Below are 72,089 nucleotides of genomic sequence, written 5' to 3' on the forward strand. Positions count from 1 at the left end.
GGCTATTGCTTTTTTGTTATGGAAAGATGGGGATTTTTCAATCTATACGACATAATGACAAAGCAATACATATCCTGTTGGGCCCACATTCCATGAGTTACAGTCAAAACCTAGCCATGAAGTGCCATGAAGCAAAGCATGTCAATGTTAGATTATCCAGGCAATGAAATAGTGTCACCTATTTGCTATGATGTGCATAATTGGAAAGTGGACCCCCATTGCAAAGTAAACAAAGAGTTAAGATTTTCTAATCTTGACCGTCAGATCTTGAAAGATTTACCCTTGTTGCTATGTCGCTTTCCAAAGTTGCATGATTGATAATTATAATCACATGGCAACAAGTTGACGTATGTCTATGAGACCCAACTAAGGGTAAGGTTTTGAGAAATTCTTCTCATAGTAGATCAAGCATGAAATCAATGGTTGTCATTATATTTTTATGGAAAGTTGCTTGACTATTAATTATAGAAATATAATGATGATTCAATGAGTGTACAAGGATGGACCCATGAAGAAAGTAAGAAAGGGAAATTGTTAGGTTTTAATCATGATTGTTGGTTTAAGATCAACAGCCAAAATTCAAAATTGTTGTGACCATTGAGATACAAATTATATGGATTTGGTGCCAATAGTAGAATACGAAGAAAATGAAGATTTTCATAGGGTTCCAGAAGTAACATGAAGATAAACAGTCATCATGTGTTTACAGAAGTGTCATGGAGTCAAAATCATCAATGGGGAAGATGTCATGTGTCCATACAATGATACAGATTAGATATTTTCATGTTTTATTCTTATTCTCTTTCTATCGTGTGATTATTGCACTACCAAAATTGAGGAATGAAAAAAAATTGTAAATTTAATTTCTCCTAATAATACAAAGGTCGACAAACTTGATGGTGAATTGGATCTGTAATTCCATTTATCTAATTTTTTCTGCATGTTTTGTTTCCCATTCAATTCATAGATTAGTTCTGCATTAAGAGTTAAAGGACAATTACATGTGATGATGTGCTCACCTTGTGGATTCCATTTCATCATGGTATTTACATTATAAGTAATTGCATTTACTTTTTCACATATGGTTCTACTTCTCCTCTCATTTATCTCATGGCATGTTAGAAGTAATTTTATTTGGAATTGAAGGTTAAATGTGGATGAATCTATTAGTAACTTGTTGGATTCCATTTCATTCAAGATTGATAGTTAAAGCAATTCCATTTTCCCTCATGTGCACTTATCCTTCCTTTCCTCTTTTGCATTTAGAATAGAAGAGTCAAAAATTCTCAAGCTAACCTATTAGAGTCATTCCATTGGGTGTGATAGGTTGTCCAAATCAATTTTTCCTGAATTGTTTGTGTCTACAAGCAATTTGGTTAGCCTTTACTGCTCTCAGGTCAAGAGCTTATTATGTCAAAGCTTATGATCTAAGAAAGACAAATTCATTGCACATCATTGCAAATATTAAGGGAGTTGTACCTTTAACTCAGAGGGCAATGATAGAACACATACACTAACCCATTTGTTGGTGACATCCTTTTGTTTCTCCAAAACCTTCGGCATTAAAATAGTCGGGTTATATAATCAAATAGGAGAACAAACTATTAAACAACAATTTTTGGCGACTCTACTGGGGAGACCTGAACAAATTGTTATAAAATGATTTTTCTAAGGAGCAATCCTAATAGGATCTTTGGTATCTCAAAGATCAGTATTCTTCTATGTTTTAAATTATCATATATGTTCAGGATTGGGACTCTGTATAATGACCATGCCTAATATTAAGAAGATGGTTAGCTCTAGACCTAACCCTACTCTTGAAGACCTCTATAGATGGAGTGACCCTTTTTTTTATCATCTTTATAACAAATATCAAAAGTGCACCCTTTACATTGATAGTCACAAACTTTGGCGCTAGGTTTGTGCAAGATACCATGAGATAGAAGACTGGACTGAGTACAAAATATGGGAGTTGACACGAGAGATGGAAGAAATAAAGAAAGAGTTGGAAGCTAGAGCTAATTCCCCTCCAATGGTGTGTACCTGTGCTCCTATGGAAGATGAAGATCCAACTCCTCACTATGAAGAGAATGTTAGATGTTCATGTGTGCACCCAAGAGGAGAAGTCTTGGTAAGGATCGGGACAAATAAATAAATTTTCTCTCTATGCATGCAAGCCTATCATCAAGATATGGAAGAGCCCTATCAGTATGAAGAAGAGACAACTCCTACTCCTCCTTCAAAAGAAGAAGAAGATGTAACTTTGTTGGTGCTTGACCTTTTAAAGATCAAGATGAATGATGATGAAGGGATCCAAGATTTCATGGACTAGTTTGATCAAATACTGGCCAAGATCCCTAAAGATAGAATTCCCAAAAACTACAACCAAGTTGTAGTCTTCATCCTAGCCATGCCATTGGAGAAAAGACATCAACTGAAAGAGATTGAGATTTGTGATCTTGAAACTACCAAACAAGAACTTATTAGAATTGAAAAGAGCTTAAATTTATCAGGATTGATAAAAGGAATAGAAGATGCTAAGGTTCCTGATAGTGGGGATGTTCTAATTATTGAGTCTCAGTCTAAAATGTGTCCAAGTCTATCCCATCCTACTGATATTATAGATTCATTTGTTGAGTACTTCAAGAGGATATCATGAATGCTAATCCTCAAGTTGTTGAACCTTCTCTCTATACATGTAAAGATAACATAAGAAGCCTAATGATTGAAGAAGAAAACCTTGGTTACCTTATTTCTTAATCAACCCCTATCCTTTATAAAATACCAGTTAGCAATGATGAGGAAGAGCCTTTTTAGAGACAACTTTCCATCCTAGTATAACTTTTGGCCTTGGAAATTTCATTTCTGATTACCATAACCTTACCTCTGATGATGATGAAGAATGAGTCCTCGATGTCAAAGGGAACGTAGAATGCATAGAAAGAGAAGTTCCTCCCTTTTGGTCATCTCCTATTGAGAAATGCTTACCTGATGAAGAAGGACTTATTGAAGAGGGCTTAAGGGTGGATGTACTATTTGTGAGCTTGTTGAATGTTCATAACTCCTCCAAAGAAATAATGAAGTTGATAGCAAAAGTCTCTCACAACAAATTGGGTATGACAGATCTAGCTATTGAAGATGAGTTTTTTGATGTTCTTCCTTCTCATCCCTATGAACTAGGCATTGTCAATCCAAAGTGTGAACCTATTATTGATAAAACTATTGACACACTAGAGGATGTAAGGAAAGAAGAATCTTGCATGACCCAAGAAATTTTTGTTCCCTATGGCAACAAGGTTGATGATTATCCTAAAGAGTACCCTATGGTGAAAGAAATGTTATTTCCTTCTCTGAATTATGAAGCTGAGGTCTACAAGGAGGGATATGATGACCTAGACAACACTAACTATGAGAGTCTAGCCACTTCCATCAAGAAAAGATTTACATATTTTCCTCTCAGTATTGAAGATCATTAATGAGAGCCAATTACAACCTATTTAATGCCCTATTTTAATCCATTTTATGCACTTACCTGTTCACTTCCTTATTCCATTTCCATTATATTCCATCTCATTTTTACATTGCATATGGATTAATATTTATAAGAAATATTTAATATTGTTTTGGGATTATATTTTGGAAAATTAATCATTGATTTCTTTTTACTAATGTTTATTATTACAGTGTGTTGATTTTTGGAACAAAACTTCTTGTTGCATTTGGAAAACCAAATCTTCAATTAAGTACCATGACTCTTTTCAAACTAGGAGTGTATCTATGTGCCACATGTATGAGAAGTTGGTATGGGCATCATCAATCTATTCCCTTGATATGCATTGCACAATCACAACCTAAATCTCTTCATTGGGAGATGGATATTATGGCACGGTTGTTGACTATACACTATTGGTTACCCTCCTTTGGCTCTTTTTGCAGATATTTTACCCGCATTGGTTTATCTTCATGATACCTCTTATGGACAATGGAAACTCATGCAAGTTTCATTCTCTAACTACATAAAGACCTTCAGTTTTCATTTGTTGGTATTTACGTGATCCAATATCAGACTATTTTTCTACCACTAGAGATGTATCACATGGACTAGAATTTGTTATACCATGAATCAACAATGAATGAGGACAATATTGTTTTGTTAGAATGATAGAACTAATTGCCTATTCTTGGCATGAGATAGATTTCTAGATTCTATGCCACATATTCTACTTGTACCTGCAGCAAATCACATGGAAGCATGAATAATAGTGATGCTGAAAAAATTGTGGTAGTAAATCCCTTATGTACGCTGTTATAATAGCATTGTTTTAAGATGATACATAATGTTATCGACCAAAACCAAGCTGTTCTATTTTCAAGCAACATTAAATAGTATTTGTTATGATCTTGAAGCTATATATATTAGCTTGAATAGAGAATATGTAATCAAAAAAACATTCTGATCAATAATATAGACCTTGCATGATTGAAATTTCTTAAGGAAGAACTATTTGAATCGCATCAGTTAGCAAACTGAGGAAAGGCCCACTCTGAAGAATGCTGGTGATTTCAGTAGCTTACATTTGGTTTTTTTGAATTCTTTAATAGAATAAGGTTTCCTTCATTTCAATAGTCGGTTTTCATAAATAGTTTTGTAGACAGATTAATATCATAGTTGGGTAAGATAGATTATCATGTTCTCATTATTATACAGATTATTAACAATAACCAGCATATTCTCAATTTGCTATCATATTAAGAGATAAATCAATATAGCAATATCATATTTATATTAGTAAACTATTATATTAGATTAGTTATATGCCTGGTGTTGGTATTGTTTCTTCTGGATTAGTTGAATTTGTGATTTGTTGCATTTGTTACCTACATAATTGTTAATGATTATTTACATTTATGATGTTCCTGTCACCAAGAAGTTACAGTTCCTATCGCTAGTATTTACTTAGTTTTTCACAGATTCAATTTCACGTGTTGTAGATGCATTCATAAACCCTCATCTCACAACTATCATCCCTTGACGACATACTGCTCAGACACCTTTCGCAAGCTTACACTCTTGAATTGACACATATAGACCAACCAAATTCTATCATAAATTGTTAATTCTTTATTATTATTTGCCCCAGTGTTGGCCTATAATTTTGGCATCATTACCAAGGAAAGGTATCAAAGACATGTTAGTTTGATGATTTGAGTTAGGAACAATGCTTTAGGATGAAAGCTTTTGCAACTATTAGCCTTGCTTAAGTAATTAATCTTAATTTGCATTGGTTAAATCATATAGATGCATTACTTTAGAGTTTTCTTTTAGAGTTTGCAACTAGGCCTTAGAAATTAGATTCATTAGTTGCTTTAGAAGTTAATTAAATTTTACATTATCATAAGTTGTTGTGAGTTATTGGTAAAGACAAGCATATTTTGAAGAAAAATGTTAAAAATAATGCATTTTCAAGGTTGTTCAAGAATATCAATTTTGGTTGAAAATTGCTTTAAAAATGAAAAATTTGAAGGGAACATAAGAGGCAAAATGCGCTTGCTACCCGTAGACCCCCGCCTTCAAATTTAAAAACAAAAGATAAAATTGGTGGGGAAATCACATTGATCAAAGGTGATGTTTTAATACCTTCTCTACCTAATAGCTGCATCTTAACAGATATTGATCTTCCATCATCACAAGTATGTACAAATGGTATCTTTATGTCTAACCAAGAAAATATCATTGATGAATTCTTAGAATAATGTGATTGTGATGATGAAAATCTAACCACTTGTTGTTCTAATTGTTACAAGAAAGATGACCAATGTATATGCCTGAACAATCACAAGAACATGGTGAATGAGGTGCATGTTATTTCTTATCCTTACCATGATAAGGGTGGAAGTGACCAAGTATTCCTTATAATGGATGAACAATCTCAAGCACCAACTCAAGAAGATCATGGTATGCATTATGTTGGTAACATGTATTCTCACTCTATTTCATTACAAAGACAACATGTTTCTTTAGAACACATTTCTTTACATACTATGCATGGTGAATGGAATCAAGAATGCTCACAACAACCCATATATTGTTGGAAATCTAATTGAAAAGCTCATTGTTGAAGATCAAAGAGGGAGATTGTTGGAAAGAAGGAAGATTGTTGTTAAAAGAATGTTTTCAATCATTATTTTGTCATTGATGTCAAACCTACTACTTGTAGGAATCACATTTTCTTATAAGATCCAAATACTGTCACTTAGTTGATTGATGAAGAGGATTTGATCAACAAGGTGTAACAAGAAAACCTAAGGGAAAGGTTGAGTTATGATGTTGTAATGAAGTGCAAGGATTAGTTAAGACAATGTTTACATGATGTATTGATAACATACTCAAAGATACAGAGGTTGGTCACACTTAGAAACATTGGAGGAAGAAGTTGTAACAAGGTTAAATGCAAAGCTTAAACTAAGATCATTAGTGGGTGCCGAGCAATTTAGTTGAAGCTAAGAAAACTCTTAGTTGGAGCCGAGTAACAGGATATTCTAGTGTGTGCCAATTGATGTTCATATGCCAAGTGAAGATCAGGTGTCGAGCATCAAAAATTTCTTAGTTGGTGTCGAGTGATCATTAGGTGTTGAGCATCAAGAAAAACATAGTTGATGCTGAGTAACACAGTATGTGTCAAGAACCAGTATTTCAATAGTGTCGATCAGCTGCATTATTTCAAATGACAAAGATTCTCCAAATTTGAGCTGACAAAGTGGTTACATTGAATTTTGTGAACAAGTTGGAAGATAAGGATGATGAGCTGGTGGCGTAGAATCCTATGTAAACTATTTTTGGGCAAATTATAAAGGATTATTCAAGAAGTTTCTAGAGGAAACAAAATATGGGTTAGATGCAATGAATCCTACCTAATCCATAAGAATTGAAATTAAAGGATGGAAGAATCGAGTGAGAAAAGGAATTGCAAGACTTCTATTTAAGGAGTCATAGACCAAGAAGCAAAGAGTTGCTAATATTGTTGCTACTGAAGAGCCAAATCTGCGAAGTGGTTGGAAAGGTGTCAAGGAGAAGACATTTAGGAGAAGGAAGAGCACAAAGGCTCTGCTTCTATAAGTGGTCATAAAGAGATGATTGCATTGGTATATTGAGTATGGTGACTCAAGGAGACTAAGCTTGAAAGGAGGGCAAGTTGCCAGAGTTGCAGAGATTGAAGGTCAGGCAAGGGTATGTGTTGAGTAGTGATCTGAGATCTACAAAATAAGTTGTATATTGTAGTTAGGTCAAGATTTTCTAATACTCTCTAGCAATTGTATTAGATCTAAAAATCCTATGGATTTAGGTTGGTTTAATAGCCATTTGTAAATCCTTTAGCAGGGTGGAATTCCAAGTGAATGTTCTAAAGTCCTCTAACTAGGCTCACTTCTAACAGGGTGGTTAAATCCTCTAACAAGGTCACATTTAACAGTGTGTTGTAAGCCTTTAATAGGGCAGGCCTTTCACAAGGCATCACATCAAAAGAGTGAGAATTGAGTAGCATGTTACTGGTGATTTTTCCCAAATTGGGTTTCCACGTAAATCACTATGTTATGTGTTGATTTCTTATGTGTTATGCTTGCATGTTGATTTACAATAACTTGTCGATTAGAAAAGTTAAAGCTTGGATGAATGAATAGTTGAATGGGCTCACTATATTTAGTAAAAAGTTTAAATAGGACATTTGGACCTTGAATAACCAATTCACACCCCCCCCCCCCCCCCCCCCTCCTTAGTTATTCTAAAGAAATTCCAAAAATTGGTATCAGAGCCATCTTTTGATTTAGTTTCAAGGTACTAGAAGCCAGAAGATCAAGATGTCCAAGAGAGAAGTTCCCAAGCTCAACAAAGATAACTTTGTTGTATGGAAGAGTCTGATGAAATTGCACCTTGGATCAATAGGTGGCTATGCACTAACCTCAATTGGAATAGAACATGTAAATCTAGCAGGACCTCTTACTACAGATGATTTGAACAAAAAGAAGGAGCACAATCAAGCAATGTTGAAGATTGCCTCTACACTTAACTGTGCAAAATATGATGACATCAAAGATTGTGACACTGCATTCAAAATGTGGAAAGCCTTATCAAATATCTATGGAGGAGACCAAAATGTCCAGAAAGCAAAGAGAGAAAGCCTAAGAGGGAAGTTTGATGACATGAAAATGGAGGAAGGTGAAAATGCTACCCAGTATGCTGCAAGAATGAAAGAAGTGGTAAGTGCAATAAGAAGTCAAGGTGGTCAATTGGAAGAAGAAACTACAATTAGAAAATACTTAAGAACTCTACTCCCTATCTATGCTATTAGAGTTCCAGCCATCCAAGAGCTAAGGTGTGTACAAGGAAATGCACTAACCTTTGAAGGAATAGTGGGAAGACTTACTACATTTGAATTGTCCAATTTTGATAACTACAAACTTGAAAACCTTGAATCTGCTTTCAAGGCCAAGGTGACAATAAAAGACACTAAGGAGGAAGCATCAAAAAAGAAGAGAAGAAAAGGAAAACATGCATCCAATGATAGCAGCACAGATAAGGAAGATGTGGAACAGTTAGAAGCACTACTGGCTAGGAGATTCCATAGAGGTAAAGGTAAATTCAAAGGCAAGCTCCCTATCATATGTTTCAATTACAATGAAGTAGGTCATATTGCTGCAAGATGTACATAGAAGAAGAACTAAAAAGAAAGAAACAAGTACAGGAACAAGAGAGAAGATGATAGCAAAGATTACAAGGAGAAAGGCAAGAGATGCTACATTTTTGAAGAAGATTATGATGAGAATGATGATGAAGTAGTCTATGTAGCCATGAAGGATGAATTAAATAATGATGAAGATGAAGCAATAGCATTGGTTACTTGTGTGAACAAGAATGACAAGTGAATCATAGATAGTGGATGATCACATCACATGATAGGAGATAAAAGTAAGTTCATTACCTTTACTCAATATGATGGAAATAGTGTTAGATTTGATAATGATACTCCATGTCAAATCAAAGGAAAAGGTTCTGTTAAGCTCATAGAGAAAATTTCATGTGATAATGCATACTATGTTGAAGGATTGAACTACAACTTGTTGAGTATATCACAGTTAGGCAATTTAGGTTGTAAAGTTGAATTTGAAAGCAAAAGTACTAAGATCTATGACACTGATTGAAATCTGATAGGAAAAGGTGAACCAACTAGGATTAATCTATTTTACCTAGATATGGAAGATGCAACATGTCTTGTTGTTAGACTTGATGATGTGTGGTTATGGCATAAAAGGTTGTGTTATGTTAATTTTGATAATCTGATTAGCATCAGCAAGAAGAAGAAGGTCAAAGGGTTTCCCAAGTTGAAGAAACCTGAAAATACAATGTGCAAACAGTGTCAACTAGGAAAGATGACTAAGTCTAGTTTCAAAATCAAAACATATACTTCCAATGGTGTACTAGAATTAGTCCATACAGACTTATGTGGTCCAATAGAAGTGCAAAGCTACCTAGGAGACAGATACATAATGCTATTTGTAAATGACTATTCCAGGATGATGACTACTATGTTTTTAAAGCAAAAATTGGATGCATTTCAAATGTTTAAGTAGTATGTCAGTTGAAGACTTCTATGAAACCACTAACCATGTTTCTTACAGGTTTTCCTTACATGGTTTAATGCTCTTGGAAAATAAACTTGAATGTTTAAACACTTGTCTTTGAATGCATGTTGCTAAAATCAAATCTTGAATGCCATGGATTAAAATATAACATTTTCATTGGAATGCATGATCAACACAATCTTGGATGCTAAAGGTTAAAAAGAATGAATGCGATGAACATTTGATTTTAGGTATTAAAGAATATTGCAAATCAACACACTTCAACTTTGGTGCTTAAAATGAACATTCAATCTTGTATGCTCTAAAGTGAAAATGTTCTTATTCCCTCCTTTTTAAAAGCTTTCACGTGCGTGATTTACTTTTTTTGACTCAATTTTACTTTTGTTGGCAACATTGTCAAGTTGGAATGACCATCTGAATGCTAATCATGTGTGTCTTCAAGTTGTATGATAGAGAATCTAAAAGCTTCACAAATAGAATGAATCAAGTGTCTTCCGTGTATTGAGATTGTGCCTTTTAGTGCATCTTAGACTTCTCTCTTTTCATGCAAAGTAAGACCATTAAAATACATGACGCATGTACCGAAAGTTGTTAGCAAGATCATTTGCAACAACCTAGGAGTGCTTCTAGCGAGTTCATCCACCTCTGGGAAGCGCATCCCCTTTGGTGAAAAGCTCAAGCTGGTAAATAGTTTGGCTGGTATATAAATGAGGGGAAGGGTAAACCTTCTCGCTCCATCTCTTCAGTTTGAGCAGCATGTTTCTGTGGGTAACCTACGGTGGGAAAACTTTCCCATAATTTCAGCATGTTCGAAATAGACCCATAAGGGGATCACAGCCAGTAACAACCATTGCAGAGACTCCACAGACCCATTTACAACCCTCTTAGTCTAAAGTATCTCACTTTTCTTTCATGGTATGTTATTCACGGTGTAAGGGAAACAGTATCCCTCAAGATTACTCACCATTGTGCTCCCCTGGTAGAGGCATAAGGCCACTTGGGTTTCATCTCCAAGGGTTGTTGTTCCCATAGAAGGGGAACTTCTATTTGTCATGCCTTGAAGGTTCTCTGATGTGTATCCTTTGTCGATTGACTCTTGTATCAACTCACCTCTTCGATTAGAGGGAAATATTGCACTAGAACTAGGAGACATCAAGCTGTGGGCCATTGAATAGCATATGACAATCAAATTCTAACTATAGGGATAAAGTGTGTGTTTGAACTATCTTAAATTGTGCTCAAGACCTGTGAAAAACATTTGTTGAACTTACACAATTCAATGGTTACTATCAAAAAAATCCTTTTGCTAAAGAGATCAACTGTTTGTATTTCTCAAAGTTGCTTTGTCCTTTGAGAAATTGTTTTCTCATTTATCCCCATATCAAAAGAGAGAAAGTTTCACCTTTGTCATCTCAAAACAACGGTTGTTAGCAAGTCCATTCGCAACAACTACTTGTCTCGTTGGTCCAATTTTTCCATTTGTCTCAAAATGATCTACTTATTCCCTCAAAAACACAAGAACCACTAAGCAGAACCTAAAGTTATAAATCCTTTTTTGGCACAAAGTCTTACTCTTTTTCAAAATACTTTTCCATTTACCCTACTTGACCAAAAATATCACAAATCTTATCTTTGAGAGACCTCACCTTCAATATATAAGAAACGGTTGTTAGCAAGCCCACTCACAACACTGTACTTTTAGTTTACCTTTTGCCTACACTTATTACCTAGAAAATAGCCTTTTGCTACCAATCTACTTGACCAAAAATGACACATTTTTTTTCCTTGCCTAAAAGATATTTAGCCAAATTAATCCTGAAAGAATCCAAAACTTGTTGTTTCTCAATTAATTTATGTTCCAACCCAAGGTCTAGAAGGTATACTTAGCATAGTCACTACCTCCAAAACCCCACAATTGTGATCAAAATCCCTTGGAAATATCTCATGTCAGGCCAACCTAAGGCTAAGTTCAAAAAGGCTAAAATCCCACAAATACTAGTTTACACAGAGATAGAAGTAGAACATCAAAAACATACCCCCAACCCAAGGATTGCCAAGCTAGACCAAATTAAGAAAGATGGAGCAGATGTTGCATTACAAACTGAGTGGGATTACAAGATTCAAAACCTAACTCTCTGATGAGGTGTCAACCATAGCCTTATCAATAACTCTCATGTTAACTGCTTTGATTAGGTCCATCTTTTTCCACACACACTTATGCACTTGTCTCCTTGTAGGTTTAGTCTCTCTATTAATTCTTCATCCCATCTAAATATTTGGTATAGTCATCTCCTCCACTTTTTGTCATCAAACCTTAGGTTTTTATAAATCCTCCAAATCAAACATCATTAAACCCTAGAATCCTCCATTAGTTGCTCCACACTTAGAAAAAAAATTTGCATCACCTCATTAAGCTTTGTTTGCCTAAAGAAACCTCCATCCATCTCACCATCATAGTTGTCCTTAAACTAAGCATTGTTTAGGATAAACTGTCGCTTGTGTCGCACATCACCTTAAGAAAAAGGTTGGGCTACACACTTGATCCCATTTGTCTTCCCAACGATCACAAGGCTACCTTAGGGTTTGATATCGCTACCACATATTCAAGTTCACACTTAAGGGAAACACAATCTCCTCCATGTAGCACCATATCATCTAGATTCCTAAAAGTATCATATACACTTAGCATCATCCCTCTTTGCATTTTCATCATTAGGAAAGTCATCCTTTCATGCCACCCACCACTTGTTTTGGTAAGAATACAAGGAAAAAGGACATGGATCCTAGTCATAGTAATAACACATCTCGAGCTTAGCCATACCCCATAGTTTCCATGATGCCACCAAATCCACCACCACAAATCCTCGAAGAAATACGTTCCTCCATAGACATTGATGTTTTCATGAACCAACCTGGTCATGACACCATTGTTAATGCCATCATAGACTGAAACAAGGAAACCATCATGGAAAATTTCTTAAGGGATAGTGTTGGTTCCTTTGAATTTGGGTGTCTACCACCTATGGACATTTCAAATCCTACACACCCTCTGTTTGGGTGGCAACCACAAGTTGTAGAGTCATCTATCCTTACCAATCCTTTCTCTTCACTCAAAAAAGGATATCAACCATGTCAAATAGAACCTACAGACCTGAATATACCCTCAACCCAGGTGCCCACTCCTATTCCACAAAACACCCATCCCATCCTCACTCAACCCTTAGTCCATGCTACATCCCAACCAACCTCATGTGTATCATCTGCCTCTACTTCAACCACTCATTTCCCTACTCCACAAAATCCTCCATTTACATCCATCAACACTACCTTTTCACTTCCACCTCACAACACACCTAATCTATTTACTACTCAAATGCCACCACTAGGGTCAAATACCTCATCTTCCATCCCACCCAACATCACTATCAACCCTTTTGTAGCTAGCCAAAGCTCTTTAGCCTCATTTTCTTTGGGACCTTGGAATGTTGCTATAGCACAAGGATCTATCACTAGTCTTCCCCCTAGCACTGCAACCATGTCCGCCCCTCAGACACTTTCATCCACCACTTCACATTGTTATTCACTACCACCCCTTACCAACTATTTCTCCATGCCACCTTTGGGAAATAGCCAAACCACCCCGCCATTGCAGTTCCCTATGATGAATACTCTACCACAGATTAATTACCTTGTGCCTATTCATAATCAATAATACTCTCAAGCAGGAGTGCAACCCACATATATTGGACATGGTGTGTATTCCCAAAGCATGGCATAGGAATTACCCACCTTACCACCCTTTCAACTGCAGTCTTCACACCAGTAGTATGCTCAAGCACCCACACAAAGATATCTCATAGGGCAACGGCCTCATACTTATCTTCCCCACCAACAAACTTTTTAGCAGATGCAGCAGCATACCCAAAACACATTCCAATAACCCATAACATCCATCCCACCAGTTGTGCAACCTATTTTTCCACAGATGCCATATGGCAACTAGGGTTTTCCATATCAACCTTTAGATCTTGGCATGTATCCTACACTGGGGGCACTTGCTCCCCCACCTATAAACTCTAAATGGGAAGAGATGAAAAATGCTCTCAAAGCCCTCAAAGATGGGACAAACTCCAAAACTTTCAAGTTTGAGAATGACTGCCCATACTCGTTTGACAAAACCATCACGATGACACCATTTCCTAAACATTTTAAGATCCCCAAGTTTGACAAATTTAGGGGAAAAAGTGATCCAGTCACACATGTTAAGGAATTCTATATGCATTTTCAGGAGGTATCATATAATGATGTGTTCCTCATGTAGCTCTTTCCCAAAATTTTAGGAGGCCTAGCCTTAGAATGGTTCTTTCGTATCCCTCAAGGCACTATTAAAACTTTTACTAATCTTTCTGAAGCCTTTGTGGCTCAATACACCGATCTTGTTGAAATTGAATTATCTGTCGTGGACCTTGTTCATACTTAGCAAAAGGGGGGAGAAAGCCTTGCAGAATACTTGCAATGTTGGAAAATACTCACAACCAGGATTTCTTGTACCATCCCTGAGTGTCATCTTGTCAAAATGTTCATAAACAATGCACACCCTAGTCTCGCCCATCATATGGTGATGAACTATTTACAAACATACAAAGACATTAAAGAAAAGGGGATGGGACTTGAACAAGGCCTCATTAAGGATGGTGTTATTAGACTTTACAAGGAAAACACCCAAGACCAAGGACCAAACAATGACAAACCCCGATATTGGAACAAAAACAAAAACACGATGACAGATGGTGCTACCGACACCTGACAAGTTCATATCATTGGGGCAACTACCAATGTTCCTGCCACATTTTGTTAGCAACAACCTTATTAGCAGTAACCCCCTATGTTCAAATACCTGCTCATCATAATCAAACCAATGCTATCACACTTTTGGCAAGTACTAAACCCCATGTTTAGAGACAACCTTGTGTATACACCCCATTGGGGGAACCTCTTGATGCAATCTTTGAAAAACTAGCTAAGGATAATCTTATTTGACATCCACCAACACAACCCTTGGAACAAAACCAATCTAGGGCATCCTAGTATAAAGATAATGAGTTTTGCGAATTTCATCGTGTCAAAGGACATAGCACCCTCAAATGCATGCAACTCAAGGACTATGTCCAAGACCTTATTGATCAGAAGGAAATCACAGTGGGGGCACAAACTTCACCTAATGCAGGATTAATGATGTATCAAAATGCTTTCCCTCCTCATAATAAAAACCTAGGAAAAGCACCTGTAAACTCTCCTATCAACAAACCAAACAATATTCAAGAAAAACAAGGAGATAACCAAGACAAGTCTCAAAACTATACCTTGGCATATTTAGACTATGGAAGCCTTATCGGTTGCATATCATAGGTTGATCCATCCATCAACGTCATTAACATTAAGGGCCTAGATACCCAATGTGCAGTTGCTACTCATCAGACTCGACTCAATATAGCTAGTCCACCTATTTCTGCACCATCAAGACCACCTCCATCTAGAGCATCTCCATCAGAATCATCCTCATTAGGGCCACAATATAACATTTTGGAACACCTTGGAAACACGCCGGCCCATATCTCCATTCTGGATCTCTTACGAACAATCCCACTTTATCAAGAGATCCTCAACAGTACTCTACATGAGTCACGCATCCCCTCTGACATAAATGCCATCGAGTTTCCAAACTTGGTTGGCCATCTTTCAGCATCATGTGCCTTATCCTTCAAAACCATTGATATCCCAACAGTTGAACCAAATCATATCCTTCCACTTCACATAGCCATCATGGTTTCCAACTTTGTTGTTAAATGGGTCATGATAGATAATGGATCGGCTTTAAATCTATGTACTCTAAAGTTCATCAAATAGGCAGGATACACAGAGGCAGATATCATTAATGAAGTAATCACAATCAAGGCATATGACAATTTGGAGCGCACCACTGAAGGAACCATCTTGCTCCCTATCAAAGTTGGCCTAGCCACTCAAGAAACACTTTGCCATGTAGTTGATCTTAATCTTCCATACAACATCCTCCTCGGTCACCCATGGATTCATGCCATGAAGGCTATTCCATCCACATATCATCAGTGTATCAAATTTTTGCATAATGGCACTGAGATAACCATCCATGCAGATCCTGGACCCTTTGCTTATTGCAATGTGGTTGAAGCTTCATACACCAATCATTGTCTTGGGATTGAAGTTGGCCACACCACGTCCAATTCCTCTAGCACCTGCCACGATCCAGACACCATTTTAGCCTCCACTCGTTCCACGGTTAAGATCAACTACCAAGGTTGTGGTGAGTATAGCCTTACAAATGCTTTTGTTGTTGGCGCTCTACCACTTGATCCCCATACTCAAGGATGCCTGACACATCAAGGGCCTAGACCAAAAACCACCTCTTGACTCCAACAAATGGGCCCTACCACATTTATTACCAAGGGTATTCTTGATGGAGAGGAGAATGCACTAGACATTAACACATGGCTATACAAGGAGCCACCTCCCAAAAGTGAAGCACTTCTTGATCACTTTAAAGCAATGGGATTATCAAGGAGGTGGTTTGGGCTATTTGGAATTAGGTATGAGAAAGCCTATAGAGGCACACTAGGGATAGAAAACCAAAGGCTTAGGCCATGGACTCCTCGCAACTGGGGGCACTATGAAGGAAGGCCATGCCTTCACAAACATCCAAAATAGCTTTGTTGAGGTCGAAGACATTCTTGAGGAAGTAGAAAAGAAAGCCTATGATGATATATTCCTTGATGAAATAATCCTAGGAGCCTCTATGCTCTGCCAACTATCCCTAAATCTCATAGACCTACCCCTCGCTCACCCTGAACTCATAGATTGGGACCAACCAAGTGTCGTTCATGTTGACGAATTCTCTACCAAGCATGTGCTCCTTAAATTCATGGGGGCATAAATGCCACATAAATGGCCACCACCACCATCGGCATATGTCTACAAGCCGGATCCTGCAAGTTACTTCGGGCAGGAGGAAATCTCCAGTCGCAAAACAAAAATAAAAAAGGAAACAAAAAAAGCAAAAAATCAAAGGAAAAATGTCTTCTGGTGAAAACTCCTCTGGAGTGTCATTAGATAACTCAAAAAATGAAATAAAAATAAAGGATGTATCTGATGGTGAAAACCTCTCTGAGGTGTCTAAAGATGGAGATTTCATCCTTCCCCTGCAAGAGCATAGGCTTCCTATATCTTCAGTTTTGACAGAGGAAACTTGACCAGTAAATATCAATTTGATAGAGACACCACATATCACATACATTACAACTTCTCTACCACCTAAGTAGGTAGATCTTCTCATTGAGGTCCTCTGTGAGAATGTGGGTCTTTTTGCATGGTCATATCAAGACATGCCAGGGTTAGACCCCAAGCTAGTGGTACACCATTTGGCCATAGATACAAAGGCCAAGCCTGTTAAGCAAAAGCTCCATAAGATGCACCCCAAAGTTGCTTTATTGGTTAAAGTGGAGTTAGAAAAAATTTTGGAGGCCAAAATCATTTGCCCAATAGATTATTCTAAATGGATTTCTAACATGGTACCTGTTACCAAGCCTTTTGGTGATATCAGAATCTGCACTGATTTTAGGGATCTTAATAAAGCTTGTCCAAAAGATGACTTTCCATTACCAAATATCGACATGATTGTGGATCTAACCGTAGGTCATGAAATCTTGTCACTAATGGATGGTTTCTCTGGATATAATCAGATTCATATAGCAAAGAAAGATCAGCATAAGATAGCATTTACTACACCTTGGGGCACATTTTGCTACAGTATGAAGCCATTTGGGCTAAAGAACGCCAGGGCAACCTATCAATGCGCCATGATGGTCATCTTCCATGACCTAATCCATAAGATTCTTGAAGATTACATGGATGATATTTTAGTAAAGTCTCTCAATGCTCTTGATCACTTATTTCACCTCGAAGAAGTGTTTAATCGATTGGCAAAATATCATGTCATGTTGAATCCAAAGAAATGTGTCTTCAATGTCACCTCAAGAAAGCTCTTAAGATTCATTATGTCATGGAAGGTATCAAGATTGACCCTAAAAAGGTCAAAGCAATCATAGAAATGGCTCCTCCTTAGACACTCAAACACCTTCATTCTCTATAGGGAAAACTCCAATCAGTCAGACAGTTCATTTCCCAACTTGCTGATAAATGTCAACCATTCACACACCTGCTCAAGAAGGATCAGAACTTTAGATGGGACCCTACTTGCTAGCATAACTTCGAGTTCATCAAGGAATACTTGGCTAATCTGCCTATTTTGGATCCTCTAGTTGTAGGGCATCCACTCATATTGTACATCACAGCTACTCCCATAGCATTAGGTACTCTTCTAGCACAACTTGATGATGCAGGGAAGGAAAGGGCTATTTATTACATCAGTCAAAAATTAGTGGGATATGATCTCAACTACACACCAATGGAGAAGGCTTTCTTACCAGTGGTATTTGCCACCCAAAAGCTATGCCATTACATGTTGAGTCATACTATGCAGCTAATCTCAAAAATTAATCCTTTAAAATATATGCTTTCTCGCATAGTACTCACAGGATGCCTAGCAAAATGTGTTATGCTTCTCAGTGAGTTTGATATCCAATATATTGATAGAAAGGCCATCAAAGGCCAGGCTATTGCAGATCACTTGGCAGATGCACCCTTGGTTGTAGGCCACCCTCTCATTATGGAGTTCCCAGATGAACATCTCTGTTTGATAGAAGAACAACCATCCTGGAAGCTATATTTTGATGGCTCCTATACATCTCATGGCTCTAGTGTAGGTATACTCGTGGTCACACCTCAAGGTGATTATATTCCTAAATCTTTCAAGCTACGGTTTTGGTGTACCAACAACATTGTAGAGTATGAAGCCCTTGTTGTAGGGCTCAAAATTGCCATTGAATGGAATATCCCACAGCCACAAGTCTACGATGATTCTTAGCTTATCATCAAACAAGCCTTAAATGAATATCAAACCAAGGATGATAAGCTACTACCTTACAAGGAATTGGTTGATCAATTAAAGGAGCATTTTACTCAACTCCAGTTCATACAAGTACCTAGACTCCAAAATAAAGCAGCAGATGCCATGGCTACTATTGGTTCTCTCTTAGAAATATCACGCGAAGCTATGCAATATGAATTTTTGGTCAAGCAATTGCATGAACCCGCATATGAGAATGATAAATCAACACAATTCTGCATCTTAGTTGGTCCCCAATCCCCATGGTACCATAAAATTAATGCTTACCTACTAAATAGTATCATATCTCCTCACCTCACACGAACCCAATGTCAAAACCTTATTCGCAAAGCTTCCTGCTACACTATCATCACCCAAACCCTATATCATTGTGGTTATCATGATTCTCTCTCTTGATGTTTAGATCAAAATGAGGCTGCAATGGCTCTCAAGGAGGTACACGCTAGACTTTGTGCTGCTTACATGAGCGAGATAGTGCTAGCAAAGCAAATCCTTCGGGCTGGGTATTATTGGCCTACTCTAGAACATGATGCATGTGAGTTTGTGAAACAATGTTTACCTTGTCAACAACATGCTAATCTGATCCGAGCTCCAGCATAGGACTTGCAGCCCATTGCACCGCCATGGCCTTTTGCCTGCTGGGGGTTTGATCTTGTTGGTCTTATTGCACCACTTTCTTCCGAAGGACACAAATGAGTAATCACCGCCACTAATTACTTCACTAAGTGGGTCGAAGTAGTTCCCCTTGTCACTGCTACGGGATTTCAAGTGTCCAAGTTTATCCTATATCATATCATATGTCACTTCGGCATCCCAGCTACCATTTTTACTGACCATGGAGGTAATTTTGAAAACCTAAATATGGAGGAATTGTGCACTTCCCTTCATATCCATCACCATTTTTCTAGCCCATACTTCCCACAAGGTAACGGTCAGGCAGAGGCAACTAATAAAACCCTACTCAAAATCCTAAAGAAAGTTGTCAATGATTTTGATCGCAATTGACATTTACAAATCAACCCTACCTTATGGGCCTATCGCACCTCGTTCCGTATAGCCACAAGCACAACCCCATACTCCCTAGTTTATGGTGCTAAAGTAGTATTACCTATTGAGGTTGAACTCCCATCCTTGCACATTTCTTTGTGAGGCTAGATATCAGATGAGGATTACAGAGTAGCTAGACTCACCCAACTAGATTTACTTGATGAAAAAAGGCAATAGGCTTATGACCACCTCATGGTTTACCATAATTTCCTCAAGTGCAACTTCAACAAGAAATTCTATCCACACCAATTTCAAGGAGACATGGTCCTCAAAGAAAACATGAAAGTCCAAGCTGACCAAGAAAAGAAAGGCAAGTTTGAGCCCACATGGATTGATCCTTACGTGGTCACAACATCTTTTGGCTTAGGGGCCTATCAGTTATCCACACTTGAAGGTGAAGTCATGAATGATCCCACTAACATCATTCACCTCAAGAAATTCTATGCCTTAAAAAAAAAAATTGTCCAATGGTGAATACTTGGCAATTCAAGCAGCTTGGATCGATACCCTAGTGAAAACCTAACAACTAGGTAGCAGGTGTACTTAGCCTATTCATTATCTATCAATGGCCTACATATCTAGTATCACCCCTTTACATCTCATCACCCATCTCCCCATTTTCCAAGATATTCCAAGAGTTCCCTCCTCACACTCCAACAACTCATGACACCAACTGGGAAAGCCTACCTAGATCACATATTCTACCATGGTCAACATATCTATTCCATCCTTGTATCTTACCACATGTATCATATTAGGTGTATTTTATATTTAAAACCATGCCTTTATATCATATACCTGTACCAAGCCACAATATTCTATGTACCACATCCTTGTCACACAACCAATAATTTTATGTATCATACCCATGTAACAATAACCATATTGCATCAATGCTATTTCCTCATCCTGAGCTTTTTTTTCCTATCATATGCACAACTATATTCTATCCTCCATTCTTGAGTCATCCACCCATTTCCTATTCATGCTTGTATATTTTTGAGCCTTACAGCAAAATCCCTCATCACTATCTTACTCACATCCTAGGTTCCAATTCAAAAATTTCCAAAAAAAAAATTATCAAAAACATTCATAAATCATCCAAAAAAAAAAAAAAAATGAAGAGCTTCCTTCTCTCACAACCCTTTCACACACACCTTACTTTCCTTTCCACAATAAAAACCTTGACATGAGACAAAAACTTTCCATAGAGTCTACACAATGAGAAACCAATAGACTTATAACCCTTTCACCTAGACCTCTCGAAGAGAATCTTTTTGGAGTTGTAACCATTTGCAAGGCCCATGCCAGTTGCCTCACATCACAAAAGGAGAACCAACCCCATCACTCCTCTACCGACCATCAATACATCTAGAAAATGAAGCCAAACTTGCTCTTCAATGTCCTCCATCGGATTGCCAATGGATTATGCACAAACCACCCCAAAATCAAACCCACAAGGATGGAGGGAAAGATAGCACTAATAGCCGACACAACGACAGGAATCAGCAAGGCAATAGCTTGCCTGTTTGCGACGCACAGAGAAACTACCCAAATATACCAAAAAAAATCATAAATCATCCAAAAATACCAAAAAATTTCATAAATCATCCAAACTTACCAAAAAAAATTCAAAAACTACCTAAGATTTTCAAAAATTGCCCAAACAATATCAAAAAAATTCAAAAAATTGTCTAAAAATATCAAAAAAAAAAGTTTTAAAAAAAATTTTAAAATCCTCCAAAGCATTCAAAAGGGAGTCATAATTGCCAAATATGGCCATAAAAGCTTGAAACATTAACACCACCCCAAAATTCCTCTCAATTTCTAATATTCAAAAATTGATATTAAGAAGAAGCATGGTAATGTCCTGAAACATAATTTTGGGCTTAGGAAAATCCAGCACAACTCAGATAGTGGAAGAGATGTCGCAATGCCAACCATCGCCTTCCTTCCATACAGCCATTATTAATGTGAATCAAGAAGGATTTTTAGTGTTAGTTAAGTTGCAGCAGCCATGATTAGTCTAACCACCTTCAACAAATATACCAATACTGTCTCGAAAGACTAGATATTCGTCAGATTCTTTCATCCTCATACAGCTGGGGGCACAGAATAAGTAGGCGTAAGCGTGAGAGTTTGGCTCCCCACTCTAGTGCCTTTTTAGGCCTTAAATGATTTTTCAAGGCCCAAGTGTCCTTTTTGGACCACTCTAGTGCCTTTTTAGGCCTTAAATGCTTTTTCAAGGCCCAAGTGTCCTTTTTGGACCCCTCTAGCACCTTTTTAGGCCTTAAATGCTTTTTCAAAGCCCAAGTGTCCTTTTTGGACCCCTCAAGCGCCTTTTTAGACCTTAAAAGTCTTTTCCAAGGCCCAAGTGTCCTTTTTGGACCACTCTAGCACCTTTTTAGGCCCTAAATGCTTTTTCAATGCCCAAGTGTCCTTTTTGTACTACTCTAGAACCTTTTTAGGCCCAAAGTGCCTTTTAGGCCCCTCAAGTGCCTTTTTAGGCTAAGAACACCTTTTTCAGGACCCCAAATTTCCTTTTTAAGCCAAAATGCCTTTTTTAAGGCCCTATTTTGACCTTTTCAAGCCCCCGAAATGCCTTTATAGGCCTAAGCACCTTTTTCAGGCCCCCAAAATGCCTTTTTAGGCCCAAACGCCTTTTTCAAGGCCCTATTTCAACCTTTTTAGGCCCTCGAGGCACCTTTTTAGGATCAAACACCTTTTTCAGGCCCTTGAGACATCTTTTTAGGCCTAAACACCTTTTTCAAGGCCCTCTTTTGGCCTCTTCGACGCCCTTCTTGACCTCTTTTGGCCATCACAAGCCTTGCATAGGTCCCAATGCCTTTTCCCATGCCTCATAAGCATCCATCTCATCACACACCTAGAGAAACGTCCCCACATTTTGTCTTATTATTATCTGTCATAATTGTTAAATCTACACAGGCATTCTCACCTACAAGTCATGGTTACCCTTACTCTACAGATTGTATCGTTCCCACTTTTACAAGAGTCAAACTATTTCATTATTTATCACAAAAACACAAAAACATTCAAATATATATCAAACATCCCAAAAACATTTAAATATTTGACAAAAACACAAAAAAATCCATATATCTTCCATAAAATCCCAACAACAAAACATGAGATTGCATTACAAACAACATTCGTTGTCCCCTTGATTGCCTAAACAACAAGCACAAACTTTTTATTCTCCTACGATGGCAACACCAACATTCCATTTAACTAATAATGTTTGGCAGATTTTTTATTCTAGCCTCCTTGGGGGAGGTGGCAAGATAGAGTGTCCAATCAATGGCATTCCTTCAGACCCAGTCCCAGATGATGATGTCCCTGGAGTCATCCTCACACCTGCCCAAAGTGCATCCATGGGGATCGGCATGTTACCACGCCTCAAGAGGGTGTTTATCTACTCCATAAAATGTTTCTTAGAGTATACAACTCCTCTCCTTTGCTCCAAAGGGACTGCCTGGTGATATAATCCCATGTAATATGCTGCCTCTTGTGCAACCTTCACTGACTGCTCCATGACATCTTTCATTTCTGCCTGTAGTCTTTCTGCTCCTGGAATAGTTGTTGTCCTTTGCACAATATCACGTTCTATTTCATATCTATTCACTATCATTTTCATTGACTCCCTCTCATATTTTTTTATATTCAACTAATTTTGGTACCATGTAATGTGCACATTACTTGCATTTAGCTGCTCTTGTGACCTTCGTGCTAAACTATTGGTCTGCACTACTGACTCCCTGAATGCTTCTACTTGCGACCGCAAGAGCACTAATTCATTTTCACATCTCTCCATTGCCGCTCTCTCAGCTGCCAAAGTTGCCTCCACAGTCTCCACTCTTGTTTGCTCCATCATTAACATCATCCCTAGGTGCTTAGCTTCTGTCCATGCACCATCCTCTCGCACTCTTTCAATCAGGCCTTGAAAGAAATTTGCATCTTTCTCTGCCTGGTCAGCCCGTTCTTTTTCCACTGCCAATGCTTTCTCCATCACCACCACTGCATCATGAGCCACTTGTACTGCAACATCATATTGCAATGCTCAAAATGGCTGAAATGCAGACAATACTAGGTCACCCTTTTGTTCCCTAGAGCTCTGCATCATATCCCCTAAACTACTTTTTCCCTTCTTCCATAAGACTATCGTTGGTCGCATCACGAATCTTTGTTCCTCTTCTAGAAGAGTCTCTTCTATAGATGGCTAATCTTCTACACTTGCTCCCTCTAACAACACTCCCACACTTGGTACATTTGTCTCCTTCTCTTTTTCCTCCAACTCTATTTGTTGCATCGCACCTTCTTCTAATAGCTGCAGCAAGGTCGGATCTTCTTCTTCCTCTTCTAGTTGATTTTGAGCTGAATTAATTTTGCTAGCCTCCACCACTCCCTGATCATAATTTTGCACACTTTGACGTAGCAAGTTTTCTCTTCCTTATTTTTGGCTTTGCTTTACACCCCACTTCTACCCCCGCAACCATTTCCTTTCTCCTTGGCTTTCATTTTCCTCTTCACTCCATCCCCCCGTTCCTCCTTCTATCACCTCTAGCATTTTTTGCCTCTGCTCTTACGAATCAACCATTAGTATTTCACTCACAACTTAATTCTTCGCTCACACTTTTCTTATGCTTTAGCTAACACTTCTTGTTATTGAGATTTCATCAAATTCACTCACCTTTTATAGAACCAACAACATTCTCCATAGCTTTCATTAAACGCTATCAATATCTTTGACAACAAGCTTCAATACCCGCCATCATAATAGTCAAGTCAGCAACCACCTCTATCCTTTCCACACCGCACCTCCCCTATAGTAACAGTATGTTATATCCTATCCCTTTCCACTAGCTTCTCATCCCATGCTTTTCATCGCACTATCTCCTCATCCCTAGATTTTCTTCTGCTAACCTTCTCATCTTCGTCTTTCCTGCCACTATCCTATCATGCTAAGCTTTTGTATGGTAATCCCTTGTAAATACTTTGGTTTTTCCACTATATATTCCTTTCATGTCAGTCCTTCACTTGGTATCATTGTATATCTCTCATCTCTTTGCGTCAATTCATGCTTGATCAAAAAATCAAATACAAATAAAAATTTGTAGTTCTCTTGGTTAGGTGCTTTACGAATCCTCGTACGCAATCCCTTGTCATCAAAATGTTGTCCTAAATAGTTATGATTTCCCATTTGATCCTAGTCCTTGATATTGCCGATAGATCCTTGTAGGATGCATCCTTCCTCTCGTTTGATCTTGGTCCCTCAATATCCAGTCCTACCGATCTCTTTGGAAAAAGGTTACTTTTTCATGGATTTACATTTTCTTTCGATTTATTTTCTTTTTAGGATTTCACGTTTGGTTCTTAAAGTATCTCTTCCAAGTGATTTGGGTTGTTCCCTCCTCATGGTCGCCACAATCTTTTATATCATGGTGTTATATGAATGGGACAATTCAAGAGCAAGGTTTTGATCAGGTCTTTTTTGTTTCTTTTCTGCTTGTGAGTTAGTCGAACATGACCCTTGCATAGTCCAAATGTGTTATCATGTGTGGTTACATGGTGCACTTGGGAAATATTATTTGCTTGTGGGTTACCCAGTATCATTTCCACTTTGATTTTTTCAGGATTCATGTGTGATGTTGGGGCAATCCTTGCATGTTTGTTTCACGTCAGTCCTATGTAATTGTGGTAAAAAGGCCTTGATGATCTTAGTAACCTTAGCATATTACCAATATTCCTATATCAAAATAAGTGCTCAACTACATGGTGGTGCTCCCCTTTGGAAAACCCACATGCTCAAGCTTCAATGGATTACTTCGCACTCCCATCTTAGATCAAAACATCCCATCCTATCCAAGCATCTCATCCAATCAATCTTACAATCATGATCTAATAGTTTTATCCATATCATAATCATAGCTCCTTTATCAATCATAATCATAGCCCCTTCATCAATCATAATCATAGCTCCTTCATCAATCATAATCATAGCTCCTTTATCAATCATAATCATAGCTCCTTCATCAATCATAATCATATCTCCTTCACCACTCATAATCATAGCTCCCGCATCAATCAAAATCTTAGTCATCACCAATCATAAATCCTCGAATCATAAATCTCCCCAAATCTCCCATCTTCCAAATCACTTCCCTGGGTTCAATTTAGAAAACCACTCACCCTCCCCCCTCTCCTTGTAGCCAGTGTTCTTACCCATTGGTTATCCTTGCACCCAAGGTTTTCCTCTGTATCATTCTCCCATAGTGAGAGTATGTGCTTCCTTGAACCACCTCTCTTCACCACTCTCAGTCATCCTGCTCGCCCTAGATTCTTGTACCTTTCAAGAAGCTATCGGGCCTCACCTTCTCTCCCCGCCATCTTCTTGAAGGGGCATCACATAGTCCACTCTCTCCTCTTCTATTCAAGATTGGGGCAATCATGTTGCTTTCAAAAGTTTTCTTCATGTCATCTATCTTCAAACTTCTTTGAAATAGTATTGTTCCAACACTATCTCAAAGAGGGGCAAAATGTAGACACCTAAATCTGATTACATCACTTAAGTAATCCTATTTAGTCATCTCCTAAGGCATCATTAATTAAGTATTTAATATTTAATTAATCTATTGCCATCCCCTAGTTAGTTAGTTAATTTAATTAACTATAGTCCAATTGATAAAATTAAAAGATCACCCAAAATCAATTTATCAATTAAATCCTTATTCCTCTATTAAATTGAATAAATCCTCAAATCTATTCAATTTAATTCTATATCCTCATTTTATTAAATATATCATTTAATAAAATATCTAAAATCCTAAATGCCTCCTGAAACCCTATCCTAACCCCTAATCCAACCCATTCACACATACTAACCTCACTTAGCCACCTAACTAACCCATCACATCAAATCTAAGCCATTTGCCCCCTAATCCCCCTCTAATCCAAGCCTAATCTTCACTCTAACCATGTGCACAACCTGAATCCTAGATTAAGAATTCCTAACCCAAGCCAAAGTCAAGACTTCAACCCACCTCCCATTTTAATATACAAAGAAAGACTTCATCTTCCATTTTAAAGTCAAAACTTCCACCCACCAACTATTTTAATATTCAAAAAAAGACTTTATCCTCCGTTTTAATATTCAAACAAAGATTGTATCCTCCATTTTAATATTCAAACAAATACTTAACATCCTCTTTTAATATATTCAAATAAATACTTGACCTACCAAAACCACTTGCCTCTTAATCTCATCCTAAGCTAAGCCTAATCCCTTCCTTAAGCATGTGCACAACTTTAACCAAGGGTTAAGAAAGTCTTAAACCAAACCAAAGTCAAAGCTCCACCATTAAGGTCTTGCATTCCTATTCAAGAGCCTTAAAGGCTCTTTAAATACTTTTTACACCTATTTTCCACAGTCATCCTCCCTTTTCTTCCTTCACAACTCCCTCTAACCACCTATCTTGACCATCTTCCCTATCCAATCCCTTTGTGACACTTGTCACAAGGCTAGAGCTTTGAAGAAGCACGATCCATGTGCTCTCTTTTCCTTGCATCCTAGCCCTCCTTAACCAATTCCCCTTCCTTGCATCCTAACCCTCCATCTCACTACCCCTTGGCCTATAAATGAAACCCTCTACCTTCACAAATATCATCCACTTCTATTGCTGATGTTATAATGCTATTTTGAGAGACTAAGGACTATCAAAATACCATCATAATGGAAAAATCCATCCACAAATCCATTGTGAATCATATCCTCCATTGAAGATTGAGCAACGTCATTGAGCATACATCCCATCTTACGGACACATCTATGCACCAAAGGGAAGATTGCTTGGTTTAAGAGGTTTGCACCTTCTTAGGCTACTTTGGTATTTTAATTCTCTTTTGTCTAATCATATATGTGAGTTAAATCTATTGTTTGAATCTTTTGGTTCTCCATTGTATTCCTTTAAGCACTAGTTTTGTAGCTCTACAGTAAGTACTGCAGTCTACATATTGAATAGAGTTCAAGTCAAGAAAGGTACAAATGCAACACCTTTTGAACTATGGTATGGTCACTCACCCAATGTTAAACATTTCAAAGTATTTGGTTGTAAATGCTATATTCTAAAAGATACTAGAAATTGCAAGTTTGATGCAACAAGTGATGAAGGCATATTCGTTGGATACTCCACTAGAAGGCATACAAGTGTTTAAATACTAACACTAATAAGATTGTGGAGAGTGCAAATGTAAATTTTAATGGGCACGTAGAAGTTCAGGTTGATGAGTCCAAGAAAATCGAGGATTATAGATCCTTTGTATACTTCTATGAAGGAATGACTATGGAAGACAATGTTGCAAATCAAGTTGGGAATCAGCAACAAATTTTAGTATCTGTCAAGTCTCAACCTATGAATGCCAAGCTGCACTCAGAAGCTGAGCTATAGAATGTACAAAATACACAATTCTAATTCTAAAAATAGTATGCATGAGAGGAATGATGAAATGCCAAATGAAGAAGAACAAAATAACTCTAAAGTTGAAGGACCAAACATGGAAAGGACAGAACCAAGGTTAGCCAAGTATGTGAGAAGACATCACCCTGCAGATTAAATCATTGGTAATAGAGATGCTAGACCAATGACAAGGAATAGGCTCAGGAATGAATCATGTCTATTAAGCAAGGTTGAATCTAAAATAGTGAAAGATGCACTACAAGATGATGACTGGTATAAAGCCATGGAAGAAGACATAGATCAAATTGAGAAGAACAAAACATGGTCTCTAGTTCCTAGACCAGCTGATAAGAATGTGATTGATACCAAATGGGTGTTTAGAAAAAAACTTGATGAGAATGGTGAGATAACAAGAACCAAAATGAAACTAGTTTGCAAAGGCTATGCACAAGAAGAAGGATTGGACTATGGGGAAACATTTGGCCCTGTTGCAAGAATGGAAGGAGTAAGAACATTACTTGCATATGCTGCATATAAAGCTTTCAAAGTATACCAAATGGATGTAAAGTCTACTTTTCTGAATGGTATATACTGGAAAGGAAGTCTACATAGAACAATCAAAGGGATTTGCTGATGAGAAAAACAAGGACATGGTCTGCAAACTACACAAACCACTTTATAGATTGAAGCAAGCACCTTGAGCATGGTATGAGAGGTTGCATAAATATCTTGTGAAGATGGGATTTGAGAGAACAGATGACAACAACAACTTGTACATCAAAGCTGAAAAAGGTAAAGACATTTTGATTTCAGAAATCTTTGTTGATGATATAATATTTGGAGGAAAAAATGTTCTATGCAAAGATTTTGCTGATCAAATGAAACATAAATTTGAGATGTCAATGTTTGGAGAAATCAAATTTCTTGTTGGATTACAATTACATCAATTGAAGCATGGCATATTTGTAACCCAATCTAATTACATCAAAGAGATACTCAAAACATTTGGGTTAGAAGAGTCAAAACTAGTTAGCACACCAATAGCTATAGGACATAAGCTATCCAGGAATGATGAGTTAGCTGAAATGAATCAAACATTGTATAGGTCAATGATTAGAAAGTTGTAGACTAGACATTACATTAGTTGTTCAAATAGTGGCAAGATTTTTTGCAAATCCAAGAGAAAATCACTTAATGGCAGTAAAGAGAATACTAAGGTACCTAAAAGGAACTAATGGCTTTGGCTTGTACTACAAGAGGAGTGAGAAATTTGAACTGAGAGCCTACACTAATGCAGATTGGGGAGGTAATATTGATGATAGAAAAAGCACCAGTGGAGGAGCACTTTTCTTAGGAAGAAGGTTGATTACATGGACCAGCAAAAAGCAAAGCTGCACCTCACAGTCTACTACTGAAGTTGAATATGTGACAGCTGCTATAAATTGCACCAATATTGTATGGATCAAGCATTTGTTGCAAGGTATGAAGGAAGAGGTAACTGAGCCTATGGTACTCTATTGTGATAATACAAGTGTTATTAACATATCAAAGAATCATGTAATGCATGCTAAAACCAAACACATTGCAATCAAGTATCACTATGTAAGAGAGTTGGTGGAAGACAAACAAGTGAAGATGGAATATGTTAGCTCGAAGGAAAAAATTGGTGACATCTTCACAAAAGCACTACCTAAAGATCTTTTTGAGTATCTTAGAGGTAAGTTAGGGGTGATACCCCTAGCTAAGGCTACTTGAAGCTAAAGCATAAATGCCCTACATCAAATGAGTTGATTGTTGAGGATCTTACACATTGATGCAGAGGATGTTTACTTTGGGATCTATGCCTAAAGTAGTAGAAGTGTTGAAGTCCCAAATCAATCACAAGCAAGGTGACAAAGGGATAAATGAAAAGAACCTGCAAAGCTACACTTGCATATTAAGATGCTAACATGTCTTTGGCATTGTTGTCAAAGAGGGAGAAATAATAGAAAACTGATCAACAACTGTTGAAGATAAAGAATCATAAAAGAGGGTGAAGTTGTGAGAAACTAATTACATGCTAATGATCTAGTGATTAAATGAAGATAGAGGGAGATGTTGATCAGAATAGTAGAAGATGAGCATACAAAAGGAGAAAGACAAAGAACAAGGAGGCAGCAGCAAAGAGGGAGAAGTAGAAATGAAATAATCAGAATAGTAGAAGGAGATGTGAAGCTATAATTTACTTTTTGGCATTTGACTTACTGTTTGAACCTAGCTAGCATTTGGTTGAATAGTTTAGTTTGATGGTTGATCATTTTGGTTTGTCATCAATGCCAAAGAGGGAGATTGTTGGAAATCTAATTGAAAAGCTCATTGTTGAAGATCAAAGAGGGAGATTGTTGGAAAGAAGGAAGATTGTTGTTGAAAGTTTTAATCATTGTTTTATCATTGACGTCAAAACCTGCTACTTGTAGGAATGACATTTTCTTATAAGATCCAAGTACTATCACTTAGTTGATTGATGAAGAGGATTTAATCAACAAGATGTAACAAGAAAACCTAAGGGAAAGGTTGAGTTATGATGTTGTAATGAAGTACAAGGATCAGTTAAGACAATGGTTACATAATGTATTGATAACATACTCAAAGATACAGAGGTTGGTCACACTTAGAAACATTGGAGGAATAAATTGTAACAAGGTTAAATGCAAAGCTTAAACTAAGATCATTAGTGGGTGTTGAGAAATTTAGTTGAAGCCCAGCAAACTCTCAGTTGGAGCCGAGTAACAAGAAATTCTAGTGTATGCCGAGTAATGTTCAAATGCCAAGTGAAGATCAGGTGTCGAGCATCAAAAATTTCTTAGTTGGTTTCGAGTGATCTTCAGGTGTCAAGCATAAAAAAAACATAGTTGATGCCGAGTAACATAGTATGTGTCGAGCACCAGTATTTCAATAGTGTCAAGCTATTGCATTATTTCAAAGGACGAAGATTCACCAAATCTGAGCTGACAAAGTGGTTACATTGAATTTTGTGAACAAGTTGGAAGATAAGGATGATGAGCTAGTGGCACAGAATTCTATGTAAACCATTTTTGGGCAAATTCTAAAGGATTATTCAAGAAGTTTCTAGAGGAAACAGAATATGGGTTAGATGCAATGAATCCTACCTAATCCATATGAATTAAAATTAAAGGATGGAAGAATCGAGTGGGAAAAGGAACTCAAAGACTTATATTTAAGGAGTCATACAACAAGAAGCAAAGAGCTGCTAATATTGTTGCTACTAAAGAGCCAAATCTGCGAAGTGGTTGGAAGGGTGTCAAGGAAAATACATCTAGGAGAAGGAAGAGCACAAAGGCTCTACTTCTATGAGTCATCATGAAGAGATGATTTCACTCGTACATTGAGTATGGTGGCTCAAGGAGACTAAGCTTGAAAGGAGGGCAAGTTGTCAGAGTTGCAGAGATTGAAGGCCAGGCAAGGGTATGAGCTAAGAAGTGATCTGAGATCTACAAGATAAGTTGTATATTGTAGTTAGGTCAAGATTTTCTAATAATCTCTAGTAATTGTATTAGATCTAAAAATCCTATGGACTTAGGTTGGTTTAATAGCCATTTGTAAATCCTTTAGCAGGGTGGCATTCCATGTGAATGTTCTAAATTCCTCTAACCAAGCTCACTTCTAATAGGGTGGTTAAATCCTCTAACAAGGTCACATTTAATAGTGTATTGTAAACTTTTAACAGGGTGGACCTTTCACACGGCATCACTTCAAAAGAGTGAGAATTGAGTAGCATGTTACTGGTGGTTTTTCCCAAATTGGATTTCCACGTAAATCATTGTGTTATGTGTTGATTTCTTAGGTGTTATGTTTGCATGTTGATTTACAGTAACTCGTTGATTAGAAAAGTTAAAGCTTGGATGAATGAATAGTTGAATGGGCTCACTATATTTAGTAAAAAGTTTGAGTAGGACATTTGGACCTTGAATAACTTATTCGACCCCCCCCCCCCCCCTGCGCCTTCTCAGTTATTCTAAAGAAATTCCAATATATATCCCTCTTATATTGTACCATATCCATCTTTACCACCTTCATTTCACCCATCCTTATTTCCATCTACTTTATCTCCATCACACTTCTTACCATATTCATTATCCCATTCACATTGCACTCCACCCTATCCAACAAAGGCATCTAGATTTCCTCATACAACACTTCATAATAAGGTGGCTAGAAATATATATAATATTGAGCTTTCAAGGATCCCTACACAATCTAATGATTTGCTTGAAATTGATAAATCAACATTGGAATGTATTGATGTATATAAGGGATGTGATTTTGGTTTACTTAAATTAGAAGAACAATATTACTTATTGAATTATAATCAACTTTTTTCTTCTTTTCCACTTAGTGAATTCCAAATACCCATAAATGAGCCCATACTTCAAATTTCACCAATTTTAATTATTGGATTCATAAGTATGTGTGTTAATATTAATCATTCACTAAGTAATATTGAACCATATACATTCCATACTTCACAAACATGGTACCATATCCTCCATAATCTATATTCTACTACTTTTGTACCTATACATATTTGGAGGCCTACGGTTAAAATGCACATTCCTCACATACTTGTTAATCTAGGACCAATAATTGATTAAGCAGAAGGGATTCTATGCATTAATGACCAAAATGTTAAAACTGGATGATTGTTTTTCCTCATTTTGATTCTTTCCATTATCCTAAGATGACCAAATAAACTATGGATGATTTGTTTAGACAAGGATCAAGGTATTAATATCCATATATTCTTCATTCTTGGTTCTTGTATCTTACAATGATCATTCATTGATAACAAGTACTAAATTCATTTCTTGATTTCTTGGATGATTCAAATTCCCTATGCTTTTATGACCTAGAGTTAATTTGGGAGTACATTCATTGAATTCTTGAAATATTTGATTTATCTATCATTCAATAAGGCTCACAAAATTCTCAAGATGTGTTACTCTCTTTGGGTTACCTAATTTCTTTGGTTATCCTAATGATTTCATGACCTTGTAGCATGAAGTTAAGTTGGGGGGAATCCCTCCAATCTTGTGGTTCTTGGATGATTTCAAATTAAGCTTCATTGGTTGTTTCATTGGTCCTTTTAACAAACCTCCACATGTGGCATCTCCACAATTCAAGGTATGTCATCTAGTGTTAATTAGCATTGCTATTATATGAACACAAGATTTTATTTATATTTATCCATTCTATCAAGTATCTATTCATAGTAATAACTCTATCTATCATTTGTAAAACTTAATAACCTACTTAATGATAGAGTTATTGAATGGATGCTATACTTGATATACTTTGTTTTGAGAATATGGTTATAGGTCTCTTGTTGTGGTGTGATATTTTAGAACCAATACCAGTAAATGGTTCTTCTCTACACAAGAATTGCATAACACACTATGTTGTTTTTGTTCACATTGTGTGGGTTCTCTTATGTCTCACTATTCAAGATCACATGTAGATTTTGGCATAGGGTTTTCTGTAACGCCCCACCAAGGGATCCAAAAGAATTAACCTAAAGTTTTACTAAGTTTGCTAAACATTTTTTTTAAAACAACAAAGATAGATCATACACATCAAACACATAGTAGCAGAAGCAATAACATGTAATCATCAACAAACATACATAACAGGTTACATCCCTTAAGGATCCCAGGATGTTGAGTCACATTTAAATTTAATTAATTCTAAGCCTAACAACTACCACATCCACATGAAAGAATAATTATAAAGTCCAATGTCCTTTTAATATACATTTCTTCTGAATGCCTCTTGGCAAATTAATTCAGAATGCTCAATCATCCATTGTACATGTCACATGGTATGAAAGGCTAAAAGAATATACATGTAATGATACACCATCATCCTCGAATCCATGATACATGTACAATAAAGTAAATGAAACTAATAACATACATGATACATCCATTCATCATAAAAGACATAAATATCTAACATAAACTACAACTATCCATCATAAAACACAACTATTCTAAGTGTGTGGTTCCTCCCAACCATCAATAGCATCATTAGACCATCGTGGGCCCTAGCCATCCCCCATGCATAACATCCCAAGCCATCGAAGAGGTCATCGATACTATTGTAATAGGGATGTCACACCTAAAACATGCTACAACATATGCATAAAGAAATCTATCCTACTAGAATAAAGCATAAGTAAACAACATCATCTAAATATGATAAAAAATCATATCAAGAAGCTCCAACCACGGTGACTATGGACGGATCTCAATGGTAAGCGTGAAAAAGCACTACCACTCGACCACGTGGAACCTAAATGGTCCACTCCCACCGCGTTGAGCAGATAGTCCCAAGTCCCAAATAGGATATCAAATCACATAACACAAGTACTCTCTAAGTCCAAGAAATCCTAAAATTATATTAACTCAAAGGTTCCAACACATAGATCGGCATCTAGACCCAGAGGCAAACAAAGACACATAGGGAATCTACTATGCAAGCGAGAAAGTGTCATCGCAAAAAGTCATGTAGAAGTTACCTGAGCAATCCCTTAGGAATCTCGGGTCCCTAGTGATCCCTGCGGCCACTAGTATCCTCCCAAACTAATGAGGCATACTATAAAATGCAAGGTCGCAACCAAGCATTCTCTCTACCCCATCCTAGTCTATATTAGCACTCAAGGCATGGGAGAGAACATACAAATATCTTGTTAGGTTCATTTTTCTCTCATTTAGTGTAAATGTTTTCACTTATTAAAACAACTTACAATGGGTTTACACTAGCAGCCTCTTAGGCCCCGACCCCCATTGCAAGCCACTTCCCGACACTACACATAGATAACCTACCCTAGGCTCATGAAATCAAAAATCAAAGAATCATAGTAAAATCACCTCAATCCTGTACAAGTGACTAGAAAGCATCAAAAGATAGTCCACAATAATCACATCAGTTCTCCACGAGCAATTGAAAATCATCAAATGATACATCACAATATCCATCAGTTCTCCATAAGCAACCAGAAAGCATCCCTAAAATAATACTGATCAAAGACTCCAAAATGGTCAAGTCAAACATTTCACCATATGACATCGCCAAAAACATAGAAAACACTTCAATCCCATCAACGTGACTAGAAAGTAATCCAAGTATAACTGATCAAGGACTCAAAAATGGTTAAGTCGGATATCTCATAAACATACACCTCAGCTTCATACAAGAAGATTGGAAAGCAACAATAAAAAGTAAATACAAACCATCATAGAGCATATTATCACATTACCTTGGTTGGGTTTAAAGATCGAGACCAAGTCATCATAATATCACATTCACCAACCCCCAAGCCTCTGGTAACAACCTAACTGGTCAAGCTAAATCAACCCCCAAAACATAAACAGTACATAGAAAACATCATAATCTCACAATTTGGTTTGATTTGAAAGCATGTGGTTGAATTAAGTGTAAGGTTCCAGTTTCCATTCAAGTAAGTAAGTTTCCTAGTTAACCCTTACAAGTCAACCCATTCATGTTTTTAAATAATTTACAAAGTTACCCCTATTTGAATTCTAGTTCAATTTTTCCAAAATAACTTAGGGGTAAATGTTTAATTAAATCATTAAAATGATATAGATTGATCTTTGAATAAATTATAATTTATTAAGTATCAATATTTGACACTAGTCGAATCAATTTAGAACTTCATTGAAAACTCTCATTATTAATTAATTAAACTTTACTTAAAATTTGTATATATATAAAACTATATTATTCATTAATAATTTATTAAATTGAATAGTTATTATTAAATAAAAATATTATATAATAATCAATATTTAATATTACTATTATTTAATAACAAAATCTTTTAACAACATTATAATTAAAATCAAAATATTAATAATCGATTTTCTTAATAATATATAATATTAATATAAAATAATATTTAAAAAACAAAATAACATAATAACAAATTAAATACTTATCTCTTACCTACGAATTAATATCAATCGCAGGCCTTATAAAGCCGCCGGTCTTTAATAAGCCATGTGGCCACTTGGAGATTCCCTCCATCGCAAGTACAATGTACTGCAGGAATCATGGAACCGCCAGCGAAAAAAGGTAAGTGGTGTGGGTTAAATTTTATATTATTATTTTTTTATTCATTTTCAATTAAAACATTAAAACAATTCCCCCCCCCCCAAATGTGTAAAAGAATATATATAATATATAGTTTTTAAATTTAAATATATTAAAATTTATTATGATTAAAGTTTAACATCACCATTTCTTTTAATATGTAAATATAATTGAATTTAAATTTTATTATAATTTAATAAAATTAAACCCAAACATATTTTATATATATTTATTTATTTTTATTTTTATTTTTATTTTTATTTATTTTATTTTATTTTTAAATTGATTTCATCTATATTCTGATGGAGAAAATATTATCAACCATCCAATTTTTTTTTATTTAGAATTCCATCTTTAAATTCAACCCCTTCCTGATTAAATCCTATTTTCTTTAATCTAGAAAATGAGAGTTTTCTGACTTCTTTTCTAATCCCTATGTATATAGAAGTTATTAATAAGCAATTAATAATTTACAATATTGAAATGTTTAAGCTTTCATCATAGAGAATTCAGATTTACAATCCACAAACACGAAGAAGACAGGAAAGGATAATTACGTAATTAATCAGCGATCAAAACACAAGACCCTACCTGATCCTGATGCTAATATGAAATCCCTAAAAAACTGTGAGAGAATTCGCTCCTCTTCAATAACTTTCCTCTGAAAATCTTTCCTAGAATTCTCCTTCTGAAATTTGCTTCCAAAATTCATCTCCCAAAATTCTAGTCCCTCAAAAATGAACCCCAAAGTTGTGATAAGGAGTTTTCTCCTCAAATTGAGGCACTAATTGTGCATTTACCCGAGAGGACTCCTTGCTCACTAGACTCAAACTCCAAATTAACTTTTATTAATCTTTCTTTTATCTTGCATTAATCTTTTCCATGCACGTTTATGAATTATTAAATTACTTTATTTAATTTTCACTCAACTTCTATTTTTAATTAATTTATTACATTTAATCCCATGTGCACTTTATGAAATTAAAATAACATTATTATTTTCACTTATTTTATTTTTTTACTTAATTTCTTTTATTTTCAACTCATGCTCGCATCATGCAATCTAGAATCTTTTAATAATTTAATATCTTTTTTTACTTTTAATTTATTTTAGAAACTTAGTTGATAAAATATTTAATTAACTTAAATAACAATAATATTTAGCATTTATTTAAAAATGAACTCTAAATATATTATTATTAAATTAAATAAATATTATCACGTTCTAAATTTATCCTTAAACTTTTATCTCCAAATTTAATTCTTTTTATTTAATTAATTTCTCAATTAATTAAATATTAAAATATCATATTAATTTTCCATCATATTAAATCATTAATTTAACCTTTTAATTAGACTTAATTAATAGAAAATACACCAAAGACTCATAAAGACAACATACGAAAACCCATCATAGCAAAACACATACTAAATCAAACAAAGGGTTATAATCATGAATTAACGTCATCCAACGCATTCGGAGGATACTTGACTCAGATACTTGTCCTAATTTTTAATTAGGACAATGGCTTAAAGGTTTAGGATTTGGACTTAAGATTTATCTCCCCTCTCTTACCATTGAGATAATGCGATAGGGTACGCTCATCCCGGTAATTCAGGGGAGTCGATACCCAATACCTGCAACTTGCATAAAATCCACACATGTACAGACACAATATTCTAAGCTAAACAATCAATGGCAAGAAGTGGTGCATCGTGTAGATCTCGACTAGCAGGTGACTACGACTCCCTTCCTTAACCACATCAAAAATGCCATACATAAAGAAAATAAACACGTACACCATACACATGCAGTATGGGGTAAGTATCCATAAGAAAACACATGTGATAATAAACCATCTAACTAATCGTCATCGATAACTAAAAACACTGAATAATCATCATACATACATGGAATATAGAGTACCAAGTAATCTCATCATATAATAAACTGAATGTAAAACAATATCTAATAATCTCCAAAATAATAGTACTAATCATCAAACATAAGACTGGCCTAAAAGAGTTTGGCAATAAAAGCAAAATGAGAACTAGGGGCAGGCATTACATGTTCACCACTTTGAGACGAGATTTCCTTTCTTTAGTGATTAATCACATGGATGAAAATATGCAACATGGTCTATGAGATTTATGATTATTCAACAGCACATCTAATGATTCTTTGAATATAGTGCCAGCTACTACACTCCTTCCTCAAGTTGTGTCTCTCTGGAGTTCTATAAACACATTAGTGGCTACTATTGGTTTTCACTCCATACTCATGTATTTGGTAATGAAGGTGTGTTACTCGCAACTTTACATTTTCATAAAATGGATATTTCACACGCTTCACAAGAATAGGGTTTCATATCTTCAAGAGATGTCTTCTTATTCAATTAGCATAGAGAATTATGAGAATCATCATCCTTGTGATTAATACTCTTACCCAAGTGTCCCAGTATGTTTTGAAGCTCTACAGTCAATTTTTAGATTTAGTGGTGAGAGATCTACATAAATCAAAAATGTCTCTAGTACAGTGGTTTTTGGTTCCAGTTCTAATGAGGGTATTCTTGGTGATCATTTCAAATTCCTTATGCAATCAAGTCTCAATAGTGCCTTCTACGCGGTCATGGTCAAAAATTAAGCTTTGAATGGTATCATTTTTCATCATCCATGTTAGGATTTCTTTTTTTTGGTCATTATATGTAGTTATTAAAAAAATTAAAAAATTAAAAAACACAAAAATTTAGAAAAAAAAAATTAAAAATGACCAAAAAAAAACAATGACAAAAATGACAAAACAATACAATGAAAACCTTTGGGCATTGTTAGCCAGTTAATATCTAAAAACCAGTTTCTAGTGAATGTTACCTGCATAATAAATCCTTAATGGTGAAAACTATTTTTACAGCACCATTAAGTAGTGAGTGATTGAAAATTGGCTTGCCAATGGTCACTTGTCGTTATCAAAATGCGAAAAAATGAAAATAAAAATAAAAATGCAATAATTGGTGTTCCTAGTTTTTCTGATAATCATTCTTTTAGGAACACTCATTGGTTTCAATGGTTCTTTCCTTTTTGGCACCTCTTGTTGCTCACCCTTGCAACTCTACTCCTCTTCAGTGTGATCCTCAAATCTTTGATCACCCATAATCTGAGTTGCTTGTTCAATTGAGGTGTTTTCAGTGGAATGTGCTACTTCCTATTATATGATCTACAATGCTTCAATTGATGCTAGTGGCCCCATAGATTTCCCTCTTTGTTCCAAGTTTTCAGGTTCCTTTCAATGATCTTCTCTTTGATGCTTTCAGTTAGATAGTGGTATTTTGTGGTGTTGCAGTTATGGATGCCTTTCTTCATTCATTGTTGTTGATTCCTCACTTTTGGTGGTGACAATTGCTTAGTTACTCTATGTTCCAGCCTTGGTCTCTTTGCCCATGCATGTTTGTAAAACAATCAATTTTGTTTTTCATTATTTTATCTCTTAACTTTATTTATATTGCTTATTTATGTTGATCACTATGCAACACCCCTTCCTATCCTCTCCTCATTTCCTGTGGACAGTCAACATTTAAGTTGTGGGGGGGAAGGGGGAGGGGAATGTCACCCTCTTATCTTTCATCCATCACCCTTAATAATTCCATCTTATCATCCATCATACAATAGCCTTTGTTTTGTCTCTTATCTCCCCTATTTCACCCATTTAAACTCCTCTTGTGCAAATTGAGCTAATGTCTCCTTTATGAAACCTTTTGAACCATGATACTATAAAAAAAATTGAAACAAAGAGAAAAAGAAAAGAGAAAAGAGAGATAGCTTATGAAAATTTGAAAGAGATATCCCTATTAAAGAAAAAAAATAAGAAAGCTTGTCATGTGAAGCAAAGAACAAGATTTGTGTTTATGAGTTATCATGGTTTGAGGTAGAGACAAAGCCAAAATCCATAAACCTAAAGTGCTTTTAGTTAAACTAAAGACCTCATGATCATAATGATTGCACGAGGACATGCAATAAGCTAAGTTGGGGGGAATGATGAGAGCCAATTATAACCTATTTAATGCCCTATTTTAATCCATTTTATGCACTTACCTATTCACTTCCTTATTCCATTTCCATTATATTCCATCCCATTTTTACATTGCATATGGATTAATATTTATAAGCAATATTTAATATTATTTTGGAATTAAATTTTGGAAAATAAATCATTCTTTTTACTAATATTTATTATTATAGCGTGTTGATTTGTGGAACAAAACTTCCTATTGCATTTGGAAAACCAAATCTTCAATTAAGTATCACGACTCTTTTCAAACTAGGAGTGTATTAATGTGCCACATGGAGGAGAAGTTGGTATAGGCATCATCAATTTGTCCCTTTGATATGCATTGCATAATCACAACCTAAATCTCTTCATTGGGAGATGGATATTATGTTGATTGTACACTATTAGTTAACCTCCTTTGGCTCTTTTTGCAGATATTTTATCCACGTTGGTTTCTCTTCATCATACCTATTATGGACAATGGAAGCTCATGCAAATTTCATTCTCTAACTGCATAAAGACCTTCAATTTTCATTTGCTAGTATTTACATGACCCAATATTAGATTTTTTTCTACCACTAGAGATGTATCACATGGACTAGAATCTGTTATACCATGAATCAACAAAGAATGAGGAAAATATTGTTTTGTTAGAATGATAGAACTAATTGCCTATTCTTGGCATGAGATAGATTTCTATTTTATGCCACATATTCTACCTGTACCTGCAGCAAATCACGTGGAAGCATGAATAATAGTGATGCTGAAAAACCTATGGTAGTAAATCCCTTATGTATGTTGTTATAACAGCATCGTTTTAAGATGATACATAATGTTATCGACCAAAACCAAGTTGTTCTATTTTTAGGCAACATTAAATAGTATTTGTTATGAACTCGAAGCTACATATTAGCTTAAGCAAAAAATATGTAATGAAAAAAACATTCTGATCAATAATATAGACCTTGCATGATCAAAATTTCTTAAGGAAGAACTATTTGAATCGCATCACTCAACAAACTAAGGAGGAAGGGCCCACTCTGAAGAATGCTAGTGATCTTAGTAGCTACGTTTCGTTTGTTTGAGTTCTTTAATAGAATAAGGTTTCCTTCATTTCAATAGTTGGTTTTCATAAATAGTTTTGTAGACAAATTAATGTCATAGTTGGGTAAGATAGATTATCATGTTCCCATTATTATACAAATTATTAATAATAACTAGCATATTCTAAATTTTCTATCATATTAAGAGATAAATCAATATAGAAATATCATATTTATATTAGTAAACTATTATATGAGATTAGTTATATGTTTGGTGTTGGTATTGTTTCTTCTAGATTAGTTGAATTTGTGCTTTGCTACATTTATTACCTGTATAGTTGTTAATGTTTATTTATATTTCTGATGTTCTATTGCCAGGAAGTGACAGTTCCTATTGCTAGGATTTACTTGGTTTTTCATAGATTCAATTTCATGTGTTTTAGATGCATTCATAAACCCTCATCTCATAACTATCATCCCTTGATGGCATACTACTTGAACACCTTTCACAAGCTTACGCTCTCAAATTGACACATATAGACCAGCCAAATTCTATCATAAACCATTAATTCTTTATTATTATTTGCCTTAGTGTTGGCCTATCAATCATCTGTAGAAAAACGTCAAGATCTTTGAAGAGGAAGAAGTGATTTATGATGAATCATGGTTTTTTGGACTTGAATGGACATGTAGCTAGCTACTGCATACAGTTAAAGAATTGTGTGGAGTCCTGCTACTATTATTCATAGGAGAAATGTTAAGAAAATAATATCAGCTGTAGAGGAAAGGCTCATATTTTTCCCAACCAGTCAATAGCTTCACGTAAGTACTCTTATTACTAGTTTCATAAGGTGAGATCCCTCTCACCTCTGTATATAGTTAGCTATTAGGTTGTGTATTTTTCTACTTTCTAGTGTAGTTGTCTTTCCTTATTTTCCTACTTTCTATGTCTTTGCTTTCATGTTGTGTTGGCTATCCTACTTCCCCACCACCCAAATTCATAGCATATCCATGTAGTATTTAAGACTCTATAACCCAATGGACTAGGCACTAATCTTTGCTATTTGGTATTTTATGTAATAAAAGAAGTAGGTATCATGTTTTTGTGTGTACTCTTGCCAAGTTTTTTCAAAACTAGAGATTGTTAGGTTCCTATCTAGGCACTAACATACCTAGCTCCCCAATCAGAGCCAATTGTTGCCATGTTTTCAATCCCTTATATTTTTCAAGCTTATAGGCTTAGGGTTGTGCCAATGTTTTGTGTTTTTGTTTGGTCTAGGTTTCCATTAGGGTTTTCTCTCTCATCTTTATCTCTGAGTTGTCTAGGTGGGAATACAAGAACAATGCAATAGATTCAATTAGGCTAGGTGACTAGGATTTGGGAGGGTAAGTTTTTGCATACCTTAGATGAGAGAGAGAATCAGTTCTATTCATAACAAACCCTAACTCTATGATTAGGTGTTCTATTGAAGGCATAATACAGGTAGAATGGAGAAAGCATAGGCATATTTAAATAAAAATGGCATCAAAGAATATGAGGATCGAGGCTAAAAGATGATATGTAGATCACAGGAACATCATGGAGAATAAAGAAGTTGAATAAAATATAGAAGTAGATAAATCCTAATAAATGGCGAAAGAACCTAATCAAAGGTGGTATGACTTTCTTTGAAATCCAATTGATGTTTTATATTTAATCTGCACATCTACATTGCAAATTTGACAAGTCAAATAGCTCAAAGATTAAGTCTAGATCATCAGATGAAGACCAAATTGATGGATGGTGTTTTAAGATGGAATTATAAGTATCCAACGATCCAACTCCTCAATTGTCAGATCTTAAAAGATCCACAATTGTCATTATATTGCTATGGAGAGTTGCTTGCTTGTTAATCATGGTGACATAAAAATAGAACAACAATCATGGTGACATAATGATAGAACAACACATGTCCCTATGGGTCATTTCCTTTTGTAGTTGGTAGGGTTGTCAGATAAGGTGACAAGTGTCTATATTTGATTGGTTTTATACAAAATAGAGCCAAGTTCTTAAGAAATTTTTTCCACCATCAATCTCCAGATTAATCAATGGTTGTCATTATATCGCCATGAAGAATTATGTGAAGAATAACCAAAGCAACGTAATGATAGCATGACATGTGGAATAGGTGGGATCTCCTTTCAGTCATGCATAGTAATTAAGAAACACACTAACGATCATTGATCTCAAGATAGATCTACAACTGTCAATTCATCACTATCGAAAGAGGGGATGTTTAATCTATGCGACATAAAAAAAGAGCAACATGTGTCCCACTAGGCCCATCACATTCCACAAGTTATAGTTAGAACCTAACCATGAAGTACCACGAAGAAAAGTAGGTCAATGTCAGATTATCTAGGAAATGAAATAGTGCCACCTATTTGCCATGATGTGCATAGCTAGAAGGTGGACCAGCATCACAAAGTAAACAAAGAGTTAAGATTTTTTGAACTCGTCCGTTAGATCTTAAAAGATCTAAGCTTGTCACTATGTCACTTTCCAAAGTTGTACAATTGGTAATTATAACGATATAGCGACGAGTTGACATATGTCTATGGGACCCAACTAAGGGTAAGGTTTTGAGAAATTCTTTTCACCATAGATCAAGCATGAAATCAATGGTTGTCATTATATCACTATGGAAATTTGCTCGACTGTTAATTATAGCGACATAACAATGATTTGACATGTGTACGAGGGTGGACCCATGAAGAAAGTAAGAAAGGTAAATCGCTAGGTTTTAATCCCTATCATTAGTTTAAGATTGATGACCAGAATTCAAAATTATTGTGACCATTGAGATACAAATTATATGGATTTGGTGCCAATAGCAGAATATGAAGAAAACAAAGCTTTTCACAAGGTTCATGAAGCAACATAAAGATAAATGGTCACCATGTGTTTATAGAAGTGCCACAGAGTCAGAATCATCGATGGGAAAGATGTCATGTGTCCATACCATGCTACAAATTAGATATTTTCATGTTTTATTCTTATTCTCTTTCTATAATGTGATTTTTGCACTACCAAAACTGAGAAATGATAGAAAACTATAAATGTAATTTCTTTTGATAATACAAAGAATGACAAATTTGATGGTGAATTGGTTCTGTAATTCCATTTACCTAATTTGCTCTTCTTGTTTTGTTGGCTAGTCAATTCATAGATTAGTTATGCATTGAGAGTTGAAGGAAAATTACATGTGATGCTATGATCACCTTGTGGATTTCATTTCATCATGGTATTTATAATATAAATAATTACATTTACTTTTCCACATATTGTTTTGTTTCTCCTCTCATTTATGTCAAGGCATGTTAGAAGTAATTTCATTTGGAATTGATGGATAAATGTTGATGAATCTATTAGTAACTTGTTGGATTCCATTTCATTCAAGACTAATAGTTAAAAAAATTCCATTTGCCCTCATGTGCACTTCTCCTTCCTTTCCTCTTTTGCATTCAGATAATTAATGTGCATTTCGAATAGAAGTAAGAGTCAAAAATTCTCAAGATAACCTACTATATTCATTCCATTGGGTGTGATAGGTTGTCCAAATCCTTTTTACCTAAATTTTTTGTGTCTAAAAGAAATTCGGTTAGCCTTTACTATTCTCAGGTCAAGAGCTTATTATGTCAAAAAATTTGATCTAAGAAAGAAAAATTCATTGCACATCATTGCAAATCTTACGGGAGTTATACCTTATAACTTAGAGGGTGGTGATAGAACACATACACTAACCCATTTTTTGGTGACATCTTTTTGTTTCTCTAAAACCATGGGCATTAAAAGAGTCAAATTATAAAATCAAAAAGGAGAACAAATTGTTAACCAACACTCTCACAGACCCTCTAGGTATGCATAATTAAATTTATTTAAACAACATATCTTCATGAAAGAAATAATCAATCCACTTATCTCTTACCATATGATTTTTACAAGCTTTCCAAGGTTTTACAAAATTGGGATCAATCTCATACAAATACTTCAAAAAATCAAAATGAAGTACCTCGAATCTCATCTCTGACAACAAATTCCTTCTTTGGCTAAAAGAATCAACAACTTTATTTGATTGTCCACTCTTTTGCTTTAATGAAAAAGAAATTTTTGGCAAAAACTTAATTCACTTCATGTGTCTTTGATTCAACTTATTCTAACTTCCCAGATATTGCAAAGCTTTATGATCAGTATACGTCACAAAATCTTTAGGCATCAAACCATGTCCCCATTTCTTCAAAGCTTGAACAATAACATAGAATTCTTGATCATAAACTGAATATTTTCTCTTAGCATCATTCAACTTTACACTAAAGGAATTTATAGATCTTCCTTCTTGACTCAAAATAGCTCCAATAACACTTCCACTAGCATCACGTTCAATTTGAAAAACTTTATTGAAATTAGGCAAAGCAAGTTTACGTAATCATGCAACTCTCTATTTCAATGTTTGAAAACTCTTTTGTGCTCAATGTGCACACTTGAAATCCCTGTTATCTCCTCTCATAGTCTTAGTGATGACATCACAAAGAGAAGTGAAATTCTTGATTAGTTCTTCCTATAAAAACTTGTCAATCCATTAAATAACCTTACTTCTTCAACATTCTTAGGTGTGGGGAAATCAAGAATAACTTTTACCTTTTTAGGATCCATCTTCAAACCATTGGCTAAAATAACAAAACCAAGATGCACAATCTCTTCCTTCATAAATGAACATTTCTTCAGGTTTATTAATAACTTCTCTTCCTTCAATTTCCGCAATACTTGTATGATATGCTCAAGGTTTTCTTTTTTAGTTTTATTGAATATCATAATGTCATCAAGATATACAATCATAAATTTTCCCAAGAATTTCTTCAAAAATTCATTCATCAGCCTCATAAAAGCACTAGGTGCATTTGCTAAACCAAAAGGCATAACCAACCACTCATACAAACCTTCATTAGTCTTAAAAGAAGTTTTCCATTAATATCCTTCTCTAATTTTGATCTAATAATAACCACATTTCAAATCAATCTTTGTAAAATATTTCACTCTACTCAAACAATTCATTATGTCATCCATTCTAGGAAAAGGAAATTATTACTTCACTATTATCTTGTTTATAGCTCTAGAGTTAGTGCACATTCTCCATTTTCCATTCTTTTTAGGTACTAACACAATAGGTACTGCAGAAGGAATCAAACTTTTTCTCATCAGACCTTTCTCAAGAAACTCTTGCACTTGTCTATTCAATTCAATATTTTCAATAGGTGTAAGCCAATGCAGTGTTTTATTAGGAAAACTAGCTCCAAGTATCAAATAATGACTTATGCTTCTGACAGAATGGCAAACCATTAGGTACATTATCAGAAATGATGTCTTGAAACTTTTCCAACAAAGATTCAACCTCAGGTTCATGTTCTAGTTCATCTTGTTTCTCAATCTTTCTAGGAATTAAAGAAAAACACACATTTTCTTCTTTCACATATTTAAGAATTTGTTTTCCTTCAACCAAACATACTTTGACTATAGTACAATGATTCTCATCAAGCTTTTCTACCAAAGGAAACAATATTTGTTTCTTCCCATCAACCCAAATAGAATACTGATTCAATCTACCATCATGCAAAGCTTCTTTATCATACTGCCAAGGTCTACCCAAAAGAATATGACAATAATCCACAGGTGTAATATATGTAATGTCCAACTCAGAAACCCAAGAGAAATAAACCTAACATGCAACAATGTTTATCGAACAAATAATTTTTTTAAGGTTTAAATAACATCAAAGTAACATTAATGTGGAAGCAATATGATAATACAATAAAAACACATAAGCAATTACAAATAGAGTTTCAATTCCTCAAGGGTTCCTTCGCGTTGAGTCAAGTTTAAGAGAGTTTTATTAATAAATTTAAGTCTCAAGTACAATGTCTCATGATCATAAAGAAATTATAGATACGTTATCACATTAGCAAATGCATAATTATAATTAATAATATGAAAGTGCATCTACTAAATAAAATCCACTGCACATGTCATAGGGTATGTGAAGATAGATACAAGTGCATTGCCAATATACAATATAATATCCTGTAGGATCTCAAAACACATGATACATAGATACATCAATTGAATAGAAGTCTCCAAGATAAGAATAAGAATGAAAATGGTACCACTGCAACGAGCATCCAACATCCACAAATCTGAGGGGGGCCCAAATGGTAAGAAGATACTACCTCCTGACCACATGGTTACCTAATCAAGCTCCCACTCCCAACATGTAGGAGAGATAATGTATGATCCACACACAGATAATCAAATCATAAAATAGTCCTAGGCAAGGAATCTGGTAGCCAAATCTACCTCAAGGGTAACACAAACTACTCAAGAAGAAGAGATAATCAAAATCTAAATGACACTCATTCCAATACCAACACCACATATCAAATCAACATACAAATACCAAGTACAAATCAAATATCAAAACCAAAAAGATACAACCACCTCCAAATCAATGTCAAGTGTCACAAGCACAATAACCAATAGATAACAATTGTCATCAATAAAAGTAAACCACCAGTCAAAATTAATATCCAACAAGTACTCCACCAATAAATACACCACTAGAGGCAAATATAAAGAAAATATGAAGGAGACTCAGGCTACATACTAGGTAGTTTCATCACATGGTCAAACTACTTGAGTTACCCTATACCAGTCTCTCACTAGACCCCAAACCCTCAAGTGTTGAGTTACCCTGGACGGGTCACTCTGGACCCTAGACCCTCAAAGTGACACATGTGGAACCAGAATACCCTCTCAAGAAGATGAGGCAAACCAATCATACTTCTCACTAGGAATCATCACATTCTCATCCTTAGCCTATACAAGCACTCAAGGTATGGGTGAGGAAAACATTTCTAACTTATCTTTTTAGTGTATCTCAAGGAAAAGGGCTAGGCAGGATATTTTAATTACTATATTATATTACACAACTTACAATGAGTTACCCTGGCAACCACTTTGGGCTCCCATTGAAAGCCACTCCCATAGACATGCACCTAGACTACCTTCCCAAAAATCACAATCCACAATTGGGTCTCATACCACAAAAGTAATACTGATCAAATTTGGTTCCTTAACAAGCAACCCAAAAATAACATTGGTTCTCAAAACCCCCAAGTTCTCATAAATACGCAATAACATAAAACTCATAAAACATAAATCTCAATTCAAATCATAAAGTACATCATTACATCAAGTCAAATAATCATAAAAGAAATCTCAAAAATGCCTCTGGTGCACATCCTAACTTGGTCAACTAAACAACCCACATAGAAAACCATCACAAAAATAAACATCAGAAGACTATAAATAGAATATTAGAAAACACATAGTTTTCAAAATCTACGAAACATTTCTTTATCCAAAAATTAATACAATAAATTAATAAGAATTATGCAAGCACCCAAGAAGACACAAAGTAGACAGATCTTTCAATAAAATTCTACAATGGGTTTTCAAACCCTACCTCAAAACCATAGCTAAAATCTGAGACAATCTGTAAACACATGCAAATCCAAACCCTCTAAAACTTTCAACAATTCTTTGCTCCAATTCCAAATTTTGCTCCCCAAAACTTGTGTGACCCTCAAATGAACTACCAACCCCCTTATAAAGAACCGGTTTTTGTTCTCCTAAAAGCCACTAACTTTATTAAATAATAATTACTTTTATTATTTAATCCTTTCATGCACACTTAAAGAGCTTTTTAATTCTATTATTTTTTTTTTCTCCACTTTATTAATTAGTGCAATCATTATTTAATGCATAGTTTATTATTTAAATTAATAATAATAATTAAAGCTCATTATTTAATGCAACTCTAATTTCATTATTATTAATTAAATAGTTATATAAAGCAATATCAAATCTTTAATCTTTTAATATTCTAATTCTCATTTTATCCAAATTCTTAAATTAGACTTTTAAATGAAATCTTTTAAATCAAGTACATATTTAGTTAATTTCTAATTAATTAAATATCAACGTATTCTAATTTCTCTTTAACCAATTTTCTAAATTAGACTTCCAAATTAAGTCTTTTAAATTAAAGCATATATTTAATTAGTTTTTCATTAATTAAATATTTGCATAATTTAATATTTTATTTTTAATCAAATAATATTTACCAAATAAATCACATTGCCAAATCCACATAAAAGCAACACTACCAAAACAGACCAAAACTCAAAATCAAACAACACATGCAAAGATAAACTTATCATTTTTAAAAGGGTGGAAAGTCAAATACATGTCCTCCTTAGGCAAAGTAATTAGGCTATGGTTGGGATTGGACGTGAACATTATCTCCCCATTCTTACGCTTCAGTTATTGGGATAGGGCACGCTCATCCTGAAAATTCAAGGAAGTCAATGTCTAGTACCTATAATCTGCATAAAAGATGAGCATGTACATATACATATATATCTAAGCTAAACAAACAATGGTGGGGAACGGTACATCATGTAGATCCCGACTAGTAGAAGACTACAACTCCCTCCCTCAACCATATCAAGCACATCAAACATAAATGTAAAATAGACACAACACCATACACATGCAGCTATCGAGTAATTATAATAGTAAATCACAAGTCAAATCATCAAATTCTTAGATATAACAATGCATCACTATCAATATAAAATAATCATTTTTTCATATCATCATGAGAGAAACCACATTTACTAAAGAATCATTAAAGCATCATTAATGCACTAGTAATCATAATCATCAATTCATTACATGCAATATAATCAACATGTAATCCAATTCATGAAATAATGTCATAATTATAAATCCAATATCCTTGAAACTAACACATGTATGAAATAGGCATTAAAGAGTTTGGTAAATATAATGGAAAAGCAAATTGTGGGTGGACATTACAATATCACACAAGACTTCATCACGATAATTCCCAATTTTGAATTTAACAAGGCATTGCTCACTTACAAATAATTTATGATCCCTTTGGATCCAAGAAACATGGTAAAGCTTAGGATGTCTCAATCTCTACACCTACAATTTGTTAACCAACTCCTTTGATGCCAAAATATTAGAACTTCCAATATCAATGATTACCTTGCAACATTTTCCAGTGATCTTACATCTGATCTTGAATAAAATCCTTCTCAAAATAGGTTCTTTATCAACTTGTTCATTCCATAGGATCCTTATCAATATTAGGTTCTCACCATTTTTAAGTTCATTAGGTGTTTCAGCAACTTCTTCACAAGCCACTATGTTTCTACCACTACCTCCAATCTTCTTTCCAGAGTTAGTACACACAAAAGCTCTATGTCCCTCTTCTCCACACTTGAAAAAGGTTTCCTTAAACCAAGATCTCTCCTCTATCTTTCTGCCATTATTATTCCTAGAGCAACCAATATAGCTACCTCTAGTGTAATTACCTATTTTTCTAGCAAATTTTTTTTTCCATTATGATTTCCCCTTATCTTTCATTGTATCATCAAATCTGTTATATTATCCATATGCTCTACCTTTGCTTCATTGAACTCTTCCACCTCTTCCTCTTTGTCTTTGATCATGTTTCTTTACCACTCTTTCTTTAGCCTTCAGAGCATATTGCTATGTTTCTTCTACATTTGCCATCTTAACATAACTGATCTCATCTTAAATTGATGTCCTCAAACCATTTAGGTATCTCACCACTTTCTCAACTTCATCATCCACATGTTCATATTTGATATCCAATTTTTATAATTCCTCATTATATTCTCTCACTCATGTCCTTTTATCTCAAATTTTACATTTTTCTCAAAAAAATGACCTAGTAATCAACAGGGAGGAACTTCTTCTTCATCTTTCCAATTATTTGTGTGCATGTCTTGATCCTTTCTTTTCCTCTCTTATGTCTCTTAGTTTGTAAATGGTCCCACCTAAGTGAAGCGTGACCCTTCAAAATGGTGACTTCTATCTTGAGCTTCTTATAATCAGGAGTATTCTCATACTCAAAGTATTTATCCATCTTGGAAACCCAATCCAATATTGCATTAGTCTCAATTCTTCCATTGTAACAATCAACTTCCACAGCAAGTCTAGAGTTAGCCCTAGAAAAAACTCTCAAAAGTCTTTCCTCATCTTGTTTCACCCCAAGTTTAGGATTAGGATTAGGTTTTTCTTCCTCATCACCACTAACATCTTCAAGATGTACACCTCTTCTCTATGTTGTCTCAACAACTTCAAGCCTTTCTACAATCTGTCTCAACATATCCATTATGACATTATCTGCATAATGTCTACCATGAACCATCATGATAATAGTTTCTATAAGATCATAATCTTCTACAAGTTATAGGTTAGACTCTAGATTTTCCACCTGACAACCAATCGAATAAAGTTCTCCACAATCTAAACTGACAAGGAAGGAAACCTTGCTCTGATACCACTTAACGCAAGGGAGGGTGAAAGGAAAAAATTAAGGTGGTCTAAATTCAACTTAAACCTACTAACATCCCCTTTCTTAGAGTTACACATGGAAGCTTTATTCATAGAAATCACTAGGAAAGCATGAGAGTTATATGCAACAACTTAATAGTATAATTATTTCACTTCACATGTAAAGAAATAGAAACATGTTTGGCTATGAGGCCTACTGAGTTGTGGCCATATACAAGGAAAATTACAAAATTAGAGTTAAATCTTGCATCCTCTATCTTCTTCTCTCTAAACTTGTATTGTCTCTTCTCTAAGATGATCCTTTCCTACATCTAACCAAGCTTATATATAGCTAGCTAAGCCACAAGTCAGCTAGTTAGGCATTTAATTACATTATAGGTCTAGTTTTGGAAGAGTAATCCAAAAGGACAACATAAGATCATGCACTCTTAAGGATAGGTCCATATGTGAGTTAAGAGTTATCTCCCAACTACGCAAGACACTACATTACCATAGGAAACTACACCAACATAACATGCCTCACTAGATGAAAACTATAGTAAAATAAGAACCAAAAATAATGACATAAAACTTGAATAATATGAAACATCAGAATACACACACTTAGGAAAAGGATCTAGAAGAGGTCCTCAACATGATATCAATCGTGCACAACCTAAAACCAAAAGCGACAACAACTACTTTACAAACAACAGACTAGTACAGAAAATAAGAAATTTTTTGGTTTATGCAAGATTTCTCAAAGACCCAATATCCTCCTACATCAATTTGGAGGGGGACTATATGGTGATTGTGGAGGCAATTAAACAACATACATTAAAGACTTGATGTCTAGTAAATTATATTTTTAGAATTTAAAATATTTTGGATAGTTTTGAAGATTTCATTGTGAGCAATATAAGGAAGGAAGGTAATTATAAGGTAGATGTTCTCTCTAAGTAGGCTTGTTGTCTTTAAACTATAGCTGAATTGTATTTTGAGGAATGTAATAGTTGGGGTGATTTGGATTTTGACTAAACTTGGTAAATAAAGGTAATTGGTTAGGTGGGTAATGTTTATTATTCCTAACCTAAAGTTTTCATAAATGGCATTGATTTAAATTTACCATAGTTGGGGGGTTAGCATAGAGTTAAAAAGAAGTGTTTATTAATAATTATGATAGGATGATTCAGTGGCTTTATATCATAATTTGGGAAGGATTTAGCAAGAAAGTTGGGAGATTTGATAGGTCATACTTGGAGAGACTATTTTAAGAAGCTTGTGGTCTTGGTTTCAGTAATGATTTTTGTGTTAGTGTGCATAAGTGTAGAGGTGGTTTGGATTTGAGAAGTAGAGGGAAATGGAGGCCACTTTGACCTTTATAATGCCAAAGCAACAAAGGCTCTCTTTGGGCCTATAGAAGATTGATGTCTAAAGCTTTTACTAAAATGGTCATCTAAGGTGGTGATTCAAGTAGTGTAAAAAAACTTTGGTAGTTCATTCTAGTATGCAATATGTCACTGGAAGATTAATATTGGCATAGTAGCCATGATAATGGCTTGGGGGTTAGAAATGGAGCAAAGTGCCTCAATGGTGAAATTGATCATGGATCAATTATTTTCTAAAGATTTAATTGTAGGTGTGGATTCACTTTTAGAATGGGTCTTTCCTAGTTATGGGTTTAATTATAAGGAGTGCTTTGAAAATGAAGAAGAAGGGAATGATATTGGGGACTACTCTTTTCTATGGTGGTCAAAGCGGGTGGACCAACAAGATTATAAGATGCAAATAGATGGGAAGTGGAGGAAGTTGAAAAAGGAAATTCAGTCCTTTTAGGAGAGTGCTACTCGATGATTTCTTAGTTTTTTCAATGTCTCATTCGCGTAGGCGGAGATCAACAGTTGCACAGTGTTGTAGGATGATTTTATGTATTTTTATTCCAAATATTTTGTGATGCAAGCTAAAATTTTATGGGCTTCAGATAATAATGCAAAATATTTTTTGATGAAAGGAAAAGCTTGAAGGCAATTGAATGTGTGTAAGAATGCAAAGTGACATGAAGGTGGATTGCATATGGTGGAAGGAAAACATGTAAAATGTTGCAAAATTGAGGTTTTTGGGAAATCCCCTCTATTTTTGTCTATGCTAATTGGATTCTATGTTATAAAATCTAGATGATAAATGGCTGGAGAAATAGATGTTGGTTTGTGTAAAGTTTTCAAAATGATATGTATCAGAGGTTGTTATATTTAAAAGTTTTATGTTTATGTAATGGTTAGAAGGGGTAGTTAGTAGGTTAAGGTGATGGTTAAGGCTAATTATCTAGGCATTTTTTGTTTGTAATCAACAACGTACTGAACTTGCTTTATTAATGAAATAAAATATTATTACCAACCAAAAAAAGGAGTACAATATTAATGCTAGAAAAAAGTCAAAATTGCAGGAGGGGCTTAATTTGACCATGGAGAAAGGAGTAAAAGAGGTGTTAAGGAGTATATAATTAACACCAAAAATTAAATTGTGTGTGTGTGAACACACACACACACACACACAGAGGTATACATTATACATACACATATTGATGTGCATATTACATATTGATGATAAAATAATAATATTATATATTTAAATGAATAATAATAATATAAAAATCCAATAGGAATAAAGTTAAAATTTTATGTTAATATTTTGAGAATTGGATCAATATTATTAAGATTTATTATTATTATTACTATCATTATTATGAATGACTATTTATTTCTAATTTAATTATCATTTTGTATTTAAGAGTGGAGTCTAGGATGTAATCAAGGAGAGGTTCGAGTAAATTCCAACCAATTAGATGTATCCCAAGAGAGGGCGGGGGTTAGCATTCCATAAATGTTTTAAAAATGGACTTGGACCTATAAAATTTGAGGGAACATCTATTAAAGATTGGTGTCCAAGAAACATGACTACACCTAAAGCCTCATTCTTAAACCCAAAGTAATTTACAATATTATAGTTAAGTGAATTATGGAATGAAGCATACATTGTTACTAAGGAGGAGCTTGTATAAATCCAATCTATTGGATCTTATCCCAATTGAGGGTTGGGATCAATGTTCCATAAATCTTAGTAAAATGGACTTGGACATGTAAACTTTGAGGGAATCCATAGATAGTGTCTAGGAAACTTGGGTAATATATATATCCTCTGATTGTAAATCTAAACAATAATATCATTTAATAATTGAATTAACTATTGTGAATATTAAGATTGGTTAAATAAGTATAAATCCTATCTAACCCTGAAAAGTGACATTACAATTGATATTAAGTACAAGAAGAGAGAACAAAGGTATATTTAGGGAGAGACTTTAAGTAAATTATAGCCAATGGATATTTTAAAAATAGGGTGGGGATCAACAATCCCTAAATCTTCATGAAACAAACTTGGATCTATAAACTTCAAGGGAACACCTATTGAGGCTTGGTGTCTAAGAAAATTGATTGCATATTAAGTGCCTTTCTTAACACAATTTTAGGGAATTAATATAAGAATAGTTTTTCTTACACATACAAAAATATTATACTATGGCTAATTTTCTTAACACTTGCCCCTGAAACTAAGGAGGCCAAAGTTCCACTCTAGGGCTTAGTGTAGAATTAGCTTCAAGGACTAATTTATTAAGACTCGTGTGTGTGTGTGTGTGTGTGTGTGTGTGTGTGTGTGTGTGTGTGTGTGTGTGTGTGTGTGTGTGTGTGTGTGTGTGTGTGTGTGTGTGTGTGTGTGTGTGTGTGTGTGTGTGTGTGTGTGTGTGTGTGTGTGTGTGTGTGTGTGTGTGTGTAGAATTAGCTTCAAGGACTAATTTATTAAGACTCGTGTGTGTGTGTGTGTGTGTGTGTGTGTGAGAGAGAGAGAGAGAGAGAGAGAGAGAGCTGGGAGGATGAGCTCGGTTGGGACTTCCTAAGGATGGTAGGGGGAAATTTCAACAAGTTGAAGGTATGCCCTCTACTGCAAACAATGATTGTGGGTGGAAGATACACATGCACAAGGTAGAGATGGGGCTGGGGAGTGTGCATAATCCCGGTGAGGTAGAACCAAGACATGATATTTGTAGATACATGTTGAAGGATGTGGGTGGTGAGAGAAAAATAGGGAGTACTAGGAGCCTTGCACTAAGGCTCACTCTGAAGACTATTATAGTGGATGTAAGTACGAAGGATAAACAAGAGATAGCACATAATCTATCTATTTTTTCAAAGTTGGGACTTATTGGTCATTTCCAAGGTTTTTGGCCTAGCTTGAAAGTTCTTCACTCTTGGATAGCAGAACAATGAGAGCCTATTCTGGAGGGTAGTATTCAAATTTACCAGGCTTCTAAGGGGTTTTTTATCATTGTCTTTGAAAATTTCTAGGATGGAAAGAAGGTTCTTTGTGATCATTTTTGGTGTTGGAAGGATAATTTTTCATTGATGTTGAAGCCATGCCACTCAGAATTTTGCCTAGCAATGGAGAAATTGGATACGGTGCCAATTTGGGTTAGCCTTTTGAATCTTCCTCTTTATATGTTCTTTGACTCTATGTTGGAGTCCATTGGTAATTCTTTAGGTCTGTTTTTGTTGATTGATGATGATTCCTCAAATCTTCTTCACTCTACCTTTGCTCAAATATTGGTGGAAATGAATTTGAAGAGGGTTTTCCTACTAAAATAACAATAAAATCTTCAAAGGGTTGCTAGACTCAAATGGTGTATTATGAAGGGATCCCCTTTAGATGTAGAAGATGTTTCCAGAAAGGTCATGTTGTTGCAGAGTTTGAATAGGTAAAAGGCACTAAGACTTCAATGTGGTGGAAAGACATAATGACCCAACACTATACATTGGAGAAGAAAGTGGAGAAACACTATACTTTCTCCTAGGTTGCAGCAATAGATGTTGGGGATGAGATGACCTTAGGAAAATTTATCTCTTCATAAAAGTTGAAGGAAAATGAAACCATGGTTGGGGGTAAGGGGTACAAGGCTCAAATCGAGGTGACAACACTGATTGGAAGGGAGAAATCTAAAACAATGGACCACATCGTATGGGGTGAATTAGCACACGATGAAATTTTGGTGGATGAAGAGAGATCATGGGTGGATGAATCTAGGAATGATCCTAATGAACTTGTGATTCTAAGATAGGGTAAGGGTGCTAGAGTGGAAGATGGAAGGTAAGTGGTCAAGAGGAAAAAGGCTAAGCATCCAAGGAAACTTGCAATGGTTCTTAGGTCACACAGTAAATAGGCGGGCTGTGAGGGGTATTGAGTTGTTTGGCTTTTTACCATCTTTTCAATTTTTAGTTTTTCTATACTGCTAAGATGCTTGTAGGGAGTGTGGTACCCTTGTTTCCACTCTTGCTTTGGGGCAAGTTCCTCCGAGCTATTTTAAATTAAAATCTCTATTGCTAACCAAATATATATATGTATATATATACATATGTATATGTGTATAGAAATGTGTATATGTACATACAAATATGTATATGTATATATGTATGCAGATGTGTGTGTATATATATATATATGAACACACACATGTATACATATATATACACATGTGTGTGCATATATATGTATATATGTGTGTGTAAATATACATATATACGCATATGTATATAGACATACACACACACACACACACACACACACACACACACACACACATATATATATATATGTATGTATGTATATGTATATGTATATGTACATATATATATGTATATGTACATATATATATGTATATGTATATGTATATGTACATATATATATGTATATGTACATATATATATGTATATGTACATATATATGTATATGTATATGTACACACACACACACACACACACACACACACACATATATATATGTATACACACATATATATGTATACACGCACATGTGTGTATGTGTGTGTACATACTAATATACACATATATATGTATACACGCACACATGTGTATGTGTTTGTACATACTAATCATCACTTGTGCTTGGAAGATCCATTTAATCCAAAGCTTATTGAAGAAAGTAAATTTCATAAATAATTTTCCTAACCTAAATGTAAATTATAAAAGTAAGGATCTGATCAAATAATGAGTGTATCATGTGCATACATCATGTACGCTCATTGTCTACAAGCACACATTTGTCTACATTATGTATTCTTCGTGTTTTCATGTATTAATGTGTCTACTCTATGTATGTTCTGTGTCTTCACGCATCCAATAGTATACATATTACTTCTATTTTATATGTTATCCCCACATAGAAATATATGTATAAATTATCTTTCTTGAGGACAAGCAAATTTTGGGAGGGGAGGATTGTCATGTCCCATGTTTAGAACCTAATTTACAACAGTATCCTCTTAGGCATTTTTAATAATAAATAATAATAATAATATGTATAATCATAGATTTGACACAATTATAATATAAATGTTATGTGTAACCATATATTTAATATTATAACAATATAAGATATAATTTAAAAAATAAAAATGACGATAAATAGACTTGTTAGTTAATTACATAGTATAAATAAATGAGAAATACAATTGATATAATATATATTAGTAATATAATATATGTTATTAATAATAGTATAATTATTATTTATGAAAATACATGACTCTAAGAATGAAAATTATACATAGAGATTATTAACATAATAAAATGAAGAGATGGAAGAAGTTTGACATTTTATAAAATTTGCAAAAATAAAAGAAGATCAAAGAAGGGACATTGCAATAGATTTATGTGCAAGATCGTTGCGTTGTCACCTTGCATCATTTAGTTTCAATCTGCATCATTTAATTTATCAATCCATGACAGTGTCCAAGGCTATATGCAAAGAAAACTTGATAAAAATTTCTTGACAGTTTTCTATACTACACTTGCATGAAATCAAATCTATTCTAGAGAGCTTGAATAAAAAGGAATAAACTTGCAGGAATTAAAAAGGATAAACTAAAGAAAACTTTCTAGAAATGAACTTTCTTGAATTTAATTTAATCTACAACACTGGAAATTACATTGTTGTTGGAAATGAAACCAAACTAGATCCTATTTCCTAAGACTAAAACAAGCTTCCTAGTCTACCCCACTTCATCACCTTGTCTCTACTCAAATGATTATAAAGCATTTATATAATACATATGCTATAATTACCCAGCCAATCTATGAAAATTTTAGATCCTATTTTTATGGGATCATTTACACAATTTTGAGAAAATTGAATCTCTTGTCCACAATTTTGTCACTTCACATTTAGTTAACTTAAATCATGTGATGCTTCATTATTTCAGTGATTTGTGCCAATTCCTCAGAGGTTTTTGTATCCCTTGTTATCTAGTTTCTAGATCTTTTTTAATTTCACAATTTCATTAAGAAATGAGAGAGATATAGTGATTTTATAAAGACTGGTATTTTAACTAAATTGTTGTCATTTTTAACTACATATCTCAATCAGTCATCTTCAACCATGCACTACAATTTTGCTATTGAGAATCATGCCAATTGGATCAAAGATTATTTGTGAATATTCAAGTCTATTTTCTAGAATATCTTGCATATCTCAATTTCATTAAGAAAAGAGTGAGATATATCTATTTTAGTGGAACTTCCTTTTTGACAATTTATGGGTGTTTGATTTTAGGAACTCTCCAAGTTCTCAATGTGAATGAAGGAATTAATCATCAATGAATTTGACCAAATAATTGATAATTATCATAAATATCAAATTAAAATCATGTTACAACATTCAAATACTTTTCTAACTTGAGTAATCTTTGTTGAAGAAAGATAACATAATGTAATGTACAACTTCAACTTGCACAAAAAAAAAAATTTTGCCCACTGATTTAGGAATTTTTGAATGTCCATCATTGTCCATGAATATTGGAATGTGTTGCTTGATTGAAAGATACTTTCCTTCCTCTATTTATGTTGTCTTCAAAGCCTTCAATGTGTCTTGAGTTCTCTTTTGTGGTTGTCTAGAGCTCTTTGTAAAAAGTGCTTTTGAAATCTTCTTCTTTTCACGAGTTAATTAATAACTCATTCAACTGCATTTTATTATCTTGGACACTTAAAGAGATATATTAAAAGTAATTTGCATCATATTTATCTACTAAAAATAAACCAAATATCTACTTTATATTTTACCTTAAACAACTAAATAATTCTCCAATGTTACTCAAATCCACTTTAGCATTAATATATTAAGAATAAATATATGATTTTATTGGGCTAATTATGAGACCAAAAATGGTCTCATTATCTCCCCCACACCTAAGATGTTGCAAGTCCCTCTGCAACACATGATGAGTCATTAAATTTAATATATGTAGTCTTCTTTTTCAATTTTTGGATGGCTTTGGATAGCTCCAAATTAGCTTTAGATTTCTCTATAAGCCTTAATATGTTATATTAGGCACTTTTTATTCTTCATCTGAGTGGATTGAGAAAAATGAAAGAACTTTGAGTTGGTAAAGACTAGAATAATAAAAAAAATACTTGAATTTATCTTAGTTTCATTCATCCACTATGAAACATTTGTATCTCACTTTCCCTATGATGTATGCAAGAAGTTTCTTCGTATTGTAAGAGGTGCATCCTGAACTTCTATAGTGAACAAAAAATTAGATTTCCTTCCCATATTCTTTTTCCATGCTATTTAATTTTTAGTGCATGGAGTAGCCTTCAAAGTTCCACCAAGATATCCATAATGTCAAACTAGTTGCGCAAGTTCTTGAGAGTAGCAAATTGTATTGTAAAGTACATGCTTACAACCTTGGAGAAGAATAGCATGTGCACAAACACTTATTTGTACAAAATAAAACCTATCCTAACCGACACCAATCAATGACATAGAGAGGTTATGGATAACCATTAATTGGTGTTACCAAATATCTTCCCTTTCTCACAATATGTTTCCATGCATTCAAATTCTTGAGAGAAGATAAGGGAAAGAAGATGACAAAAATTTTGAAATTCAATGTTTCACCTTCCTTTATCTTAGAAACCTTCCTTTATTTTAGAAACCTTCTCCATGATGTATGATTCTAGCAAGTGCATGAACTAATTTGAGAGATCTTTCAATCCTTCATTCTGATTTGATGCATGCATGGCTAGAAACAATGTCTTGTTCTTCAAATCTCTGATTGGACAACCATCTCTCGACTTCAAAAATTTGATCGGGCACTCTTTCTCGAGCTTTGAAGGTCTCCATATGAGTCTTTCATCTGCAAAATTTTGTATTGAAGATAATATATCCTCATTGAATTCTCCAGCTCCTGCAAGTAATAAGCCATAAATGTATTTTTTTAAGAAATATTATTTGATTGGACTTGGAGTGGTGGATCTCCAACTAAGATTATTTTGAGAAATATAATTTGGGTGGGGGGGGTTGTAGATATGATACTTTGGGGGGGTTTTGAGACACAAATATTTCTTGATGAAGTTCTAAATCTAAAAGGTTGGCAAACTAATCTTCCTGATTCCCTAGTGACACCTATCCTTGTCAATGATGCCAAAAGCAATATGCAAAATCGTTGCATTGTCACCTTGAATTTTAGTTTCAATCCACATCATTTAATTTATCAATCCATGGTGGTGTCCAAGGCTATATGCAAAGAATAATTGTGAAAACTTGCTTGACAATTTTCTATACTACACTTGCATGAAATCAAATCTATTCTAGAGAGCTTGAATAAAAAGGAATAAACTTGCAGGAATTAAAAAGGATAAACTAAAGAAAACTTTCTAAAAATGAAATTTATTGAATTTAATTTAATCTATAAAACTGAAAATTACATTGTTGTTCGAAATGAAACTGAACTATCATATTTCCTAAGACTAAAACAAGCTTCCTAATCTACCCCACTTCATCACCCTATCTCTGCTCAAATGATGACCAAGTATTTATATAATACATATCCTATAAATACCCAACCAATATATGAACAATTTGAACCCAAGATCCTATTTTTATGGGATCATTTACACAACTTTGAGAAAATTGAATTTGTTGTCCACAATTTTGTCACTTCACGTTCAATCAACTTCAGTCATGTGATGATTCATTATTTATGTGATTCATGCCAATTCCTCAGATATTTTTGTAGCCCTTGTTATCTAGTTTCCAAATATTTTTTAATTTCACAATTTTATTAAGAAATGAGAGATATATATTCATTTTACTGAGACTAGTATTTTAACTGAGCTATTATCATTTATTACTCCATATCTGAATCAATCATCTTCAACCATGCACTAGGATTTTTCTGTTAAGAATCATGCCAACTGGATGAAAGATGATTTGTATACCTTCAAGTATATTTTCCATAACATCTTATAGATCTCAATTTCATTTTTAAATGAGTGAGATATAGGTATTTTACTGAAACTTCCTTTTTGACAATTTTTGGGCGCTTGACTTTAGGAACTCTCCAAGTTCTCAATGTGAATGAAGGAATTAATCATTAATAAATTTGACCAAATCATTAATATTTATCATAAATATCATATTACAATCATGTTAAAACATTCAAATACTTTTCTAACTTGAGTTATCTTTTTTGAACAAAAATAACACAATGTAATGTACAACTTCAACTTGCACAAAATAAATATTTTGTCCATTGATTTAGGAATGATTGATTGTCCATGATTGTCCATGAATATTGGAATGTGTTTCTTGATTTAAATATAGTTTCCTTCCTCTATTTATGATGTCTTCAAAGCCTTCAATGTGTCTTGAGTTCTCTTTTGTGGTTGTCTAGAGCTCTTCGTAAAAAGTGTTATTGAAACCTTCTTCTTTTCATAAGTTAATTAATAACTCATTTAAAGCTACACTTTATTATCTTGCACACTCATAGAAATATATTAGAAATAATTTTCATCATATTTATTTACTAAAAATAAACCAAATGTCTACTTTATATTCTACCTTAAACAACTAAATAATTTTCCATCGTTACTCAAATCCACTTAAGCATTAATATATTAAGAAGAAATATATTATTTTATTGGACTAATTATGAGACCAAAAATGGTCTCATCATAGATGTTGAGTCTTAGTGCAAAAGTAAACATTTCTAACTAACATTTTTGCAAATGAAATTCTTACTAGAATTAGACCAAAATTACTAGGTACTCTTCAGTTGCAGGAACATGTAATTACTTGTGTTGGAACACGAATAATTGTTGAAATAAAATATATTCTACTATACGAAAGGAACCAAGCTAGCAAGAACTACTCACCAAGTGGCCCCCCTTGAGTAACCATTCAAAAAACTCAAATACATAGCTTATATTCTCAAAATAGTTCTTTTTTTAATCTTGAAAATACATGGCTACAAGTTGCATAAAATTGGTTTACTACTAAAAACTAGAAATCTCTTTAATCTCCAATTTTCTATCCTTCTCACATGGAAGAGGAGAGTATTATAATTAAATTAAGAATCAACTACTAAAACTAGATTCGCCACAAGAATGAGAAAATACATTTATTACATCATGTTACGCCTAGCTCAGGAACCCAAGAGAAATAAACCTAACATGTTAAATGTTTACTGAACTATTTTTTTTAAAGTTTAAGCAACAGAAGATAACAATGCAGAAGCAATATACACATACACATCAAGTACACATAAGCAATTACAAATAATTTTTTCCATTCATCAAGAGTACCTTCACGTTGACTTACATTTAATAAGTTTATACTAATTAGTTTAAATCTCTAGTACAATGTTTCATGATTATAAAGAAAAAATAGATACATCATATCATAATAAAATGCATAAAACCAACTGATACAATGAAATACATCTAATGAATAACATCCATTGCACATGTCGTAGGGTATGTGAGAATAGATACAAGTACATATAAATATAAGATACATGTTAACATATACACATCAACTGAATAGAAGTATCCAAGATATAAATAAGAATGCTAAATTGTACAATTGCACCAACGAGCATCCAACATCTACAAAATTGAGGGCAGCCCAAATGGTAAGAAGACACTACCTCCCAACCATGTGGTCGTCTAGTTAGGCTTCCACTCCCACATTGCAAGGAAGATAATAAATGATCCACAAACGGCTAATCAATCATAAAACATTCCTAAAAAAGGAATCCTAATAGCCAAAACTACCTCAAGGGTAACACAAACTACTCAAGAAGAAGGAATAATTAAAATCAAAAGGACACTCAATCCAATACCAACATCATGCACCAAGTCAACATCCATATACCAAATACAATATAGTATCAAATAAAGATATAGTCAATAAAAGGTATCCACCTTCAGTCAAAGGCCACATGTCCAAGAATAATAATCAACAGATAACAACCATCATCAATAAAAGTAAATCACCAACAATAAATAGCTGAGACTCATCAATAAAAGTCAACTGTCAAAAATAAATAACATTCAACCAATAAATAACAACTCGCGATGAATGGAAGGTCTCTTAACAATGTTTACGGTGAGAGAGAGGGATGGAGCGGGCGAGAATTGCAATTCGAATCACATTGTTTCAAATCTGGAGAAAGGCGAGAGACAAGAGACCACGTCTGCAGGAGGGCATGCAGCAAGGCATGCAGCAAGCGCAGGGCAGGAAACGGAGGGGAAAGATGAGGATGCCTCAAAGGATGGGGACCCACGGGTTTTGATGCCCCATCCAGGTGAGAAGATTCCCCCTCCCCCCCATGTGGGTAGTGGGCCGTCTGGGACATGGGGACGCTGGTCGAATCTATTCGGGATAAAACCATCAGGTAAATCGTCTTTCCCAAAAGTCATTGACAAATCTGATAAGGAGAAAGGTATTTTTGCTCTGGAAATCCCTAGGGAAATTATTGACCACAATATCCTAAGCATGGCGAACACTCTGGTAGGAAAATTTGTAGGGCCAAGACCTAATATTGATGTAGTGAGGACATTTACCAGGAGAAAATGGGACCTTAAAGGGCATGTAGATGTGACTGCTATGGCCAAAGGCTTCATGTCTTTCGAGTTTTCTTGCTCGGAAGATTTTTCTCGTATACTATGTGTTGGGAACTGGTCTTTGGGCAGATCCAACCTAATATTGCAAAAATGGACATCCAACTTGGATTTGAACAATGATTTCCAATCTCAGGTTCCAGTTTGGTTAAGATTTCCGAAACTTCCTTTGGAATATTGGCATGAGGATGTCTTTGATGGCATAGCCAGGACCTTTGGAGAGCTCCTCTCCATTGACCCTATCACAGCAGCTAAGAAAAGATTGAACTACGCAAGAATCTGTGTAGGAGTCATCGAAGGCCAGGACATGCCTCAAGTTTTAGAACTACAATCTCGTCTGGGAAACAGATCTCAAAAGATTGACTATGAAAGTGTGCCTTTTGCTTGTTTCCATTGTAAGAAGGCTAGCCACAAGGCTGGATCATGTCCACTTTTCAAAGGAAAGAGTACGGTGGGAAAGGCTCATCCACAAGGGGGGATAAAAGACTCTCAAGATCCCAAAAAAGAATGGAGAAAAAAAGCATCGCAAGTCAAGGCAAATGGAGAGGCAGAAGAAAATGCTACTAATGCGCCCCAAGAGGAATCAGGGCCTCCTCGGGTGACTAGAAACGTAGGAGGGGGAGAAGAGGAAGGAGTGAAAGACGATTCAACACATCTCCCCAATGCGAAGGAATCTGAGAAGAAATCTGAGGAGATAGGTGAAAAAATGACTCTTCCCCCTCTGGATTCTCAGGAGGATGACTTGAAACTATCCTTTGCCCCAAACTCCATGGAAGAACCAAAGGAGGGGGAACCCATGTCCCAGGACCCTAACCCGGTGTGTTGTCCCCCCCCTTCAAAAGTAAACAGAATCATAGAGAGGTTGTCTGCATCGACAATGGAAGATTTGGCGAGAATTGATGCTTGGCTGGACAAAGGACTAGAGGGAGAAGAGAATCCCTGGACGGAAGTCAGGAGTAGAAAGAAGAAGAATAGCAGGGACCCTTCTCTGGTATCTCCCCCTTCTACTAGAAGCATGGCCAAGGCTGATCTCGACCACAAATCTAACCTAGTGGGAAGGAAAAACAAGAATGAAATCAGGAAAGAGGAAGCCAAAAGAAACATTAAGGATGGAACGCAACGCACCATCCAGGAAGCATGTTCAGTAGTTAAATCATGAAGATCTTATCTTGGAATATTCGTGGACTCAATGGAATCCACAAGCAAGAAGTTATTAGAAATATGATAAGGGACCAAAGGCCTGATGTGTTTCTAATCCAGGAAACTAAAATGAAGAAGGAAAGGAAGGAAAATATTAAGTTCAACAATAGCATGAAGGGCATAGCCTCTAACTCTGAAGGAGCATCTGGAGGACTGCTATTACTTTTCAATGATAAGTATTTCAATATAGTAGCTGAGTATGATGAAGATAACATTCTTTTCTGCAGAGTTCAACATTTGCACACCAATGATTCCTGGTATTTAGTGAATATTTACGCCCCCAATAATAAGAGAGATAGAAAAAACTTCTGGACCAAAGTTGGTAATATGGTGCAAGATTGTGACATTAAGAAAGGTATAATCATGGGAGACTTTAACACACCGCTAGAAGATAAAGAGAAAAAGGGAGGTATGCCCCCGGATTGGGAAAGTAAACAGGATCTTTCTAACTTCATAAATAATCTGGCCCTTATGGACGTAGAGCTTAAGGGCGGATCCTTTACCTGGTCAAACAAGAGAAAAGGCCATGATTGCATTCAGGTTAGGCTGGATAGAGCTCTTATATCTTTGGACTCGCTTCAATCCTTCAGCTGCAAACTATCTCTGCTTCCAAGAATTGGTTCAGATCACTCTTCCATTTCTCTTTTAGTTTCCCCTCTGGTACATAGGAGATACCATCCTTTCAGGTTTGAGAAAATGTGGACCTCTCACCCTGACCTCATGGATAATATCAAGTTATGGTGGGGGATAGAGGTGGAGGGCTCAGCCATGTTCAGAGTCGCCAGAAAACTTAGCAATGTGAAGAGGATGATTAAAATTTGGAACAAGTCTGATTTTGGTCACATCTTCCATGAAAAGAAAGAGTTATTTGATAATCTAACTATTATCCAAGATTGCATTCAGAAGGAAGGTTACACTGAGACCAACAGGGTTTCGGAGCTCAAGACCCTGTCTGAAATTCATAACATTATTAATAAGGAAGAAAAATTTTGGAGGCAAAGATCGAGGATCACCTGGCTAAAGGAAGGAGATCGAAACACTAAGTTTTTTCACCTAACCACCCTCAAGCACCGTGCTAGCAACAGGATCTATGGTATCAGAAAGGGGCACGAGCTGTTAACTGAAGAATCTGCCATCTCGAAAGAAGTTGTTTCCTTTTTCTCTAGCCTTCTCTCTGAGGATCCAATGCTTTCCAATTTGGACCAGGAGGATTTGTTACACTGTATCCCTCAGCTCATTCAACCTATCCATAATAAACAGCTATGTGTTATTCCTAAGGCTTCAAAAGTTAGAGAGGCTCTCTTTTCTATGCCTGCTGACAAGGCTCCTGGCTCGGACAGTTTTCCCACTTTTTTCTTCCAAAGGTTTTGGCCGGTGATCATGAGAGAGGTTGTTCAGGCTGTCCAGGAATTCTTTGGAGCCAAATCTATTCTCAAGGAGCTAAACTCGACTTTTGTGGTTCTCATTCCTAAATCCCCTGGGGCGGACTCGTTGGATAACTTCAGACCTATTAGTCTGTGCAACTCTCTCTACAAGATCATCTCTAAAGTTCTCACTTTAAGAATGCTCAAGATATTGCCCATGATAATCTCGCAGCATCAATCGGGTTTTGTTCCAGGAAGACAAATTTTGGATTCTGTCCAGATTGTGCACGAAGTCATCCACTCTCTTGAGGCATCCAAACGGGAAGGTATGTTTCTCAAACTGGATCTTTCTAAAGCTTATGACAGGGTGGACTGGTCTCTCCTTGGGAAGGTCCTCTCGACTTTTGGCTTTGACAGTAAAGTTTGCAAAATTATCTCTCAATTGGTCTCCACCTCCTCTCTGGCTGTTCTGGTTAATGGAGTCCTTTCTAATTTTTTCAAACCTTCCAGAGGCCTCAGACAAGGAGACCCCCTTTCGCCCATATTGTTCATCATTTTAGCTGAATGCTTAGGAAGGATTATAGACTATAGAAAGCGTGAGGCTTGTATCAAAGGGATCCTTCCCTCCTATAATTGTGTTCCCTTTACTCATCAGCAATTTGTTGACGATACAATCTTGGGGGGGGAAGCTTCTGTCAAAGAGGCCAGAGCCCTGAAGAAGATTCTTGATACTTACTCCAGTGGGACGGGTCAACTGATTAATTGGAACAAAAGCTCACTTTTTTTCATCAACACCTCTGAGTTTAGACAAAGTAAAATCGCCAGGATTCTGGGTTGTGGGGTAGGCTCTTTCCCCTCTACCTATCTTGGTCTTCCCTTGGGATCCTCACCCCCGGAGTCTTTTTGGAATGATATTTTGGACAGATTCAACAGGAAGATGGCTGGTTGGAAAGGGGTCTCTCTTAGTCAAGCGGGGAAATGCCTCTTAGTCAAATCTTCTCTTCAAAATCTGCCAATCTACGCCCTGAGCCTCTTTGGAATTCCGGAGAAAATAGCTGAAAGAATGGAGAAAATCCAGAGAGACTTCCTCTGGAATGGTAATGAAGGGAAGAAAAGATATCCTCTTGTTGCTTGGGAGAAGGTTTGCCTCCCTGTGAGGTACGGTGGTCTGGGCATTAGAAAGATCACTCACCTCAATAAGGCTCTCCTAGCTAAACAAATATGGCGGATCTTCAGTAGCACCGGTGAATGGAGGGACACCCTGGTAAACAAGTACCTTAGAAGACCCACTCTTCTTTTCACCCTTTTTAATGAAGATATCCCAAAAGGATCGAACATTTGGAATGGGATCATGAAAGCCAGGGACCTGGCTAAGGCCAGGATATCATGGAAATTGGGAAATGGGAAGGACATCCAGTTCTGGTCGGATAGATGGCTTTCCCAAGATCCACTTATCAATAACCCTATTTTTGAGAGATGGATGCAAGCTTGTACTAACCAAATTGGGTCCAAAGTTTGTGATTATTGGAATGGCCAGGAATGGAGTGACTTATCCCTCATCTCTGAGGACTTGACTCCTATAATGCTTATGCTCAACTCCATGATTCCTATCAATTTGGGGGATGAGCTGGTCTGGAGGGATAATCCCAATGGAAGATACTATGTTGCCTCAGGCTATAATTCCCTTTGGAGCTTAAAAGAGAAGGCCCCTTGGGCGGAGGCTTGGATTTCGGGTCTCACTCCAAAGATCAACATTTTTTACTGGTTGGCTCTTCAGAACAAAATCCTTACTCATGACAATCTCATGAAGCGAGGACACGTTATGCCCAGTAGATGTCCCTTGTGTAAGAATTAGGCTGAGACCGAAAATCACATTTTCATCTTATGTGACTATGCCAGGGAGGTGTGGAATGTCATCACATAGGATAATGTGACCCTCTGGTGCAAACCAGATAATCTCATGGATTTTTTCCATCAGTGGAAAGGTCTTTGTAAGATTGCGGGTCGGCAGGATCACTCGGACTGGATTTTACCCCATTTTTGCTGGGGAATCTGGAAGGAAAGGAACAATAGAATATTTAGAGACAGAGAGGAGCCGGCTATAATCCTTGGCAGGAAGGTCTCGAAGAATATAAAGGAAAATCTCCAAGTGCTGAAGGAGGAAGAAGAAGAAGAAGGGGACAGAAAGATAGCTAAAGAAAAAGACAGGAACCTCAAAAGGCAGGATGCTAGCTGGCTTCTCCCCCCAGATGGTTGGTCAAAAGCCAACTTTGATGGGGCCTCCAAGGGTAACCCAGGCCCTTCAGGCTGCGGTGGAATCATAAGAAATAGCTATGGGGAGGGAATAGCTGCCTTTGCTTCCCCGCTGGGAATCCAGACTATTCATCTGGCTGAAGCTAGAGCTGCGAGTATGGTGGTCAAGTTGGCTTTTGAAGCCGGGATTACTAATCTCTGGCTTGAGGGGGACTCCAAAAACATTATTAATACCATTAATGGTATTTCCCCTCCCTCGTGGATGATTGCGAACATAATTGCTGAGACTTGCACCACTCTCACAAAGTTCGATAAGGTCCACGTCACTCATGTTTATAGAGAGGCAAACCCAGTCGCTGATTGGTTTGCTAATAAAGGGGTTAACGCCACCATTAATCTGTCCTGGCATGCCGGAAAAGATTTTCTGGCGGAGGCAAAGTTGCTCATCGACCAAGATAATATCTTGGGAAGGACGGCTCAAATCCAATGCAATTATGGATAATAAAGATTGCTTAATAAATGGTAAGTGCCATTATTGGCATCGTGATTTGCACCAGCAAAAGGGGTTTCCTCTGACTTCTCGACACGCTCGAAAGGACGATACCATTATTTTCAGAAAAGGGTTTATTCATGGGTATCATAAAAGAAACATCACCACTTTTTCGAATGCTAATAACTTGCACAGATCAGAGTTCATGAGAATTGTGGAAGTTGATCAGGTAAACATGACGGGTGAGAGGAGCAGAAAGGAGCCGGTGGGGGAAGTTCAGAAGTGGAGGAACAAGGCCAAAGTTTGGAGAGAGCTGGAAAAGGGTGGGGTTACTAATTTCTTCGAGAAACTTCATGGCTCGGATCCTGAGATCACTAACAGCATGGTGAATTCGTGGAATAATGGTAAGGTTAAGGTGAACGGGGTCTACTTTCAAATTACTGAGGATGTGGTTGCTGAAGTCATGGGGATTCCGATGGAGGGGCATAAATTCTTCAGAGACAAGAAGATGTCTTCTAATGCAATCAAGGATTTTGTGAAAAACACAGAAGAGCTGAACAAGCTGGGCAAGAAAGAGACGTTTTTTGTAACGGATACTATAAAGAAGCTCTGGAGGTATGTTCTCTACGCTGTCATTGAATACATAACCCTAGACCCCAGGTTTGATAGGGTTAGGACTCACCATTTTGTGATTCTGAATCATTTTCGCCATGGTAGTAAGATCTCCTTCCCGTATTATCTTTTTAACTCGATGAACAAGGCCATTTCTAGTTTTAAAAAGAAAGCTACCGTCAACCCGGCTCTACATGAGGGTCTTCTGCTTCTGATTCATGAGCATTTCCACGCTCAAACCATTAGCAAAAACCCTATCCAGGGGGTAGATGTTGACAAGAGCAACTCCAGTTTTTCCTCAGATTCCGATGATGTCGAGAGCATCAGCTCTGATGAGGTTTTTGAGCATTCTGGTAAGAAGACTAAAAGCCATAAGAAGGATTACCCCTCTATCAAATTACCCAGCAGAAAGAGCCCTAGAGGTCATACCCCAGCAAAAATTGGCTCTGCTGAGGAGGAGGAGGAAATGGATACTGATGATTCTGACAAGGTTTCGAAGGAGGAGCTGGATGAGGAGAAACTGAGAAAAAGACAGAAGAGGGAAGGAGAGAGCATGGAGCGCTCCAGAAGTCAGGGAAAGGCTTCTCTGCCCAGTCCCCTCTCCCCTATTCATCCTCAGCCTCCTTTGGAGAAAAATGACAACTCTGGACAGATTGAGGGGTAAGTGCAAGTTAATAACAGAAGGAAGGCTTGGAAGAACTTCAATGTGAGAATGGCCACTATGGGAATTTACAGAGAGGCGATGAACCCCCAACTCCTGGTGGACGACCTCAAGAAGCCTAGACTCAATGAGCTAATTGACCCGGCGATGGTGGCTATTTCTGATAATGCAAGAGAAACGGGTATGAATCTGTTGAACAATGCCCGCAATAGTATGATAGACAACTTCAGATCAATTAAATGGCTTTTCCATGAGCTTGAGGATGTCAGAGATAGGGTTTCCCAAATGGAAAAAATCAAGAGCAAGACAGGTGCTGAAAGCCAAGGTGACCGGAACAGCTGGGAGACTCTGATGGAGAGGAGAGTAAAAAATATTGAGAACTACAATCACAACCTGGCTAGTCAAATGATCTCCCTCCTCGCTTCGATCAACGACAACATCCTCTCTCTCTTGAAAAATCTCAAAGACAGGAACCAGATGGAGGAAGATGATAAACAGAACAGAGACAAAGATAGGCTGG

Source organism: Cupressus sempervirens, chromosome 4, assembly GCF_028749045.1.
Source record: "Cupressus sempervirens isolate cs-2001-9-10 chromosome 4, ASM2874904v1, whole genome shotgun sequence".
Taxonomy (NCBI): domain Eukaryota; kingdom Viridiplantae; phylum Streptophyta; class Pinopsida; order Cupressales; family Cupressaceae; genus Cupressus; species Cupressus sempervirens.